Source organism: Prionailurus viverrinus, chromosome D3, assembly GCF_022837055.1.
Source record: "Prionailurus viverrinus isolate Anna chromosome D3, UM_Priviv_1.0, whole genome shotgun sequence".
Classification (NCBI taxonomy): domain Eukaryota; kingdom Metazoa; phylum Chordata; class Mammalia; order Carnivora; family Felidae; genus Prionailurus; species Prionailurus viverrinus.
Window position 1 is genome coordinate 31,894,261 of NC_062572.1, and position 72,089 is coordinate 31,966,349.

Sequence of the window (72,089 nt, forward strand, 5' to 3'; positions counted from 1 at the left end):
TACAACAATCCAAACGCTTTGGGATTCAGCAAAGGTAGTCCTGAGAGGAAAATACATTGCAATCCAGGCCTATCTCAAGAAACAAGAAAAATCCCAAATACAAAATCTAACAGTACACCTAAAGGAAATGGAAGCAGAACAGCAAAGGCAGCCTAAACCCAGCAGAAGAAGAGAAATAATAAAGATCAGAGCAGAAATAAACAATATAGAATCTAAAAAACGGTAGAGCAGATCAACGAAACCAAGAGTTGGTTTTTTGAAAAAATAAACAAAATTGACAAACCTCTAGCCAGGCTTCTCAAAAAGAAAAAGGAGATGACCCAAATAGATGAAATCATGAATGAAAATGGAATTATTACAACCAATTCCTCAGAGATACAAACAATTATCAGGGAAGACTATGAAAAATTATATGCCAACAAATTGGACAACCTGGAAGAAATGGACAAATTCCTAAACACCCACACTCTTCCAAAACTCAATCAGGAGGAAAGAGAAAGCTTGAACAGACCCATAACCAGTGAAGAAATTGAATCAGTTATCAAAAATCTCCCAACAAATAAGAGTCCAGGACCAGATGGCTTCCCAGGGGAGTTCTACCAGACGTTTAAAGCAGAAATAATACCTATCCTTCTCAAGCTATTCCAAGAAATAGACGGGGAAGGAAAACTTCCAGACTCATTCTATGAAGCCAGTATTACTTTGATTCCTAAACCAGACAGAGACCCAGTAAAAAAAGAGAACTACAGGCCAATATCCCTGATGAATATGGATGCAAAAATTCTCAATAAGATACTAGCAAATCGAATTCAACGGCATATAAAAAGAATTATTCACCATGATCAAGTGGGATTCATTCCTGGGATGCAGGGCTGGTTCAACATTCGTAAATCAATCAACGTGATACATCACATTACAAAAAAAAAAGAAGAACCATATGATCCTGTCAATCGATGCAGAAAAAGCCTTTGACAAAATCCAGCACCCTTTCTTCATAAAAACCCTTGAGAAAGTCGGGATAGAAGGAACTTACTTAAAGATCATAAAAGCCATTTATGAAAAGCCCACAGCTAACATCATCCTCAATGGGGAAAAACTGAGAGCTTTTTCCCTGAGATCAGGAACACGTCAGGGATGCCCACTCTCACCGCTGTGGTTTAACATAGTGCTGGAAGTTCTAGCATCAGCAATCAGACAACAAAAGGAAATCAAAGGCATCCAAATTGGCAAAGATGAAGTCAAGCTTTCGCTTTTTGCAGATGACATGATATTATACATGGAAAATCCGATAGACTCCACCAAAAGTCTGCTAGAACTGATATATGAATTCAGCAAAGTTGCAGGATACAAAATCAATGTACAGAAATCAGTTACATTCTTATACACTAAAAATGAAGCAACAGAAAGGCAAATAAAGAAACTGATCCCATTCACAATTGCACCAAGAGGCATAAAATACCTAGGAATAAATCTAACCAAAGATGTAAAAGATCTGTATGCTGAAAACTATAGAAAACTTATGAAGGTAATTGAAGAAGATTTAAAGAAATGGAAAGACATTCCCTGCTCATGGATTGGAAAAATAAATATTGTCAAAATGTCAATACTACCCAAAGCTATCTACACATTCAATGTAATCCCAATCAAAACTGCACTAGCATTCTTCTCGAAACTAGAACAAGCAATCCTAAAATTCATATGGAACCACAAAAGGCCCCGAATAGCCAAAGGAATTTTGAAGAAGAAGACCAAAGCAGGAGGCATCACAATCCCAGACTTTAGCCTCTACTTCAAAGCTGTCACCATCAAGACAGCATGGTATTGGCACAAAAACATACACATAGACCAATGGAATAGAATAGAAACCCCAGAACTAGACCCACAAACGTATGGCCAACTCATCTTTGACAAAGCAGGAAAGAACATCCAATGGAAAAAAGACAGTCTCTTTAACAAATGGTGCTGGGAGAACTGGACAGCAAGGTTGAAACTAGACCACTTTCTCACACCATTCACAAAAATGAACTCAAAATGGATAAAGGACCTGAATGTGAGACAGGAAACCATCAAAACCATAGAGGAGAAAGCAGGAAAAGACCTCTCTGACCTCAGCTGTAGCAATCTCTTACTGGACACATCCCCAAAGGCAAGGGAATTAAAAGCAAAAGTGAATTACTGGGACCTTATGAAGATAAAAAGCTTCTGCACAGCAAAGGAAACAACCAACCAAGCGAAAAGGCAACCAACGGAATGGGAAAAGATATTTGCAAATGACATATCAGACAAAGGGCTAGTATCCAAAATCTATAAAGAGCTCACCAAACTCCACACCCGAAAAACAAATAACCCAGTGAAGAAATGGGCAGAAAACGTGAATAGACACTTCTCTAAAGAAGACATCCGGATGGCCAACAGGCACATGAAAAGATGTTCAACGTCGCTCCTTATCAGGGAAATACAAATCAAAACCACACTCAGATATCACCTCACACCAGTCAGAGTGGCCAAAATTCACAAATCAGGAGATTATAGATGCTGGAGGGGATGTGGAGAAATGGGAACCCTCTTGCACTGTTGGTGGGAATGCAAATTGGTGCAGCCGCTCTGGAAAGCAGTGTGGAGGTTCCTCAGAAAATTTAAAATAGACCTACCCTATCCCAACAATAGCACTGCTAGGAATTTATCCAAGGGATACAGGAGTACTGAAGCATAGGGGCACTTGTACCCCAATGTTCATAGCAGCACTCTCAACAATAGCCAAATTATGGAAAGAGCCTAAATGTCCATCAACTGATGAATGGATAAAGAAATTGTAGTTTATATACACAATGGAATACTACGTGGCAATGAGAAAAAATGAAATATGGCCTTTTGTAGTAACGTGGATGGAACTGGAGAGTGTGATGCTAAGTGAAATAAGCCATACAGAGAAAGACAGATACCATATGGTTTCACTCTTATGTGGATCCTGAGAAACTTAACAGAAACCCATGGGGAAGGGGAAGGAAAAAAAAAAGAGGTTAGAGTGGGAGAGAGCCAAAGCATAAGAGACTGTTAAAAACTGAGAACAAATTGAGGGTTGATGGGGGGTGGGAGGGAGGAGAGGGTGGGTGATGGGTATTGAGGAGGGCACCTTTTGGGATGAGCACTGGGTGTTGTATGGAAACCAATTTGACAATAAATTTCATATATTAAAAAAAAAAAAGTCAACCAGGAAAAATTTTGAGATCTTCCAGAAGAAAATATAAGGTAAAAAACTTTGGTTCAACTATTCATCCTGCCATTGAGTCACCAGATTTAAATGCTTAAAATGTAAATAATATTCTTTGCAAGTTAATGACTCTATCTTCTGCTTATCCACCTTACAAAGACATTCAAATCCTTTGCCAAGCAATACAGCATCAAGTTACACAAGTCCATCTGAGATAAGACCTGTAAAATGGCTAAATGGTAAATTGATCTGCCGGAGGGCTCTCAGTTTTTACATGAATAAAGGCTTAGCACAGGTTCTGGGAAGAAATGGAGTGTGAATTCAAGCCTACCGGGAAAAGATGACAGGACTACAAGCAGTAGTCAGAAGAAGTAGCACTGAAATGATCTCTGAAATGATTTCCTTTTATAAGAGAGCTAGGCATCACTATGGTTCATCTTCATCAAGTATGCGCACTGATAGGCACTGAGCATCTCCCATTGGCCATAACTGGGGAAAGAACTCAACATGGCAGAGAGACAAACACTGACAACCTCAGAGGCAGGAAAAAAGGAAGGAGGAGGATTGAGACAGGAACAAGAATGCCAGCCAAAATGGGGAAGAACAAAGTTAAGTGAGCTGCATGGTGCTGGGGAGTCACCTTAGTGAGATGGAGAAAACCCATCCAGCCCGGTCTAGTTACCAGGATGCCCTTTATAAAAAGTTTGCTTCACACTGAAAATGTAAAGTTGGTAATAAGTATGATAACAGCACATTCCAGCCATGCCCCAGGCAATTTCACAGGTAATTTCTTATTAAATCTTCAAGTCAGTTATTATCCATACCCCCTTTTACAAATAAGGAAGTTTAGGGTTGGTGGGGTAAGAGGCATGTCATAAGTCATAGCTAATATGAGACAGAGCTGATATTCAAACCTAGGTCTGCCTTTAATTCTAATTTCATTGCCAGATGGGACATGGGCCAATCAATGTTCAAGTCTCTATACAAAAAGAATGTAACTGAATGTAAGTCCTTATATGGGATTTTCAGAAACAAGGGAATTACTTGAGAATAGTTGATTTAGTATCAATATTATGAGTAATAAATTATATGCTGCCTTGCTACACAACTAACTTACCCTCCTCACCCTGGGGCTGCCTTGGATAAAGCTCTCAGGTCCTCTACTGGGACCTGGCATGGCCTCTGCTCTCTGGATCCTCTCACTCTAGTCCCCCCCACTTCTAGTCTTTTTCTGATATGACTCCTTCACTACACACCCCAACATTCTTTGTATTGTGCCCCTTCTGTGTGTTACTTCTCTTCACTTAACTCACTTTCTTCTTGTGTTGCCTTCACTGCATTTTGTTCACATTCAAGACCCAGTTTTCATGCTTCCATCTCCATCTGCTTTGAAAACTCTGCCTTCTCCTGGGTAAGATCTGCTGTCAGAAATCTGAGTTCTCTGGTCCTACTGTGTATGACTTCTCCAGTCACAAGTATCTTTGCCTACTCTGCCCACCTTGCCTGCATAGCAGTCCTGGCCAGTCTCCTGCACAACACAGGGCTGGCCTGATAACTCACTGCCCTGGGCATTCTCAGTGTCAAGAAGTTACCTACTTCCTGAAGTTAGGGAAAAGAACAGTGTCTATTACATGAAAGAAATCTGAATGAGGCAGAGTAAAGGCTAAAATGACAAAAAATTTGTGTGAGAGGCAAAGCTGAACAGGGCAGCCCGGCAGCCCCTTTGTTCACAGATACAGATAGGCTGACAATTATTCTGCATAAGGCAAACAAACCAATCAGCAATATCTCTGCATTCCAACCCAAAGCAGATAGTAACTTCAGATCCTCAGTTCCCTGTACCAGGTAGGCAACTTCTTACACAGCCAAGGAGAAACAAAGAGCACCAAGTCAGATGAGAGGTCAACCCGTTGGCCTCAGCATAGACAGAAGGAGGGGTGGCCAGTAATCACTTCTCACTGTAGGAGCCAGCAGGAAGCTGTGGCCTTAGGTTCATTCCTAAGACACTCCAACCTGGTGAAAGGCAGAACTCATCATTTCTAGATTCTGTTTACCAGGGGCCCTGGGCTCCTAATATACCTGGTTCCCACTGAGACAAGGCAAAGGGAGAAAAAAATGTCACAATCACTCATTTCCTCCATTTATTTGTTCATTCATTCAATATTTATTGAGCAGTGACAATTCTGATCACTAGAGATAAGAAAATGAAAAAAAAATCCGTCTCTTTAAGAAACTCATGGTCTAAAAGTGAAACAGAAATTAAGATCAGAGGAAGTCCAAGGAAGTCTCTACAGTTTTCACAGGTGGAGGGACATGGAAGTTGCTTATTTAAAAGTGAGGAGAGGAGGAAATTGTGGAACAGCATGGAGACCCTCAGCTTGTCTCTTCCCTAAAATTCCCTAAAAACTGGAAGAGAGAAATGCCACAGCAGGTAGGGAGTTGTCTTTGAGAACAGAGGACAAAGGGAGAGAGTGCAGTGCATTGAGAGATTACAGAAAAAACACTCCCCTGAAAGTAGCTGGAGAGAAAGAGAAAGAGTGAAAACTCTCACAGGAGACTGAACAAGAATATGTTCTTCCAAGCCACTGAAAGAAGTTGGTTTCAATACCTTTAGGATTCTATAAACAGTGGAGTACAGAGTCTGAAGCTCTGGAGCTCAGAGCCTGGTGGTGCTCTGGTGAGGTATTTCCTTATTTGGGAAAATACCCAGAAGTGGGCATTGGGGTATGAGGGGTCCATGTGCCACATGGGAAGAAACAATTCCCCTGCTTGGAGTGCATTTGGTAGAGACCATACTGCCTCCCTACAGGCAAAGGTCTCAGAGGACCCTGGAGAGCAGCCATGTTTGCTGCTATTGGAACAAAGACACCAGACTGTGGCAAAACCTGGCGCTGACTGTGTGTTGTTATTTGCCACAATCTCTGAGCCTCTGCTGCTGCACAATTGGCATAAATGTTTTCTGGGGCAAGATGACACTTGGCCATTGCTTAGCAAGACCCTCTCCCAGAAAATCGGCTTGGGTCAAAGCCACAGGAGTCTCTGAAGTGTGGAGTTTTTAAACACAACCCGATTTGGGATAAAACTCTGGAGGGAGGTGCCACCTGTCAGGTGGAAAACTTGGGCACAAGACAGAGATGGGGAGTTGACAGAAGCTTGAGACAAAGGAGTGCTTGATTGCAGGTCAGTGAGAGGGCAAAGTTCCTGTGCCAAACACTAGGGAGCTGAGTGAAGCTGTTTCCACCTCTCCTGCATACCCACATGCACATGCACATGCGCACATGCCACACTGATACTCCCCAGTAAGCTAAGCAGTGCCACCTACTGTAGACTGGAGCTTTTACACCAAGCTCTACCCAACTGTGCCTTCCAAACACATACCCTAGAAGAACAGCCCAAGTCCCTCCACCTGCTTTGTGTACAGACTATAGAGGGCTTCACTGTTTCACTTCTAGAGAAAACTGGATGTAACTTCATTCAGGTCCATTCTGTTTGTTGACTCATTTATTAGCCTGTATTTTTTTTTTTGCTTCTGTCTTTGTTTAAATAGTTTTCTTTCCTTTCTTTTCTTTTTCTTGTATACAGAAAGAGAAAACATTATTTTTATATCCTTTAAAATTTTTTATAATTTTTAAAAATTATTTTTGCTATACTTTTCATTTTTAAATTCTTATTCTATTTCATTTTCTTTATTTCATTTTATTCTATTTTATTATATGATTTTTAATTTTTAAATTTGTTCTTATCTCACATCTTTCTTTTCTGTCTTGTAATTCCCTTTATTATTCCCCCTTTTCTATATTCTATCAAGCTTCTTTAATTTTTAAAAAATTTTTAATGTTTATTTATTTTTGAAGAACAGAGACAGAGTGTGAGAAGAAGAGCAGAGAGAGGAAGACACAGAATTTGAAGTAAGATCCAGGCTCCAAGCTGTCAGCACAGGGCCTGATGAAGGGCTCAAACTCACAAACTGTGAGATCATAACCTGGGCTTAAGTCAAATGCTTAACTGACTAAGTGACCCAGGTGACCCTATCAAGCTTCTTTCAAGAAGCAGAACAAACCAAAACCTAGGATCTAGCTTCCTTTATCCAATTTTTGTTTTGTTTTTAATTTTTTAATTTTTATTTTTTACTTTATCAGTTGTTTTCTTCTTCCAAAGTGACAAAACAAAGGAATTAACCCCCCACCCCCCCAAAAAAGAACTGGAAGAAATGACAGCCAGGAGAAAAAATTAACACAGATATAAGCAAGCTGTCTGAAATAGAATTTAGAACCATGATAATAAGAATATTAGCTGGGGTTGAAAAGAGCACAGAATCCCTTTCTGCAAAGATAAAAGAAGTAAAATCTAGTCAGGACAAAATTAAAAATGCTATCACTGAGATGCAATGTCAAATGGATGTTATGACAGCAAGGATGGACCAGAAGAGCAGCAAATCAGTGATATAGAAGACAAAATTATGGACAATAATGAAGCAGAAAAAAAGAGAGAAACAAAAGCAAAAGAGCATGATATAAGACTTAGAGAACTCAGCGGTTTATGAAAAAGGAATAACACCCAAATCATACGAGTCCTAGAAGATGAAGAGAGAGTAAGAGGGGCAGAAGGTTTATGTGAGCAAATTATAGCAGAAAACTTTCCTAATCTGGGGAAAGACACAGACATAAAAAACCAAGAAGCACAGAGAGTTCCCATCAGATTCAACAAAAATGGCCATCACCAAGGCATATCAGAGTCAAATTCACAAAATACACAGATAAGGAAAGAATCATGAAAGCAGCAAGGGAAAAAAAGTCCTTAACCAATAAGAAAATACAGATCAGGTTTGCAGCAGACCTATCCACAGAAACTTAGGCCAGAAAAGAGTGGCAGGATATATTCAACATGTTGAATTAGAAAAACATGAAGCCAAGAATTCTTTATCCAGCAAGACTTTCATTCAAAATAGAAGGAGAAATAAAGAGGTTACCAGACAGACAAAAACTAAAGCAGTTCATGGCCACTAAACTAGCCCTGCAAGAAAATTTAAGGACTCTTTAGTGGAGAAAATAGGAAACAAAACAAGAGACCAAAAGAAACAGACTATAAAGGATCAGAGAACATCACCAGAAGCACCAAATCTACAGGCAACACAATAGCACTAAATTAATATCTTTCAGTATTCACTTTAAGTGTCAATGGACTAAATGCTCCAATCAAAACACATAGCATATCAGAATGGATAAGAAAACAAGATTCATCTATATGCTGTTTACAAGAGACCAATTTTAGACCTACAGACACCTTCAGATTGAAAGTAAGGGGAGGGAGAACAATCTATCATGCTAATGGTTGACAAAAGAAAGCTGGAGTAGTCCTACTTATATCAGACAAACTAGATTTTAAAATCAAGACCAACAAGAGATGAATAAGGGCATTATACCATAATTAAGGGGTCCATTCACCAAGAAGATCTAACAATTGTAAATATTCATGCCCCCAATGTAGAAGACCCAAATATATAAATCCATTAGTCACAAACAAAAAGAAAATCATTGAAAAGAATACCATAATGATAAGGCACTTCAACAACCCACTTACAACAATGTGTAGATCATCTAAGTAGAAAATCAACAAGGAACCAATGGCTCTGAATGACACCTTGGACCAGATGGACTTAATAGGTATATTCAGAACATTTCATCCTAAAGCAGCAAAATACAGATTCTTATTGAGTGCACATGGAACATTCTCCAGAATAGATCACATAAGTATCACAAATCAGCCCTCAACAAGTACAAATGATTAGGATCATACCTTGCATATTTTCAGACCACAATGCTATGAAACTCAAAATCAACAAGATAAATTATGGAAACACCATGACTACTTGGAGATTAAAGAACATCCTACTAAATAATGAATGGGTTAACCAAGAAATTAAAGAAGAAATTGAAAAGTACATGGAAACCAATGAAAATGAAAACACGACAGCCCAAAAGCTTTGGGATACAGCAAAGGCAGTTATAAGAAAGAAGCATATAGCAATCCAGGCCTTCTTAAAGAAGGAAGAAAGGTCTCAAATACACAACCTAACCTTACACGTAAAAGATCTGGGGGGAAAAACAGCACACAGATATCAAAAACAGCAGAAGGGGGGAATAATAAAGATAAGAGCAGAAACCAGTGATATTGAAATTAAAAAATAAAAACAGTAGAACAGATCAATAAAACTAGGAGCTCATTCTTGAAAAACTCCTGGTCAGACTGGCCAAAAAGAAACAGGAAAGACCCTCCCCCCAAAAGTAAAATCATGAATGAAAGAGGAGAGATCAGCAACCAACACTGCGGAAATACAAACAATAAAAAGAGCATTTATATGCCAAAAAATTGGGCAATCTGGAAGAAATGGACAAATTCCTAAAAACATATGAACCACCAAAATTGAAACAGGAAGAAATAGAAAATTTGAATAGACCCATAACCAGTAAAGAAATTGAATCAGTAATCAAAAATATTCCAGCAAACAAGAGTCCAGGGCCAGATGGATTTCCAGGGGAATACTACCAAACATTTAAAGAAGTGTTCACACCTATTCTTTTGAAACAGTTTCAAAAAATAGAAATGGAAGGAAACTTCCAAATTCATTTTATGAGGCCAGCATTATATGGATTCCAAAACCAAAGACCCCACTAAGAAAAAGAATTAAAGACTAATTTCCCTGATGAACATGGATGCAAAAATTCTCAGCAAAATACTAGCAAATCAAATCAAATAATATATTAAAAGAGTTATTCACCATGATCAAGTGGGATTTATTCCAGGATCCAGGGCTGGCTGAATATCCACAAATCAATCAATGTGATACATCACATTAAAAAAGAAAGGGTAAGAACTACATGATCCTCTCAATAGATGCAGAGAAAACATTTGACAAAATGCAGAGTCCTTTCTTGATAAAACCCTCAAGTAAGTAGGGATAGAGGGATCATACCTCAAGATCATAAAAACATAAATGAAAGACCCATTGCCAATATCATCCTCAATGAGGAAAAAACAGAGCTTTCCCCGAAGGTCAAGAACATGACAAGAATGGCCTCTCACACCACTGTTATTTCACATAGTGTTGGAAGTCCTAGCTCAACAATCAGACAACACAAAGAAATAAAAGTCATCCAAACTGGCAAAGAGGAAGTCAAACTCTCACTCTTCCCAGACTATATGATATTCTCTATGGAAAACCCCAAAAAAAACTCCATCAAAAAACTGCTGGAACTGATACATGAATTCAGCAAAATTGCATGATATAAAATCAATGTACAGAAATCTGTTGCATTTCTATACACCAATAATGGAGAATCAGAAAGAGAAATCAAGGAATTGATCCCATTTACACTTGCATCAAAAACCATAAATTACCTGCGAATCAACCTAACCAAAGAGGTGAAAAATCTATACACTGAAAACTATAGTAAGCTTATGAAAGAAATTGAAGAAGACAAACACACACACACAAATGGAAAAACATTCCATGCTCATGGATTGGAAGAACAAATATTGTTAAAATGTCTCTAATATCCAAAGCAATCTACATATTCAATTCAATCCCTATCAAAATAGTACCATCATTATTCATAGAGCTAGAACAAACAATCCTAAAATTTGTATGGAACCAGAAAAGATCGCTAATAGCCAAAGCAATCCTGAAAAATAAAGCCAAAGCAGGAGGCATCACAATACCGGACTTCAAGCTGTATTACAAAACTGTAAATCATTAAGACAGTATGGTACTAGCACAAAAACAGACACATATATCAATGGAACAGAATAAAAAGCCCAGAAATTGACCTGCAAATGTATTGCCAGCTAATCTTTGACAAAGCAGGAAAGAATATCCAATGGAAAAAAGACAGTCTCTTCAGCAAATGGTGTTGGTAAAACTGGACAGACAGTGACATGCAGGAGAATGAGCCTGCACAACTTTCTTACACCATACACAAAAATAAACTCAAAATGGATAAAAGACCTAGCATAAGACAGGAAGCCATAAAAGCCCTAGAGGAGAAAACAGGCAAAAACCTCTTGACCATGGCCACAGCAACTTCTTATTCAACATGTCTCTGTAGGGAGGGGGGACAAAAGCAAAATGAACTATTGGGACCTCATGAAAATAAAACGCTTCTGCACAGTAAAGGAAACAATCAGCAAAACTAAACGGCAACCAGTGAAATGGGAGAAGGTATTTGCAAACGACATATCAGATAAAGGGTTAGTATCCAAAATCTACAAAGAACTTATCAAACTCAAAACCCCAAAAACCAATGAATTCAGTGAAGAAATGGGCAAAAGGCACGAATAGACACTTTTCCAAAGAAGACATTCAGATGGCTAACAAACACATGAAAATGCTCAACATCACTCATCATCAGGGAAATACAAATTAAAACCACAATGGGATACCACTTCACATCAGTCAGAATGGCTAACATTAACAACTAAGGCAACAAAATATATTGGCGAGGATGTGGAGAAAGAGGATCTTTTTTGCACTGCTGGTAAGAATGCAAACTGATGCAACCACTCTGGAAAACAGTATGGAGGTTCCTCAAGAAATTAAAAACAGAGGGGCACCTGGATAGCTCAGTCAGTTAAGCATCCAACTTCAGTTCAGGTCATGATCTCACAGTCCGTGAGTTCGAACCCCACATTGGGCTCTGCACTGACAGCTCAGAGCCTGGAGCCTGCTTAAGATTCTGTGTCTCCCTCTCTCTCTTCCCATCCCCTGCTGATGCTCTGTCTCTGTGTCAAAAATAAATAAAAACATTCAAAAAATTCTTTAAAAATATTAAAAATAGAACTACCTTATAACCCAGCAATTGCACTACCAGGTATTTATTCAAAGGATAGAGGAATGCTGTTGTGAAGGGGCACATGCACCCCAATGTTTATAGCAACATTATCAACAATAAATGTCCATCGACTGATGAATGGATAAAGAATATATGGCATATGTATACAATGGAATATGACTCAGAAAATCAAAAAGAATGAAATCTTTCCATTTGCAATAACGTGGATGGAACTAGAGGGTATTATACTAAGCAAAATAAGTCAGAGAAAGACAAATATCATATGACTTCACTCATTCTGGAATTAATATACAAAACAGGTGAACATAAGAAAAGGGAATCAAAAATAATGTAAAAAACAGAGAGGGAGACAAACCATAAGAGTTTAAGTACAGAGAACAAACTGAGGATTGCTGGTGGGGTGTTGGGTGGGGGGAAGAACTAAGTGCAAAAGGGGTATGAAGTAGGACACTTGTTGGTATGACCACTGGGTGTTATAAACAAGTGATGAATTTCTAAATCCTATTTCTGAAATCATTACAACACTATATGTTAACAAACTTGGATTTAAATTAAAAAAAAATAAAATTAAATAAAATAAATAAATTATAATGTATAATTAATATAATATAATATAATATAATATAATATAATATAATATAATAAAGTAAGGAGATATTTTCCAAGCAGGCAGGGTTATATAGGCTAATATAGAGGGGAGGGATTTGTGAAAATAAGCTGGACACCCCTCTCCTCCTCTTGCTTGTCCTCCAACCACATTGGCCTACTTGCCATCCTTTGAAATCTCTGAATGCCTTCCTGCCACAGCATTTCCATTCTCTCTGTGGCTTCCCTGAAATATGCTTCACCAGTTTTATGTGTCTCATTCCTTCACTGTCTTCACAAACTCTATTCAAATGCCCTCATTCTTAGAGACAGCTTCCACCACCACCCATTGAAAGTAGCAGCCCCCATATTTCTCTGCTCCGTTGTCCTACTACTTTTTTTGTGGTTCCTACAGCCTCCAGAGATGGCATCTTAAGCCCAAGTAGGGACTGTGGGTGAAGGGGCTGTGGATGAAGGGTGAAGGAGAAGATGATGTGACCTCATCTCCCCACTGGCTTTGCTGGAAGAGGAGTTGCTTTCTTGAAAGACAAGAGGGAAACAGAAAACAAGTCCTCAGATGGAACTAAGTCTGTAGCTGTCATATCAGAAATGCAAAGAAGACTCCCTTCTTCCATGGGGAGAATTGAGGAGGAAGAGGCAGAGAAGAAAAATTAAATATGAAGGTTGAAGATGCTAGAAATATAGTGGATTAGGTAAAGCATCTTTTTTCCCCCAACTATATTGTGATATAATTGACACGAAACACTCTAAGTTTAAGGTGCACAATATGATTTGATACATGTATATATTGTGAAATAATTACCACAGTAAGGTTAGTTAATACATCCTTTACCTCACATAATTACCATTTTTAGGTTATTGTGGTAAGAATATTTAAGATCTACTCTTATCCTTTTAGCAACTTCTAAGTATTTAATATTGTGTCAACTAGTCACAATACTGTGCATTAGTGTGTCACATTTTCTTTATCCACTCATCCATCAGTAGACACTTAGGTTGTTTCCATGTCTTGGCTATTATAAATAATGCTGCTATGAACATGGAGATACAGATGTCTCTAGGGGAAAGTGATTTCATTTCCTTTGGATAAACACCAGAAGTGAGATTACTCGATCACATTGTAGTTCTATTTTTAATTTTTTGAAGAATCTCCATACTGTTTTCTATAGCGGCTGCATCAATTTACACTGATCAGTAGTGCATGAGAGTTCCCTTTTCAGTGACGCATCTTGAACTCTCTAAATGGAGAGGGAAGGAAAGAAGAAAAGATCTAGAAGGAGCAATGGGAGAAAGTGGAGCAGCAGAGGGCTAAATGTTAAGCTGTGATTGAATAGTAAGTGTAGTCAATATAAAAGATTCAGAAGGAGGTACTGATGAGGGAAATGAAAGCAAGAAAAATGTAGCTGAGAGACAGAGACAGCATGTGAGCAGGGGAGGGGCAGAGAGAGATGGAGACACAGAATCCAAAGCAGGCTCCAGGCTCTCAACTGTCAGCACAGACCCTGAAGTGGGGCCCAAACCCATGAACTATGAGATCATGACCTCAGCTGAAGTCAAAAACTTAACCAACAGAGCCACCAAGGTGCCCCAAGAAAAATGTAGTTTAAGTTAAATCCCCTTACAGCTTGCAGCCCAGAGACCTGCAGTGTATAACATTCCTCAAGAACTTTATGGCTGCCTTAATGCCTTAATATTTACATTGTAATAAAAAACTAAAAGCAACCTTATCTTGACTATAGCTAAATCTTCAGAGTCCTGTAAGAGCCTGCTTTTAGTGTACAGAAATTCCTTAGAAACTAAAGTTATCTTTATCTCCCCTCCCTCCAGAAACTTAAAAGTATATAATCAGTCACTCCTTACAATCCCAGTGTAGCTCTTTCTGCCCAGAGGTCCTGTCCCTTGCTATAATAAAATCACTTTTTTGAACCAAAAACATCTCAGGAATTCTTTGTTAGCTGTTTGCTCATGAACCCCACTTCAAATTTCATCATTTTGGCACCCTTAAATCGAGCTTTGAGTCTTTTCATCTGACCTCTGAGCCTTGTTATGAACTTCATGAGTAACTTCTGTTCTCTTCCTTTACTTTTATTCCAGGGGCTTTACAAGGAATATGGTTTTATTAGAACACTTTCTTGCCAGTTGCTCAGGCTGCAGTCCTCTAACCTGTGGCTACTCTATGGGGAGGAGCAAGCCTGCATTTTGGCTGCAGGTGAGTATCCTGGTCAGAATGGTAATAAGACCAAGAAATGATGCTCTCTAATTGTACCTATTCTTATACAGAGTCGTCTGTCTTTGTCATGGGACAGCCATGTAAGTCACTAGGACAGCTGCCAATCTCAAAGACTCCCAGGTAAGATTTCTTCCTCATTGGTCTAATGTGTATCCCTCCACACCTCTATTCTAGCCACTTCTGGCCTAGTCACTTCCACTGGGAACCAACCCAAATCAGTATCAGACTGAATTAAAACCCAACCAGGGACTATTTCCTAGGGAAGTTGACTGTAAAAGACTACATGTGTTGGAATGTCACTTAGACCATGATGGGTTTCTATCTTTACTGATTTTTATCAGCGCCTCCTATTGACTATGACAGTTACAAAATTGGATAATTTCCTCTTTTTAAATGTCTTTAGTGTTTTCCATGGGTTAAGAACTGCAAGGCAAGGCATGGCAAGGTATCTCAGCTCATATGCCAGCACCAATTTTGCAGTCTATAATGTGACGGGAAAACAGGGGATGCTAGCATTCCTCCTACAAGGTCTTTAGGCTCATACTGAAGGGATGACTTGTTAATTTTGTCTGTCTCATAAAGTTCTCATGGGGAATTGTTAAGATAACTATCAAAATCCTTGGTAACCTGAAACTTTGAAGTTTTGCTAAGTTACATGATAAATTGGGATGAATTCATTGGATATCTAAGCCTTTTCCAAATAAGATAAACAACTGAAACACTAATCACTAAACAGGATTATCTGCCTTTGACTTCTTATTTCAGAAAAGCTGAGGATACTTAGGTCTGTTGGTAAATATGCTATGTGCTTTACTAAAAGACTTATTAAAAGTACTATGAAGAACATGGTTTTTAAATTATAAAGTGTATTTATTAATCGTAGGTCTAAAAGAATTCTGGTGTAACAGACAGTTCACAATTGCCTATTATTTAGTATTCACTAGAGACTAAGATTTCTAAGAGTTAAAATTCTGCTCAATGTAATTAAGACTGACAAGGGTGGGGGGCTTACATCAAAATCTGAATGCAAAAGAAAGTTATAGAAGGTTTGTGAAGGTAAAGCTTTAGAAAAGAATCTTATGTGTGGTCAAGACTACGATTGAAATGGATGTATTTTAAAAGTACACTGGTATAAGATTAAAATTATGCCTTATTCTCTGTTAAAAAGACAAAGTTTTCTTGGATTGTTCCTCTGCTCTCGATAAAAAAAAAATGTAAATAAAGATTTTTTTTTCTCTTGTGTCTGCCCAGAAAATGAAAGTTTCTATGTTTGGTCTTTATCAGGTCTTTAGTTACTTAAAAAAGGTTGGGGCCCCTGGGTGGCTCAGTCAGTTAAGCATCCAACTCTTGGTGTTGGCTCAGGTCAAGATCTCACAGTTTTGTGGCTTTGGGGCCTGCAATGGGCTCTAAGTTGGGATCATGGAGCCTGCTTGGGAGTCTCTCTCTCTCTCCCTTTCTCGCTGCCCCTTCCCCACTCGTGCTGTCTCTGTCTCTCTCAAAATAAATAAACTTAAAAAAAATTTTAAAAAGGTTAAAACTTTTAATATTGAAGGAGCTGAGTTTTGCTAACAAGTATATAACCCTACATATATGCCTTTGAAATGTCTTATTGCCACCTTGGTTAAATAAATAATTAAGTTTTAAGTTTTGTTATGACCTGTAATCCTATTCAGGAATGTGTTTTATAAGTTTCTGAGGTTTTTTTTAAACAAATTTCCCAAGATTCAAATTCTAAATGAAATCTTTTTGACTAATTGAGCTTGTTTATTTGGTATGTTAAATTACACTGTCAAAGAAATTATGATAAACATTTGGGTTATATTGTATGGTAAATGCTATAACTATTTTACAAATAATATGAGATACCCGAAGTTTTAATATATCCTGGTATAAGGTCATCACTTGAATTACTGAAATGTTATTTGTCACAGAAATAACCACATTTCCTTGTCAGCTGCATTATAATGAGTTCTCATCAGATCTTTAACCATGGCTATTTTTGAGTCTTTTGTCATTTATACTTATTGTTTTGATGTCCTTGCAAAATGTCTTTTGTCTTCAAGGAGATTCATTAAAAAAAAAAAAAAAGGTCTTTTTTTTTTTTTTTAACAAATACAGGTCTTTGATATCTTTAAAATTATAAAACTGAAATGGGTAAAAATTTCTAAAACTAGCTAAAAGGCTACATTCAAACTGAAAAAGAATTAGTAACATGGAATTAAATAAACTAAAGAAGATGATTATAGTTTTTATGACTCTTGTTTGAAAACATTGCTGTTATCTGATGTTTATTCTTCCAGAAGGAAACTTTCTTTTAAAATATCTATGACTTACAGATATGTGATAAATTTGTGAACGAATGAGGCATTTAACTTTTCTCCCTACCTGAGACCTCCAGAATTCAGAAGTTTTCAGTGAATATTCGTTCTTTCATGGCACTTATAATCATTTGCATAAGTTCAATAAGAATCTGTTCTCCTTGCTTGCAACAGGACACCACTGGGAACGTTGGTTACTCTGCCAAAGCTTTGACTGGAATGTCATGTTTGAGAGGGACATGAGTAGACTCAGGTATGCCCAGACAGCTTTAAGGGACCAAGGCTGATTTTATAGAGCCAATAAAGCCCCTTGAATACCTTGGCCTAATACCTTGCTTACAGGGTTCCCAGCAGCCTTACCAGGTGAGTAAAGAATGTCACTTCCTGGCAGACGCAGGAACCTCAAGATAGTTTGGGAACCTCGAGAGGAGTAATTTATCCAGGTCTACAGGTATTGCTGGCATGTCTAATGGCAGGTGTTTGGCTTGGCTTCTGGCCTAGACACCTACTAAAAGCTCAATGGAAATTCTTATATAAAGTTTTGGTAAAACAGATTTTAAAAGGCTTATATGAAAATCACTATTCTTGCTGAGTTTATGTAAATAATTAGGCCAAGTTTGTTAAAATTGGACTTGTTTCACAAATGAATTACTCTTGATTTGGCTATCTCTTATTAAAATGAGGGTGGTAATAGAAAGTGTTTCAATAACATATCTGTGTAAATATTAGGTTTTAATACTGTTTTCTCAATGCTTCTGTTTTTCCTCAAATATCTGGCTGTGGCTCCAAACTAAGGTTTCCAATCTTCTTCCATTCCCTTGACTTATAGTCACTAAAAGCTAAAACTGCCATTTTTCCTAAAGCCCTAAAAACCAGTGCTGGACAACTTAAGGTCAGCTTCAAAAAAATTGCCACAAAACTCATGTATAGACGTCTTTGTGCCTGTTGCTCTATGAGCCATTCAAAATGATCACGAGAGGCATTTGAATTACAAATCAGAAAAGCCCATCTGATTCCTGCTGCCTGTTCCCACTCCACCTGAGGATGCTTCAAGCCTGACATCTAAACATCTTCTCACTAGCAGCATGCAAGACTCAGACACTGGGTTTATAATTTGCTCTAACCATTAACCTATATATTTTTTTCTTTTGTTTCCATAAAAGCACCTCTTATTAATTACCCGATTGCTTACTAAGCAAAACAGAGCCCATATGATGGCTAACACAGCCTGCTACACAATTAAGGCCTTAAATGGCTCTCAAAATAGCATCATATTATTCAACACCAGAATAACTCAAATGCATAAAACAGTTCTATAAAATAGAATGGCATTAAATGTTTTAACAACTGCACAAGGTGGAACTTCTGCTATCATAAAAGCAAAATGCTGTGCATACATTCCAGAATACCACAAAAATATTTCTCAGTTTCTAACTAACACAAATACTCAAATTGGTGCTCTAAATGATCCCTCTCTTCCCTTTTATAATTGGTTAAACTCCTGGACTAAAGGAGGGTTTTTTTTCAACTATCAAAAGAGTCTTATTTGGGCTTCCTTTTCTTTTTGTTATTCCAATCATGTTTTGCTCTTTTCTCCCATGTCTCTCCACCTGGTGCCAAGACTCCTTCACTGCCATAACTTCAAATGGACAGATGATCCTTTCTGCTCAAAGAGACTCCCATATGCTATCAACCCTAGATACAACTGCCTTAGCCTTTCCTAACTCCTAGTTAAATTCTCAACCGACCAATCTTGACCCATAGGTAGGGACATCTCTATGTCCCTATTCAGCAGGAAGGAGCCACAGAAGATGAGACCTTCTGCCTTCAACAACCTTAAAGACTTAAGGGTCAAGTTGTTCAGGGGGTGAAATGATGAGGGAAACAAAGACAAGAGAAATGTAGCTTCAATTATATCTTTTTACAGCTTGCAGCCCACTGACAGATACCTGAAACATGCGGAACATGACCTTCCTCAAGGAACTCACGGCTGCCTTAATGCATTGATGGTTATGTTTTATTAAAGACTAAAAGTAGCCTTACCCTAATAGCAGCTAGCCCTTCAAGGTCCTTAAAGCCTTGCTTCCAAATTCCTTAGAAACCTGCTTTATCTCTATCCCCCTCTCCCTCCACAAACTTAAAACTATATAGTCAGTCACTTCTCACAATCCCAGTGTAGTTCATTCTGCCCACAGGGTCCTGTGCCATGCTCTAATAAAATCACCTTTTGCACCAAAAAATGACTCAAGAATTCTGTCTTGGCCATCTGCTCACAAACCCAAAACTTCCAAATTTCATCACGTAGTTGGCAGTTCTAATAATAGCAAAGGGAATTTACATATAATGCTTGTTCTGGGTGGCAGCCAGAAGAATGGATCTCCTTATCTGCACTCCAAATCTCTAAAGCTTATAAAGAGGCCCTAACTGTGTTCAGTCACCTATATGGTGCAGGCATTTTTAACATCACATCACCCTCTGAAGGCTATGCTTTTGGCGCAGCCTCCCAGAACTGAAAATGCAAGTGGAACCACATTTCAAGGACAGGGGAAGGGGCGTACAACATCCAATTGCCCGGATCCAGCTCATGGGTCAATTTATGGTCATATCTTTTGATCATATTCCGAGAGAGAGAGAGGGGGAGAGAATGACCCAGAAACGAAACAGGCAAGTGATAGAGCCAGAAGGGATTAGCAGAGGGATGGAGGAAAACAGAGTAGAGGAGGAGTCAGGCCTTGAGCAATAATCTCAAATTCATTAGATGATTTCTTAGAAATATATTTTATGTTTTTTACAGCAGTTTTAGATTAATAACAAAATTGAGGGGAAAGTGCAATGTGTTGCCATATGCCCCCTCTCCTACAGAGGCACAGCCTCTGAGCCATAGTTTTACACTTGCTACAACATCCTGAGCCATAGTTTTACACTTGCTACAATCAATGACCCTACATTGACACAGCATTATATCCTGTGGGGGATAAGCTTAGGAATCCTCCTGGTTTACACCAATCGGTTAACATGGCATAAAGAAATACAAAGCCATAAAATGCTCACACCTGAGTTTGGGTAAACCAGATTGGCACCCCAAGAACAGGGAGGCACAAAGGTGCAGGAATAGAGAGGTGCAAAGACACCCCAAAATAGAGAGGGGGTGCAGAGCCCCCAGAATCGAGAGGGAGAGGCAAAGTCCTAAAATAGGAATTGGCACAAAGGTGCCCAATACATAAGAATATGAAATGAACAAGATTATATATTCAGTGTGGAAGCACCCCCAATTTAGTACTGTAGCAGAAAATCTGCTTTCACAGGAGGATAGGGCCAGATTAAGTAAATTGGTGGACTATGGACCACTGTGCTGCAGGCAAAGCAGCCCAGAGCTGAGAAGGTTAACAAAAGAAAAGGTGCCTTGTTAATCCTGAGGTTATTTCCCTTATCTGTCTCATCCCCTAGGCTAGCTAAAATAAACAGAGGTGCTGCCTCGTGTCCTCTGTAAACAAGTTTCCTCCCAACTGCCTGGCATCTGGATTTTGGTTTATATTTACCCAAACCCCAAACACTGTATATCTTTAAATCCCCCCTTTTCCCTTACATCCCCAAGTTAACGTTCACAGTTTCTTTGTCTCTTTGTGCATGCCCATCACATTTGTAAGCCTTCTGATCTGAATAAATATGGGGCAAAGACCCTTATCCAGGGCTCTTGTCTTTTCCCAGACATTAGCCATCTCTCGCTTTCAATCTTACATCCTGCTCTTTTGGTAGACAAGAGAGAACTTTAGACCCAGAGTCTACAACAATCACCCTAAGTCCATAATGTACATTGGGGCTCACTCCTGCTCTAGTACTTCTGTGGGGTTTGTCAAATATATAATGACATGAATCTTCCATAGTAGTATCATATATTATCATATAGAATAGATTTACTGCCTAAAAATCCTCTTTGCTCCATTTATTTCTCTCTTCTCTCTAACTCTTGGCAACCACTTGTCTTTTTATTGTCACCCTGGTTTTGCCTTTTCTAGAATGTCTTATAGTTGGAATCATATTATATACAGCCTTTTCAGATTGGCTTATTTTACTTAGTAACATGCATTTGAAATTTCTCCATTTTTTTATGACTAGATAACTCATTTCTTTCTAGTTCTGAATGATGTTTGGTGGTATGGATGTACCACAGTTTATTTTTGCATTCACCTACTGATGGATATCTTGGTTGCTTCCAAGTTGGCAATGATGAGTAAAGCTGCCATAAATATCCATGTGCGGATTTTTTTGTGAATATAAGTTTTCAACTCTTTGGGTATAGATACTTTTTAAATTTCCAAATTTCTTTCCCTTTTAAATTTGTTGTGTCAGATTCACATTGAGATCTCAATGCTTTTCCAGTCTTATTTTATATATTGAAAATATTCTTTGGTGCTTAGTAAACCACTATACATTATTTCAATGTGCACTTAGATATATTCTTGTTTGAATGTGTGTGTGTGTATTCAAAATCTAGTTTAATCAGTTAATCTAATATTCAACAGCTTCTTCCTCATGTGATCAGTTAATATAGTGGGTTATGAGCTGAAGTCTCCAACTACGTATGTATTCACTTCAAGTTCCCTTTGTCATTTCTCTGCAGATGCTGAAAGATGGAACTTTATTCCAACAAAGACCATGTGTTCATGATGAATAAGTCACTCACATTTTCCAGTGCCAATAATCAGGTCTTCTCAATTTTATATTTTTGATTAATGTGATTTTCTAGAAAAGAAGCATTAAATGTTTGAAACAATGTGATTAAAACTGAGAGTAGTCTCTCTTGCTCACGAGCATGAGATATGGTGTGGAATCTTAAACCAGTGCTGTTTATTCTCTACTGGCCTCTTTCACTCACCTCCTTGCCTATCTCAGTACAAGTGCACAGTCCCAGGGCAAGTGGATAGGGGAGAGCAAGAACTTTTAAACTACACTCAAAACAAAGGTATCTCCCCAACAAGGAGGAAACACTTGGCTCTAGGAAGTGAGCTTGGAGAAGGAAATGGAATGCCTGTGGAAGTTAATGGTCCAGGAATGGGAATACCACCAGGAGAAAGGAAAAGGTCTGCCCATTTTTTCCCAGCAGCTATTGGCAGAAATTTGGGCTCTGTGACTTGAAGGCAAGGATCAGTCCCGTCCACAGACCTACTGCTGCCAGGTAAGCTGTGGGTTCCACTAGGATGGGAAGGGCTTCTGAAGAAAGGGCAGATACTCATCCAATGGCTTCCTTGCCAGAGTTCCCTGTCCCTAAATTCCTCCTGTCCCAGTGGCTACCACAGGATTATGATCTTCTCAATGTGTTGAATTGCACCACGTTCAGGAGACTGTGGCCTAGGAAGAGGGTATGTTGGGTTTTATACTGATCTTACCTGAGAAAAGAAAGAGAAGACGGAAATGGCTTTTTCCCAGGTAAGAGTCATATTCTTGGTTTATTGTTTTATCTGTCTTTCTTGAAATGAACTTTATAAAACTTATTGATTTTCCATTTCCAAGGTATCCTGTCTATCACATTTGCTCACATTCCCCCAGGCCTCCTCTCCCCTTTCATCTCCACACAAATCCCATTCTCTCCATTTTGGGGAATATGTATATAATATTAATGTCTAAATTAAAGACTCAATAATTATTTTAGTTTATATAAATTCAGTTAGAGCTCTGTGAAAATAAACCTGTAAATTAGAAAACATTAAAGGTTGTATAATTACTAATTTAATCTCTCCACTTGGGAGTGGAGAGGGGATACTTGGAATATTAGACTTTTAAGATAAAGACCAAAGTCTGTTGATACAATCTTTCTCTTCCAATAAATATCCTGGTTCACCAGGCATAAAAGAAAATGAGTTTTTCTTCTATTCTTTTTTCTTTTCTTCTTCTCTCCCTCTCTTTTTTTTAAATTATAGTCATATGTTTATTTAAAAATCTGATGTGCCAACATAGCGCCTTTCACAGCTCTGTGGAAACCTTTACAACCTTCATAAACTTCACAATCTTTTGCTTAGGTGTTGCCTTCGTGGGAGCCTTAGCAGCAGCCATTGCTATCTTTTCAGATGCTTGCTTAGCATTTTTTGCTTCCTTGGCAGCCCTGATGGCTTGTTCTTGTTGAGCCTTCCTAATTTCAGTTTTCTGATTCCTCTTGGCCATTATATCAGCAAGAGATACACCAGTGATGGCCCTCTGGAATTTAATTGCATGGTGGGCTCTTTTCTTTTGAATTTATTCCAACTGTCCCTTTTTGTGCTTTCTTCTGTAGAGGACAGTCCAGTTTATCTGCTGAAAATTCCTCTTAGAAAGGAATGCCGACTCACATTTTGCATTAAGAAATTGGAAAATCTTCCTGTTAGTCCTGGTGTAGTGTCTCCCATGTCCAGGGTAAATCTTGTACCCACTGAAACTGCAAAGCCTGAACTTTTTGGCTGCAGCAGCCAGGAATAAAGAAAGATTGTGAAGATAAAAATGAGTTTTTCTTTTTCTTTTTTTTTAGTGCCATCCTAATCTTGGGCCATTTCAGCATACGTTATATTCAAATTTTCCATAAAGTAGTTTCCTGGAACATCATACTACAATCCATGATATTGTGATTATAAGAAATATATGCTTGGTTTTCATCCATGGTTCCTGGCTTATAGCTCCCAAACCCTTGGTGTTTCTTGAGTGATTAGAGTAATGGGAGAGCATCTTTAGTTATATTTGCTCTCTGGTCCTCAGTTCCTGAAAGGTAAAATGAGTCTTTTTTTTAATGTTTATTTTTTTAGAGAGTCATAAAGATAAATGAGTGTCTTTTTTTAATGTTTAATTTTTTAGAGAGAGAGAAAGCAAACATGAGTGGGGGAGGGGCAGAGAGAGGGAGACAGAGTATCCCAAGCAGCCTCTATGCTGACAGCACAAAGCCTGATGTGGGGCTTGAACTCATGAACCATGAGATCCTGACCTAAACCAAAGTCAAACCTACTGAGCTACCCAGGCACCCCATGAAATGAATGTCTTATAATTTATAACCAACTCTTTCATCACAACTGGGTTTATGTTAATAAGGTGAGTTTTGGAAAGCACCTAAGGATGGGGGCTGGTTACTGATGAAGTTTTTTGGGGGTGATGGGGGTTTGTGGGGCCTGGAGCCAACAGCCAAGAAAAAATTCTTGAAGACATCTTTGGTACAAAAAGGTGATCTTATTAAAGCATAGGGATAGGACCTGTGGGCAGGAAGAGCTTCCCTGGATCCTGTGGAGGGACTGGTTATATACTTGGCAGTTGGGGGAGGTAAAGTCAAGGGGAAGTTTCCAATGAGATTTTCATATACTAAAGAAGACTCATAGGATAGTGGAGGCCTAGCTATTGTCAAGCTAAGGTTGTTTTTTTTTCATCCATCAGAGTATTAGCATTAAGACAGTAGGGAGTTCCTGGAGAAGCATTTTACTCTGCCAGACTTAAGTAGTTGTCGAGGGGCTGCAGGTTATAAGGAGATTCTATTTTTTCTGCCATTTCATTCTGCCTTTGTTTCCCACCTCAGTTACCAGGGAGCCAACCATGAATAGAGAGGTATAACTTTCAGTCCTACTTCCCTAATTCCCCACCCCTTACCTCAGACCTTTAGGAAGAGGAGAGGGACTGGAAGTTGAGTCAATCACCAGCAGCCAATTATTTAATAAATCGTACCTAAATCGAAGCTTTCATAAAAACTCAAAAGGAGGGGGTTGGAGAGCCTCCTGGTTGGGGAACCAGAATGCACCCACTTTCCACAGTGCAGGACCCCCAACTCCACAGTCTCCTTTGTTTGAGACTTCACCCTATGCATCCCTTCACCTCCGTTGTTGATTTGTTTCCTTTAATATCCTTTGTAATTAATCAGTAATCTAGTGAGTTAATGGGTTTCCTGAGTTCTGTGAGCTGCTTTCACAAATTGATCAAACTCAATGAGGGGGTCATGTGAACCTTTGATTTATAGTCAGTCAGTCAGTCAGTCAGTCAGAAGTATGGTAACAACTTTGACTTGTGATTAGTATCTGAAGTTGAGGGTGGTCTGGTGGGACTGAACCCTTAACATGTGGGATCCTATACTATCTCCAGGTATATAGTGTCAGAATTGAGTTGGACTGTAGGAACCCAGCTGGTGTTGCAGAATTTCTTGGTGATGTAGGAAACCCCTCCTCCCCACCACTACCACACATATATCAGAACTGATGAGGGAGTATAAGGCAAGCTGAGGGCAAAGCACAAGTTAGCAACCCCTTCCACCCTCCAGGTGGGATATGTGTGACATTCCACAGGCTCACCTGGCTGCCCAAGAACAAAATAAAGAGAAAAAAAAAACAATGGTTAACTGATTGAGATCATAGTCACACAAGATAGCAGTCTCCATCAGTTTGCACCTGTTAGTATATTACAAGAAAAAGACAATCTTATCAATAGCCTAACCTCCAGAAACCCAAGGACTCAATTTCTTGGAGTCCTAATAGCACCTTCCCCCAATGTTGATGTGGGGAACAAAGGCAAGATGAAACATAAATAAAATTAAATTTATTTATAGCCTGCAGCCTGTTGACAAATATTTGATATAGGCAGAGTAGAACATCCTCCAATAAACTCCCAACTGTCTTGTCTTAATGTCAATGCCTTGCTAGAGGGAAAGCAACCTTAGCTTGACAAGAACGAGGTCTCTAGTTCCTTTGAAAGTCCTTTTGGAAGCCTCCCTTTTACCTTTACCTTTCCAACTCCATAGTATATAATCAGTCACTCCTCACAACTCCAGTGAAGCTCTTCCCACCCACAGGTCCTGTCTTTGTGCTTTAATAAAATCACCTTTTTGCACCAAAGACATCTTGAGAATTCTTTCTTGGCCATCAGCTCTGAACTCCCACCTATCACTCCAAAACCACATCAGAACTGTGATCAAAACCCTTAAAATTTTGTTGGATCAATAATTGATATTGGCCTACAGAGTAAATCTTTATACATGAATGGAAAAATGTCACAACCAAAATTATAGTATAAAATACTCCAATCTAAAATAAAATGATAAGGTATAAAATAATTTAAATATAGATATAGGTTTTTGAAGAACACAGCTAACTAGAAGTGTTAGTATACTAACACTTGATTTATAGTCAGTAGTGCCCTGCCTTACTATTAGCCCAGCCAGGGTCAGGTCCATACCCTGCTACAAATCAGAGAGTGAATTTAGACAACCTGAGCCTAAAGCTTATCTTTACAATGACAGTAAATCAGTGCTTGACTCATAAGTTTGTGAAGAATAAATGACTTAACACATGCCTTCATATCACTTGATGAAGTTTTGGGGTGATTGTGGGGTTTGTGGGGTCTGGAGCCAACAACTAAGAAAGAATTATTGAAGATATCTTTGGTGCAAATGAGAAGGAAAGCTGGTAAAGGCAGATAAAAAGGATCAGCCAGATGGATACTCCCCTTGTATACTTTTTGCTTCTGTAATCTTGCTTGCCTCTTGCATCAGCTGACTGACTGAGTAGCACAAATGATAAGTGTCCCCGCTTTTTATTTCTTGAGCCCCTGCAATCCCACCCACTTGTGCAGCTGGTAGAGTTTCCAAGTACCTGGAAGGTGACCAGGCATAAAAGTAGGTCAGCGCCAGGGCTAGGGTTTCATCCTTTGGAGATGATTCTGCTGGGCCAGCACCGGTGCAGAATAAAGTATTTTCTGATTCCCTGAGTGCATGTTGCTTGTCTCTTCCTGGGCACTGAGTATTTGCTGTAACATTTCCAGTGCATTGGCCAGGAAGCTGGTAGCCATGTTGGCTCCTGTACTACTGTTGTCAAGAGCCAGCAGGGGCACCGCCACTTTGGGCCCCCACAATGGGAAAGAAGGTGCGCCACCAGCGGTTTCACTGAACCCTGATCCTGGCTGGCCTAATAATACCCAGCCTCTGCTGGACCCTGCAGGGAACCAGAAATTCTAATTGGACCCTGCAGGGAATCAGAAAATTCTTCCAGGACTGGACACCAGATCAGGTGAGTGTCCCTGGGGACCCAGGACCTAATTCAGGCCCACCCTAGAGGTGGAAGGGGAGCTTAATCACTTCCTGGGGAACATAGTCACCAAATAGGACTGGGAAGTCCTGAGTGGAAGTCTGCAATCTGTCAGAATATGTGTATGAGTGCCTGTGCTCCACGGTTTTGGCTATGGAGCCTAAGTGGATCCTACCCTCTGGTTCTGTGATGACCTCATATGGCTCAAGGCAGAATCACGTCCACAGAGGCCTGATCCAAGTCAGGGGTTTATACTGACCTGCCGATGCTGAGGTGTCTAAATCCCCACATTGGGAATGACCAGGCAGACCAAACAACCTCTTCCCTCATGTTTGCCCTCATGTTTGTCTTCCTGTACATTGGGAGGGACCCATCTAGGATACCAGGATGGGGAAAATTCCTCAAAACCAACTGTTGGAGCCAACTGTCTCTGGTCAGTCTACCTCAGAATGGGGACTTTAAGGAATATTCCCAAGCAGCTGCTGAAACTCCCTTTGCTTTGGGGAAATTCCCTGTCTTCTCCAGACTGACATAGACTGACTAATTCCTCTACTGGAAAACAAAACAAAACAAAACATGAACATGGAGTCTGCTCCTCTATCTGAGCTGACAAGACTTAAAACTGGGAATTCTCTTTCTCTGCTTTCTGCTAGCACCTTGTCTTTCCTTCCCCCCCTCCTCCTGTTTCTGCACCAGAGTGAAGCCTTCATAACTGCATAATCTCAATGCCTCAGGCACCATCAGCTCCTCCTCTCACCCTAGACATTGAGGGGTGAAGACCACCCACTTCAGATTTCCCCACCAGTGTTCCAGGTAAAAATTAACCATGGGGAACAAATTGTCTTAAGTGGACCCAAGTAAAAGCTATTCAGTGTTTAAGCTAATTTAAGTTTGTTGGTTTGCGATATACGTGTTTATCAACATTAAATTAAAGAAAATTATTCCACCTAGATTTGCTGAAGGTCAAAAAAAGCTCATGTTATCCTCTGTTCCAATTTGTTAGCAAAAGGATGACTTAAAGTAATGGTTAACGTTGTCTCAGTTTTCATAGGTAATTGTTAAGAAAGCTTTCAAAGTCTTTGGTAACCTAAAACGTTAAAGTTTTGCTTGCATGATAAATTGAGATTGAATTCGTTAGATATCTAATGAGATAACAGGATAAAGCACTAATTACTAGATGTATGTTTGTGCTTCTGACTTATTGCAGAGAAACTAAGATATTTGGATCTGTGGGAAAACATTCTTTATGCTTAATGGATTCATAAGTTTGCCACCTAAAAAAATTCTGATGTAACATAGAGTTCACAGTTGGTTACTACTTAGTTTTCACTGGAGACTAAGGTTTCTAAGAGTCAAAATTCTGCTAAATGTAGTTAAAACTGATGGAAATAAGGAAAGTAATTCTGTATGTAGAAAAGTAGATATGTAAAAAAGATATAAGGAATGGAAACACATTTTTGTTGAAAGTAAAAGAGAGTAATTTTGTCCTAAATGAGACTGGTTATTTGGAGACAAATGGCTTGGAACAAAATATGAATGCAAAGGAAAGTTGTAGAACGTTCATGAAGGGAAAGATTTTGAAAGAAATTTTACATGTAGTCAGGAAGGACTAAGGTTAAAATGAACAGATTTTAAAAGTATGCTGGTTTGAGATTGAAATTCTTCCTCCCTTGATTCAAAGGCTGGGAAAATGATGGCAATACCCTTGGTTCCAGCCTCCAAATCCTCTACATTTGTGTTTTTCATGTTTAGCATTGGAATGGATGCCTATGCCATATGAGGGATGGATGATATATGAAGGGCTTTTATTGAGATACATGAGAGCCATTTTATTAAACTTAGCCCAATGTATCCAAAAAATGGATATCAAAATGGCTGGAACACATTTATGTGTGTATTGTTGAAAAAGGCAGGGAAATAGACCTTGACTTTGGCTCCTAACCTCCCTCCCCATCATCAGCCAATAATCAATATGTAAGTTACTGTTGGGCAAAAATGAAATTAGTACATCATACAACAACCGGGGAAGTCTTGCTTGGTCACAGTCCATACTCTCAAGGTCCTGCAGGTGGGAAACGGAGGTGTAGGAGAAATTGTGGAAGACCAGGACACTTCTCAGAGGTAGGGTCAAGCCTGGATGAGAGCAACTACTCCCAGCCCTCGTGAGACTGGCAGAGCCTTTAGGTGCCAGTTGCATAGCCAGCCCAAACGCAAGGCCAGGAGATGATGTTTCTCCCGGCCAGCTATAGCAAATTGAGATAAGGGATGGCTTTCTTTTTTTTTTTTTAATTTTTTTTAATGTTTATTTATTTTTGAGACAGAGAGAGACAGAGCATGAATGGGGGAGGGGCAGAGAGAGAGGGAGACACAGAATCGAAAGCAGGCTCCAGGCTCTGAGCCATCAGCCCAGAGCCCGACGCAGGGCTCGAACTCAGAAACCGTGAGATCGTGACCTGAGCTGAAGTCGGACGCTCAACCGACTGAGCCACCCAGGTGCCCCGATAAAGGATGGCTTTCTTTCTTTCTCCTATAGGTGGGTAATTCCCCCAAAAAGGTCATTACTCCTTTGGAATGCATTATGACTCATTTTCTTTTGCACAAAGGCTTGGCCCTAATACAAATCATAGGAGTAGACCTAGCCACCAGAGGGAATATCTATTATAATACTACACTACAATTGGACTAGTTTTACAAACGTGAAGGGAAGTGGAGAGAAGTCCACTATGTTCATTGTTTTTGGGCCTTAAGAAAAAAATCAAGATATATGTAAGCAATGCAAGGTGGATCCTGATTTAATGGCAACCCTTTCTGAAGTCAAAGCAATCAGGAGGGGAAACAATTAAGCGCCACTTACCTGTATCGAAAGCAGATCTAAAGAAGGAGGAAGAGAAGTCATCCACCTCAATCTCCTCCTCCTTGGGTCCTCAATCTATATTTTAAAAAATACAATTCTTCTTCCTGCTGCCCACCTTTTCTAGGCCCTCCCTGTAATGTAACAGACATGTTTCCCTTATAAGAAGCTAGAATGCCAGAAGGAGAAACATTTACATTACAAGTTTAAGACACATAAAAGGAGATCTAGGTAAATTTTCTGATCAAATAAGTATATGGAGGCTTTTCAGAATATTGCATATGCTTTTGAGTTGACCTGGAAAGATATAATGCTTTTGTTAAATCAGACACATAATGAGACAAAAATGTGGGATTCAGGCAGCAGCTAAGAGATATGGGGATGAGCACTACATTGATTACCATGGGACTGGAGATTGTATAGGGAACTTCCAGATCTTTACTGGAGCTCAGGCAGATCTACCCCAAGATCCTAATTAGGACTATGATCATTCCATTGGGGAATCGTACTGCTGCCACTTCTAAGCTTATGTTTTGGACAAATTAAGGAAATCTAAGATTAGGCTCTTAAATTATGCTAAGTTAGCCACTATTTTACAAACACAAAATAAGAGCCCAATGGCCTTCCTGGAGAGGTTAAGGGAGGCTCTCATTAAATATATGGCTATCTCCCCTGACACCCCTAAGGCTGAGATGACTTTAAAGGATAAATTAGTCACTCAATCAACCCTAGATATTTGAGGAAATGCAAAAATTGGCTATTGGCCTAGAAGGGACCCTGGAGCTCTTACAGCTCTTACAAGCTGCCAATTGAGTATATGACAACCAAGATAAAAACAACAAAACAAAACAAAACAAAACAAAAAACAGGAAGGAGACTTAACAAAATCTGAGGCCTTAGTTGTGGCCTTGTACTATGTCAGAATAGACTTCCTGAGGTCCTGGCACCAATTGCCACTTATGTGGCCATTCAGGGTACTAGAAACAAGACTGGCCTCAGAAGAGAAAACAGAAGTCAAAGCCCTGTAAGCCAGGCTGTTGTGTGGAAACAATCACTAGAAGGCTGAATGCCCTGGGGGACCTTTATCTGTGAGGACTCAGATAACCAGTGTCCCTGGAAGGGATTGATGGTGCCTGGGGCTCTTTGGGGTGACTCCCTGGAACCAATTGTGTATGGAAAGCCCAGAGCCTCAAGTAACTCTGGAAAATTCAGGTAACTAAAATACCAGTTCACTTCCTGCCAGAGCCACGTTTTTTGTTCTCCTTTCCACTACAAGCCAACTATGCAAACACCAACATGACGAGAGGCATCGCTGGAAAACTTATAACTGAATTTTTCTCTCAGCCCCTGGGATGTATATGGGGAAACCTAATTTTTTCTCATTCTTTCCTGATAATGCCAGAGAGCCTTACTCCATTGCTAGAAAAAGACATTATAACTAAATTAGAGACTATAGCGTTACTAACTCCAGGACAGATAAACTATCATGTGAGTTTTGGGGAATTATTGGATATTGTAAGCTGTGGATAACAGGGTTCAGAATATAGCTCACCTACTATGTCAATTATTAAAGGATACTCAATCCCACCCACTGTCCCAAGGAAATAAATGGGTCAACTGATGGACACTGACTTCAGCCCTTGGGATGGTTACAAACAGAGCAGGGGGGAATTACTATTATGGAGCTCACAGAGCTAAAAGATCATTAAAGCACTGCATCAGGCCCTTCATTTCAGGAGGGATAAAACTTATCAAATGGCCCAAAGGATGTTTACTGAAAAAGTTTGTCAAGGACAGTTCAGCAAATAGTATCAGCCTGTAAGATATGGTAAATGACTGCCTTGACTCTTTCTCTAATAGGACTCCCAGCTCTTAGAAAAGTTTACACCTCGAAATAAAACAAACTGTTTGCTTATACTCAGCAAACTGTAAATAACACCTCACAAGCATTAGATGCTTTAAAAAAAATTAAATAAAGTTAGGGCCAAACTCTTGGAGGATAGAGCCACCATTGATTACTTACTGCTCCTCCATTACCTGGGTTGTGGGAGTTTCCCTGACATATGTTGTTTCAATATAATCAATAATTCTCACAGAGTCTTAGATGATAGATGACATTCAGGCATAGTTGGACAAAGTCAGGGTCTCTGCTCGATTGTTTGGCTGGCTTGGGAACTGGGGACATTATCTTAAGATGCCATCTTTTTGGTCAATATAATCTTTAGTTTATTCTTTTCTCTTTGTGTCTGCTAGTGTTTATGCTGCCTCATGTCTGCCAGCCTTCCTGTAGAACCATACCATGGGCCACTTGACTGACCCTTGGCCAGACTCTAACTGCTGTATCCCCACATAATCACTTATCAGCTTGAAAAAGCCAGAAAGGTCATTGTCCCTATTCCTTAACAGGAGTCACAGGCCCTATTACAGGGGGAGAAATAAAAAGGGAAAGGGTTAACATTACGCAGGGAGAGATAAAGGACCTTCAGGAAGGCAGACTGCAGCTGCAAATGGGAACCTAAAGAAGATGGGGTTCTCCTCTTATAAAATCCTTTAGGGGTGCTCTCCCCCCATTATCAAAGGCATAAGGGGGGAATCTAAATAAAAATAGGCAATCTAACCCTAAAGCAACAGATGAGGGCCCTTGGCTCTATGCTAACCATCTTACACCACTGGGTTAGGGAATAAATCAACAAATGGAGGCAGAAATTAGCAGACTCATGGAACTCTTGGAACAACTTAGAGAATTCGGCATCCTGGCCCCTCCCTTTAGCTGGTCCTCTCCTAATGCTTTTCATAGCCCTCCTATTTGGTCCTTGTATTCTTAATATGCTAACCAGATTTGTTTCCTCTTGCCTAGGAACTATAAAACTCCAGATGATGCTCCAGTTGGACATTGTAACTGTTGCTACTCTCCTTTGGTTGTCAAAGAACTCTAGCTGTCACATTCCTCCCTATGATGTACCTGTCCAGTAGGAAGAAGCCAGAATGGTCTTTGCCCTTCTTCCCATGGCAGAAAAGGGTCCTCTGGCTCCCACAAAGTGATTTTGTCAAAGTCTGCTATAGTAGCTTGAGAATCAAGATGGGGAAAATGAGAAGGAAAGCTGGTAAAAGCAGATAAAAAGGGCCAGCCAGATGTCTAAGACTGGATACTCCCCTTGCATGCTCTTGGCTTCTGTAATCTTGCTTGCCTCTTGCATCAGCTGACTGCCTGTATAGCACAACAAATATTTCCTTGAACCCCTGCAATCCTGCCCACTTGTGCAGCCAATAGAAAGTTTCCAAGTACCTGGAGGCTGTCCAGGCATAAGAGTAGGCCAGGGCCAGGGCTCAGGGTTCAGCCTTTGGGGATGATTGTGCTGGGCTGGCACTGATGAAGAATAAATAGTCTTTTCTGATTTCCTGAATGCATGCCACTTGTCTCTTCCTGGGCGCCATGTATTTGCTGTAACACAAAAAGGTTTTTATCAAAGCATGGAGACAGGACCCATGGGCAGGAAGAGCTTCACTGCAAGTGTGGGGGGTGACTGTTTTATGAAGTCAGGGGAGATAAAGTCAAGAGGAAGTTCCAAAGAGACTTTCACATGCTAAAGACTTATTGGATACCTAGCTATTTTCAAGCTAAGGTTGTTTTTCCCTCTAGCAAAGCATTAATATTAAGACAGTAGGGAGTTCCTGGACTTTAGGCTATGATGGGATTCCCTTTTTCTAGTAAGCTGGTGGAGACTTTTATCATTTTAACCATTTGTGCTTTTTTGTTTGTTTTATTTTTGTTTTTTAGTTTTTTTGTTGTTGTTGGTTTGTCCTTTCCTGTTTTGGGGTAGCCAAGGAATATCATATATGTCCTACCTAGGGGAGGGGTGGTTTTAACCTGCACTTTGCCCTCAGGTTGCCCCACACTCCCTCATAATCACTGATTATGCATTTTAAGTACTCTTTAAAAGTTACACATTCAGGGGCACCTGGGAGACTCACTTGGTTAAGCATCAGACTCCTGATTTTGGCTCAGGTCATGATCTCACAGTTAGTGAAATGGAGCTTACATGGGGCTCTGTGCAGACAGCAAGGAGCCTGCTTGGGATTCTCTCTCTCTCTTTCTGCTCCTCCCCTGCTCACTCTTTCTCTCTCTCTTTCTCTCAAAATAAATAAATAAACTTAAAAAAATTAGGAATTCAAACACTTAAAAGACTTTTAAAAGAAAAAAAAAACCCTAAGTATTTTAAAGTGGAACACAATGATAGGTAGAGAATAGTGGGTTATCAGTGGACATAATAAGTGTAGCCCAAGGTTCGAGTTTCTGTGAAGGATTCTCTGATTGTGAACTTAAATACCAGTCTCTGGGAACTAACAGAATGGCCTCCAGAGATTTAGGAATAAAAAAGCCATTTTTACCTCAGATCATAGCTGGAATCCTGGAGAATTTCTTTCTTTTTGACTAGCATATCTTTATTTCCCTGGATACACATTAAGGCCTGCAGATTTTATTCACCAGCACCCAATGTGAGCCAGCCCCTGGTCATCTTCTCCAAGGGAATCTCCCAGACAAAGGAAGCTTTGGGGGTAAAACATTTCCTTAGTAATTTTTGTGTACAAACTTATTGTCAGAATGGGCAGAGGTGTATCTATTTGTACTATCTGCATCCTTAAGTATCTTCCAGTACCACAGTCAGCCCCAGGAACTTAGAGCTTAAAATACACATTTCTCCTGTATATGTGACTGGTAATTGAAGCAACAAGAACATCACAAAGGAAAAAGATTTGGAGTCCCACATGGGGGCTGGGAGGAACAGCTATCAGTTGCTGGAGCCATAGGACCTAAAGATTCAAGTCCCAAATATCCAGGAAAAGGATACAGCCCAACTGCAAAGAGAGAGAGTGAATGTGAAAATCTTAGTGATGAGGGAGCATAAGGTAAACTGACACCCCACAAACCCCTTCCCCCTTGGTTGGGGCATGTGTGACATTCCTGAGGCATTCCTGGCTGCCCTACAGCTAAGAGAAGGAAAAAGTGAAGACCACAGTTATGCAAGACAGGAGTCTCCATCAGTTTACAAATATCTTAGTGATTTACAAGAAAAAGACAATCTTATCAACAGCCTAACTCCCAGAGAAAATTCCCAACTGTCTTTTCTTAATGTTAATGCTTTGCTAGACAGAAAAACAAATTTAGCTTGATAGAAGCAAGCCCTCTAGTATCTTGTGGGTCTTCTTTAGCATATGAAAGTCCTTTTGGGAACCTCCCTTGTCCTTACCTCCCCTAACTCTCAGGTATATAATCAGTCACTCCTCATACTTAATAATTCAGCTCTTTTTGACCATGGGTCCTATCGCTGTGCTTTAATAAAACCACCCTTTTGCACAAAAGATGTCTCAAGAATTCCTTCTTGGCCCTCAGCTCCCAACTCTACCACTTCAACCTCATTGCTAGGAGATCAAAATTGGGAAAGCATTGAATAGATGTGGGAATGGGGACCTCCCACACTTCCCAGATGCCAACTTGCTCTAGAAAGAGGATTAGCAGAAAGCCTTGTGAGCAAGAGGACCCAGTTTCTGCTACCAAAGAGGCAGGCCCCTTCACAAGGTAAATTCAGAAAAAGGGTGAGGCAGAAGTTCAATGGTTTCATTCTGATGGGAGGGCATGGAGCCAGCTGAGGGCAAAGTACGGGCTAATAGCACCCCCCCCCACACACACACAAACAGCTGGGATATGTGTGATATTCCTTGGACACTCCTGGCTGACCAAGAACAGGGGAAAGGAAAGAAAGCAAATGACTGATAGAGATCACAGTCACACAGACAAGAGTCTCCTTCGGTTTATGGATAACTTAGTAAACTGCAAGAAAAAGGCAATCTTATCCATAGCCTAATCTCCAGAAACCTACACACTCTGTTTCCTGGAGCCCTAATATCACCCTCATCAAGATGTAAAGGGGTTTAAGTGCTTGCCATGGTGATGTGGGAAACAAAGGCAAATGAAAAATTAAATTCCCTTACTGCTTACAGCCCAATGATAAGTCCTTGAAACAGTCAGTGACCTTACTCTAGGATCTCAGCTGCCTCAATGATGACACTTTGCTAGGGACAAAAGGCAATCTTAGCTTAATATTATCCCAAACTCCAGGATCCTATGAGTCTACTTTAACATATACAAATTCCTTTGCAAACCATCTGTATCTTTAACCCCCAAGATATATGTTGGCACTCATACTCCAGGCTTATGATTCCTTAATATACATCTGAAGGGTCTCATGACTGAGGTTTTACTAGACAGTAATAAATGACCTTTTTCTAACAACAGCTAGCCCAAGATCCTGGAAACTTTGCTTCCAAAATTCCTAGGAGACTTACATTATCCTTAGTCCCCTCCCAACATGAGGGTATATAATCAGTCACTCTTCACAACCCCAGTGCACCTCTTTCTGCCCACGGGTCTGTTCCTGTGCTTTAATAAAATCACATTTTCTGCACCAAAGATGTCTTTGTTATGCCCAGAATTCATGATCCCAGAATTCGTGATCCCCAAAGACCACCAGAGAGCTGAGTCGGATGCAAGAGCAAAGAGCCTTTATTCGAGCTAGCTGGAGCTCAATCCCCTACCTGCACCGACGAAGCGGTGAGATGCGGGAGAGAGAGAGCCGGTTTCAAAAGCACAAAGGTTTTATAGGGATCCAGGGGTGGTTGGTGGGGTAATGGTCGTGGCCTTAGCCGATTGGGTCAAAGTGCCGTTACGCAGGTCACCGGGTGTAGTTTGAACGAGAAGTTTGAATGGGTGAGCGGGAAGTTACTCAAGGGGAGGAGGCGTGGTCTGAGGTTTGAGCAGGAATTTCTTTCCGCGGCCACGTCGGGGACATAGTCACTCAAGATGGAGGATACAGGGGCGCCTGGGTGGCGCAGTCCGACTTCAGCCAGGTCGCGATCTCACGGTCCGTGAGTTAGAGCCCCGCGTCAGGCTCTGGGCTGATGGCTCAGAGCCTGGAGCCTCTTTCCAATTCTGTGTCTCCCTCTCTCTCTGCCCCTCCCCCGTTCATGCTCTGTCTCTCTCTGTCCCAAAAATAAATTAAAAATGTTGAAAAAAAAAATTTAAAAAAAAAAAAAGATGGAGGATACAGAACAAGATGGAGGACACAGAACAAAATGGAGTCGGCCGGCCTAGGTCTGCTCTTTCAGTCTTCAAGAATTCTTTCTTAGCCATCGGCTCCAAACCCCACCATCAGCCCCCAAAATTCCTCAGTCCCACGGGGAAAAAATAATTGGAAAGTCTCTTGTAAAACCCAAAGTCAGTGTCACTCTCTGATAGAGTTCAGTCTGACCTAAAATGGAGTTGTCTTTACTCACAGTAGACATTGGGGAACTGAAGGTAGCATGGCAGTCACTGGCCCAATCTTAGAGAAGAAAATGAGGCTGAGGCATGGACTGCACACCTAGTAAAGGAGAAAGGCCAAGGAAGAGTTTCAGGCCCAGAGGCCCAGAGATAAGCACTTCTGGGACTATAGGACTGCCAGGTACTTGAGTAAAGGCAGGGATGAGTGCCACTGCATGCATCCAGCAAGCCAGCACTGGGACAGAAATGTCTAATCATAGAAGAGTCAGAGAAAGAGACACACATCTCAGGGAATATGTAAAATTCAAGGATCCCAAACTGTGTCTGAAGCATTCCCCTTCCATTCCCCTTAGGGCACTTGTCACCCCAGCCAAAACCTGCTTCCAAGGACACTGGTACTCTCGAGTTCCTCAGCCCTTGGGTGTGTGCCTCTTGACAATAGCTAGAAAGTTCTTTATCCTTTCCAGGAAGGAAATTTTCTCACACAAAAAAAGTTTCAGTCCAGACAGAGAACACATATTCGTTTTCATTCTAGCATACCTTCTGAAGATGAACTGTTGCTTGTAAACAGAGTTTATTCTTTCTAAATAGGATTTTTTCTTCCAAAATAGTTTGGTGTCTTCTGCCTGCCTGTTCTAGTTTGGGGTATAGGTTGAGTATCCCACCTTGGGAGTGCCTGTCCCCTGTCCCCATGTAGTTTGTCCCTCCTGGACTGTCCACAGACTTTTACCACGTGAGGTCCTGGGGACTGGGGTGTGTGCAGGAGTCCTCCAAATAGTCCAACACAAGGCAAATCATCAATTTATGGTATTACTGGAACAATGTGTAATTGTTTTCAAGATTCCCAAACAGAACGGGGGTCAATGGCAGATGATACAACTTTACTGATAGCAGTAACATCTCAGCTCATCAGGGAACATAACATGGGCCCTAAGAAGAGGTTACATACAATGTGTATTGAACCATCAGAAATCTCATCTGTCAGGAATAGTCAAATCTGTACTAGCTCAAATGTTAAATGTACCCCCTGCACATGTGGGAACACCAGCCCTGCAGAGAGCAAACAAATGGGGAGAGAAAAGTTCAGCTACATTTTTATGGGCACAATCTCCAGTAAATCATCCCAAAGTCATATTCCTTTTTCATCACTCTTGCCTTTATTGCATATTAAATGTCCATATATACTGTACTCTGTTTTTGAATTTTGTATTCCACTGGTCTCTCTGTCTACTCATAAATCAATACCACATTAGTTTAATTTCTGAGGCTTAATATGTTGTAGGGGAATTCACTCTCTTTTTATTTTCATGCTTCTTATGAGTGTTTTTGTTTATTCTTCTTTCCAATAAAATGTTTATCCCCAGAACACAATCAGATGGTATCTATATTGGCAAAATTCAATTTATAAATCAATTAAAGGATCATTAACTTCTCGGTAACAGCATGTAGAGTCATTATTTTTTATATGGACACATCTATTTTCATGTTTTTCAGATATATTTTACACTAATTCCCTATTGATTGATTTTTTAATCATAATTTTCTGTAGAACTCTGACAATATCTTTTTTGCATCTCTGAACATAATCACATGACATTTCATTAATTCTATTAACATGACTTACTGTATTAATGGATTCCCTAACGCTCAATCACATTTGCATTCCTGATGTAGTGTTTGATCATAATATAAAATTTAATGTGTTGACTCAGTGGGTTCTAATATTTAATATTTTTACATTTATTTTTATATGTCATATTTATCTGTAATATTTTATATGCCTCTATCTAGGCAGAATTCTTATATGAATCACCCTTCTATACCCTTCAAAAAAACACTGGGAAGATTGAATAGTTTAAGTAGCCTTGGTTTATCAATTAGTTCCTTAGTAGAATTTCCCTCTTAAACTATAGGAACTTGGTGTTTTTTTTGCAAATGAAAGAACTCTAAAAAATGTCTATTTCTTCCATGTATATTGTTTCAGCTTAGAATCCCTATCTCTACTGGGGTAAATGTTGATAAAATATACATTCCTAAAAGACATATCATCCACATTTGCACATCAATTTGTGTTGAATTGCACAAATGTGTTTCTATTTTTAATATCAAAATTTGACTTTCAGTTCTTCCATGCACTCTAACCTGTTGAGGAATCTTAAGCTCTTTGTGTGATCTTATTTCTTCATTCATAATTAAATGTTTGATTAGCTCCAAAATTTGGAGGTTAACAGAAAAGTAGATTTTCAGCCAAACATTATCTCAGGGAAGCACAGTATCCAGTAAGATATCCATGCTTTGCTGTTAGTCCTTCATGTCTCAGACCTCAGCATTCCATGCTCCTTCCATGTGAGCCCTTGTCTACTTCCAGGGATCATGGAAAGAAGAGCCTCTCCAACACTCAGCATCACTGGAGATGTTCCCTAGAAAGTTATGATTGTTCCTGGTAGTTGGTAACTGGGACAAAATGTTTCAAAAGTGTTCTCAACTCCACAAAGGTGTGTTTGATTGTTTCATCTGTAGGTGAGATGATAAAGATAGTCCTGTGGGGAGATAAAGTCATAGGATCACAAACTCATATCCCAGGTCTGGCCACCTCCCTTCCACATTTCATTGACTATCATGATCATCACTCTGAGCCCATCACCCTAGAAGCAGGAAAGAGTCTGGTGAGATTTTATATTTAGGTTTGGGATGCAGAGTCTATAAGGGAAAGAAGTGTATCAGGAGACAGAGTAAGTAAGATTCTCTGGGATAGAAACTGATCTAGTGTCAAAGCCACACAGGAAGGAGGAATAATTACTGAACTTGTGGAGAACAAATGGAGGTCTAAGACAACAAACCAATCCCTAACTGCTCCTAATTTAATTGAATGCAATCCTTATTGATCATGGTTAAAAGAGCATTCAAGGAAAGGTAACTCAATAACCTCAGGTTTTTACATTAGAGGAAACGTCATGGACTTCAGTAGTTTTCAGAACCAAATTATTTTGTGATATTTTCTTTAGTTTGAAAAAAATGCTCTAATGCCATTTCCAGTCTCAATACTCATCTTAGGACTATTTAAAATGTATTCAGAGAACAAGTTGACATACCTCTAGTTTCACTTTTGCTTAATGAACTTGTATTTTAATATCTTTAACATTATGACATTGAAATAATATCATTTGATATTTCCACATTAATACACAATAATATGCTCCATAATTGATGATAATTTAATTTCTCCTCTGCATTATTTTATCTCCTGTTAATGTTTCCCTTGCTTAGCATGTAGTCATTCCATTGTGTATTCCTTGATTAAGATAGAAGTCTTAGCATGTAGTCATTCCATTGTGTATTCCTTGATTAAGATAGAAGTCTTTTTATTAATGCATTTTTAAATTTAAAGTTTATTTATTTATTTTAGAGAAGGAGGGCAAAGAGAGGAGGTGAGAAAGAGAATCCCAAGAAGGCTCCATGCTGTCTGCAAGGAGCCAGATGCTGGGCTCAATCTCACAAACCGTGAGATCATGACCTGAGCTGAAATCAAGAGTCTGGTGCTTAACCAATTTAGCAACCCAGGCACTCCGAGTCTTTTTTAAATTCCAACATGGAATCCACCATCCATGCATTCAGTAAGTTACACTTAATCTTATATGATTATCGTTTTGGGATTATACCAAATCAGGGCATGTATATTCTATTTGGATCTCCAAATCATTGTAGATGATATTTGCTATAAAATAAGGAATTAGATTAAAATGAAAAATTGCTACAATCACAATTTTCTTTTAAAAAGTACAACCATTCTTTTTAACAATTACAAGATATAAAAAAAATGAACACATTTGAGGTTTAGAAAAACCTATTATGAGACAGCATAGTGATTAACAATGTCAACTCTTGACACTGTCTTTCATAAGGAGGTGACTTGAGGAGGTCATTTAGCCTTCCTGGATAGATGTCAGGTCTCCTCACTTACAAAATGGTAAAAATAAAGCCCTTATGTCATAGAATTGTTATACAAGCTATGTATAAACATGAATAATAGTATTCATAGTGGGGATATGTTTTTCTTTTTATAACAAAATCTTAGGGAAAGGAAAATGGGTTTTAATAAGAAATATATGGGCTGGAAATTGTGATAAATGGAAAATAGGGGATTTCAGTTGCCATGATAAAACAGACCTCATGCATGTTTCCTTCAGGATCCTCTCTGAATGGGAGTAGAGTCACTGGAAAATGGCAACCTCCAGGGATTTAGCGAGAGGGATGATCTTATCTCAGACCACAGTTGAATTCCTGGGGGATTTATTTCTTCTTTGCCATTATAGCTTCCTTTATTCACCAGATTCACGTTAAGGTCCATAGGTTTGATTTTCAAGCCTCTGACTGTAGCCAGCTCCTTGGTCATCCTCTGTTAAGGAGTCCCACAGACAACAGCCGCTTTGGGACTGGAATATTTCCTCAGCAATATTGGATGCAAACTCCTTTTCTATGTTCACAGGGTGGGCAAGGACAGGTGAATTGGCATCACCTCCTCTTATGTATTGTCCAGGTCACCACAATCTGCTTTATGAGCTCCAGGTGTCAGAGTTAAAACTACAAACTCCTCAATATAGCGGGCCCCCCACCATCCTGAACATGCTGGTAAATGCCATTTTTCCTTTGTAGGTGACTGGCAAGTGAAACAGCAAAGGCATCACAGAGAAAGAGGACTGGGGAGACTTTTCTGTGATAACTACATAACTCTGTGATCTCTACACACAGCATTATCATCATCCTATTATGTTTTGTATTTGGGACCCATGATCTGGGTTTTTATCTTATGTAGGTACAAATAGCTAGTCCAGCATGTTAAGAGTTTACCTAGGCAACTTCATGATATTACTGCTTTGGCATTCATCATGGGTGGCCAATCTTCCCTGCAGTGGCCTTGAACTGACACTAGCCCCTCCCATGAGCACATGCCTAGATAACAGTCCACATAGTCACAAACAAAAATATAAGCCCCTGATAGTGATGTCCCCAGCAGACTTTTGAGCAAGTCTCCCCTGGCTCCCAGGGCCTTTCCCCTGTGTTCCCCTTAAATAAGAGCCCCATAGAACTGACCAAAACCACAAGTGTTTTTTGTTTTAAATTGGCCAATTTGATCTTATCCCAGGAATCCCAAAGCACTCCACCCTTGAGCCCTAATAAAGGTGTGTGCCACACATCTTACCCCTCTGTCTGGCTGTTCCCTGCCTTGACCTTCCTATGTGGTCTCTGAAGGCATACTGTGTACCTCCTCTGGTACTTGTGAATTATAAACCTCTATTTCAATTCCCTTGTGGTCTTTTGTTGATGGGAGGCTCACCATCCACCCTTCCTCCCCACCCTGCCAGAGCTCTACTTAACAAGTGTTAATTTAATAAAGTCACAACAAAATACAGCACATTCATAGGACCAACCTCTCCCCACATCCTCCCCTGAATCCAGAGTCTCTGGAAGCACTCTTGTTTCAGTGAACAACTTTAAGTCTCTTTTTACTCTGTTCTCAAACTTTTGTCCCTTTTTAATATACTAGTTGGTGGTTGGCCACCAGGTCTTTGCTAGTCACTGCCTGCTTTCTTATAGGCAGCTCCTTTTTTCTCATGAGTCCAGGATATCTGTGCTTGGCTCTGTCTGCTATGTGAGGAATATACAGTTCCCTAAGCTTGTAAGAAACCTCTATATTTAATGCGGTTTTGTCTTTTTTTTTTTTTAACAAATACTATCATTTTTTTCTTCTGTCCTGGTAGAGGTTTGAGTATTGCAAGGAGAAGTCACATACAGAGTGTGAACAACTCACAAAGTTTCTGTCCTCATAGGATGGATCTCATGTTGGGAATGGCAGGTGCAGAATGAAATGTTTTGTAAAATGCTTTCATAACTTACATTTTATTCAGTAGTGAATTCATTTAAAAGAAAGGTTTCTGATGATTTGGAGACAATGGAAAGCTAATACAAGTATGTAGCTTTAACTCAATTAATCAAAATTGCTCCAGAATTTAACTAGGCACAGAAGTATAAGAAGAGTTCCTGAGTGAAGGTCAATCAAGAAAGAAGGCAGGTGACCTGGGATGGAGTTGGAGGAGAAACAGTGCATCAAATACTGTAGGGTCATGCCCAGATTTTGCCATTTTACCTTTACATCTCAAGAAAGAAGTTAGTCATTTGAAATATGTGATGTTTTCTGGGGTAGGAGAGTGGTATATTTCAAATTTTTTCAGATAGAAATAGAATGCAAGTGAGTGAGACAAAATGAATATGTTAAGAGATTTATAGTTAGAAATCACTTTGTTGCTAATACGTAGAGAATCATAAAGAAAACCATTTGGCTTTTGAAACACTTTGAAGGTAGAATATTCTGTAGTAAGCCATGATCACAATCAGCCTGTTCAGAAGAAAGAAGTATCAGAGTGGACCCTGTATTCTGAATTTTGAGAGATGAATCTAAAGTGTCATTGTCCATCCACTGGAGGCTCGGAGGACAAGGTGTCAAGGTGTAGTTCTATTGTTGTTTTTTATGTTTGTTTGTTTGTTTTTAAGGAGGGCACTGATACTTTGAAATATTCAAGGGGCAATTTTGACAGAATCAAAATTAATTGAGCAATTCTTTGTAGTGAAAAATTTTAACAGACCCTTTGTGGTCATTGTTAGATGGAGTAGATACAATTTATTAAGGATTCAAATATTTGAATAATACAATGAGCAAGCTTAACCTAATGGATATATTGAACCTAGACTCTATGTCACATTTTTTAGCACATAGGAAACAATTGAAATGATTTTATCTCAAAGTTTTAACAAATATAAAATATTTTAATAAAAGAAATTGATTTTGTGACCCATTAAGTAACAATATCTTTTAGACAGTACTGTAAGGAATTAAAAAGGTTTTTTAAAATAAAACCCTGAGCAATATTTCTAAATGAATAATTAGAATTTTTTAGACTAAAAGACAATGAAAATGCTCCATATCAATTTTGTACATTGTGATTTATTCAAAAGTAGTTACAGGAAATGAGATAGATGAAAATTCTCAGACTAGAACAGAAGATGGCTGATAATGTGTATCCTAAATGTCAAACTCTAGAATTTATAAAAAGAAATATAGGCTAAATGCAAGTAATGTATATGGTATAATAATGTGATGAAATTATGGGATTTGGGGTTCATGAGTGAACAGCTAAAATTTTTTGAGATGCTTTTGGTGCAATAAAGTGATTTTATTATAGTAAGGGGACAGGACCCATGGGCAGAAAAAGCTGCACTGGGATTATGAGAAGATCCTGATTATATACTTTTAATTAATGGAGGTTAGAAATAGTATAAGTCTCTAAGTAATTTGGAAGCAAGTCTCTCAGGACCTTGAGGGCTAGCTGCTATAAATATAAGTTGACTTTTAGTCTTTAATAAAACATGAACATTAAGGCATGAAGGCTGTAATAAGTTCCTTGAGGAAGGTCACGTTCTGCATATTCCAGGTACCTGTTAGTGGGATGCAAGCTGTAAAGAGATTTAATTTAAGCCACAATTCCCTTGTCTTTGTTTCCCTCATCAATAAATATAATGTAAGTAATGAAATTTAGATCAGAGATTAATATAAGTGATTTCATACTAATGAATTAGAAAACTGGGAGGAAAGGGTGATTTTTGTCAAATACAGAATACAAAAGTTGAATTAGGAATAATTAGAAAACAGAAAAGCAGAAATAAATTTTAAATACTTTGGACACATTCATCAAAAGTTCTGACAGTTTTAATGACATTTTCCCAATATTTTTAAGGTTCAGGAATTCCTCTTCCAAGTATGTTTTATAGATCAGAGGGAAAAAAGAAAAACCATGGAAAGATTTTTTGTGGCTATTATATACATTATACCAAAACTTTAAGGTTAAACCACTAAAAGTTATGAATTTGGACAGAAAATTAGTATATAACATACAAAATGACTGAGAAAGTCTTATTTCAAAACTAGAGGATAGGGGCGCCTGGGTGGCGCAGTCGGTTAAGCGTCCGACTTCAGCCAGGTCACGATCTTGCGGCCCGTGAGTTCGAGCCCCGCGTCAGGCTCTGGGCTGATGGCTCAGAGCCTGGAGCCTGTTTCCGATTCTGTGTCTCCCTCTCTCTCTGCCCCTCCCCCGTTCATGCTCTGTCTCTCTCTGTCCCAAAAATAAATAAATGTTGAAAAAAAAAATTTAAAAAAAAAAAAAAAAAACTAGAGGATATGCCAATAAAAAAAAATCAACTCATATGATATAACATATTAAAAGTTAAATGAGGTAATCATATTGAATAAAACATACCTCTAATTTTTAAAATAAATTAATTAATTTGGAAAAACTATCAAAGAATATTTCAATTACTAATGATTACAAGACATCAGGATATAGGAACAAATATGCAAATGACCAACAAGCATATGAAAAGATAATCAACATCTTTACCATTAAGGAAATACAAATAAAAAACACAACAATGTATTCCTCCACACCTGGGATGGCTATATTCAAGAAGACTAATGAGGGACGCCTGAGTAGCTCAGTCGGTTAAGTGTCCGTCTTTGGTCAGGTCATGATCTCATGGTTTGTGAGTTTGAGCCCCACTTCAGTCTGTGTGCTGACAGCTCAGAGCCTGGAGCCTGCTTAGGATTCTGTGTCTTCCTCTCTCTGCTCCTCCCCCATTTGCACTCTCTCTCTCTCTCTCTCTCTCTCAAAAATGAGTAAACATTTAAAAATTAAAAAAAAAGAAGGCAAATGATAACAAGTGTGGGCAGTATTGGGATTGTAAAATGGAGCAGACATTTTGGAAAACACTTTGGCAATTATTCTAAAGGTTGACATAGAGTTACTATATGGCCCAGAAATTCCATTCCTAATTGCTCCTAAGCAATTCCACTGAAAAGAAATGAATATATATATCACACAAAAATTTGTATTTGAATGTTCATAGCAGTATTCATTATAGCCAAAAAGTGGAGACAACTCAAATGTCCATCAATAGATAATGAAACAAAATGTGGTATACTCATATGATAGAATATTCTTCAGCCAGAAAAAGAATAAAGTACTGATATATGCTACAACATGGATAAACTTTGAAAACATTGCCCAATGAAAAACGCTGGACATAAGAGGTCATTTTGTTTATACAAAATGACACAATAGGCAAATCTGTAGAGAAAGAAACTGGATTAGTGGTTGCCAGGAACCAGGAGATGGGGAAATGGAAAGTCACTACCTGATAAGTGTGGGGTTTCTTTTCAGAGTGATGGAGGCATTCTGGATAGTGATTTGATAGCAACGATGATTGTACAACATGTCAATTTACAAAAACTGGTGAATTTTATTTCAGTTAAAATAATTTAAGAAAACAAAGAACAAACTCCAAAATGACTGTTGTGCATAATGGAGATTTATCAGCTATAAACATAGCCAAAACTCTAAATTAGCACAGAGGAAAGCCGATAAAAAAAAATGAGGGTCAACAAATTTCTATTGGTGCTTTGGATTTACCTAGAAAAGCCATGAAAAGACATACTCAGGCTTTAAGCATAGGTAGTTCACTTTTGTGCCATGGAAAATTTCCTGGTCCTGGTAGATGTGATTTATACCAATGTGACCTCAGAAATGGTTAAAAAATAGTTTTTTAAAAAGGCAGTAGGGGCGTCTGGATGACTCAGTCAGTGAGGTGTCTGACTCTTGATCTCGGCTCAGGTCATAATCGTACAGTTCATGAGATTGAGCCCCACATTGGGCTCTGCACTGACCGTGTGGAGCCTACTTGGGATTCTCTCTCCCTCTTTCTCTGCCCTTTTCCCACTCGTATCTGTGCTTTCTCTTGCTCCCTCATGTTAAAAAAAATGTCTGAACCCATGTTAAAATATTTTATTTAGCTTATGAGGGAACCAACAGATATTATACCAGTCAAAAAAAGAATCCAAAGAACAGACGCAGGCATGCATATTGATCAGAAATAATGAAACACCCAAAGGGAGAGAAGGCTTTGGGAGTTGAGGTTGCTAACAGCAAGACAGAATTCCCTGCCTGGTTGGCCTTCTCTTGACAATTGTGACCTTGTCACTTTTGAAGTTCCAGACAGATATTTGGAAGAGTATTCTTAATTTGGATTTGTCTGAAGGGTCCTCAAAATTAAATTTAACTATGCATTTTTAGTGAGAATCTCACAGTAGAGGTGATGTATCCTTTGTACCTCATCCTAGCAGGAGGCATATAATTGTGACTTGTCCCATTTGAACTTTAATAAGACAGTGTCTGCAAGGCTACTCCACTTTGTTTTTCTTTTCTCCTTTGTAATCAATGCATATGGATAGGAAGGGCAGAGAGGTATAATAGGACGCTGTAAATATGTCATTCCTCAGCAAATTTCATCCACTAGTTTTAGCATTCTTTGATATTTCTTGGATTGTAAAATGGTGATTTTTCTATCCATCATTCCTTTGACCTTTGTTAGCATTCTACTGAAAGGAAAAACTTTATTCCGTCTGCATCTGTTTATTCACTCATTTACTTATAATATTATAGGCTCTTGGAATCCTGTTTTATTCAGTGAGTAATAATCTATTACTATCATTATTTAGTTCAAAACTCAAATTCCCGGATTTGGATAGTGGGACCCCCTTCAAGCTGACTTTTATGTTCTTTTGACTTGTTCCCATCACACCATAATTTTCTTTCTCTTTCTTTCTTTCTTTCTTTCTTTCTTTCTTTCTTTCTCTCTTTCTTTCTTTTCCTTCCTTCCTTCCTTCCTTCCTTTCTCTCTCTTCTTTCTTTCTTTCTTACTTTCTTTCTTTCTTTCTTCTCTTTCACATTTAGTTTCTAATACTACACAATGTTCTAGACTTAACTTGAATCCCTTGCCCCAGCATCAGAACCAGCTATTTCCTCCAAGGAGCCTAGTTGCAATTAGTGGAAAGTGATATTTAAAAACTAATACTTGGGTGTTAGGTGTGCTCATTGTTTCGGTGGTCATTGCTCCTATTGCCCTGTGGACAGCTTTTTTGCCACACTTGAGCTATGACACTGTGCATTCTGCCTCACAGAAGCTCCCTCACCCAATCTGGGCTTCAGCATCCCAATTCAAGTCTCTGCTTCCTACATGAGTGCTCTCCACACCTTGCTGGGATTCTGATACATGGCTCTGGGCTACTGTCAACATTAAATTCTGAAGTGCATGCTTTCTACTTGGCTTTGACACTTAGCACTGGGCTGCACAGACACCCTTTCTCCTTGCTTGGGCTCTGTGGCTCTGGGCCTTCCATGCTAGACTGCCTATACCTTGTGGGTGGTTGGAAATGCAACTAGCTTAGAAAAGAAGGGACCCCATTTCTAGTGGTATGTTTTTCAACAATGTGACAGGAATGTATGTGTTGTGTGCCTCAGATATCTAGGTTCATGTACAGATTAACAACAAATAAGTTTTAGAAATGGCTTTTCAGCACTGATATTCAAATGAATAGTTATTCTGTCTCTCATTTTATAAGAGTTAGCATATCCAGATCTGTTCAAGTAAAAGCAGATAATTTTTCCCATGGGAGTAGAAAGTGCTCTAGTAAAGCTATTCAGCTTATGAGAAGTGTACAATATTTAAAATTCAAAGCACTCAGGGGCACCTGGGTGGTTCAGTCAGTTAAGGCTCCAACTCTTGATTTCAGCTCAGGTCTTGATCTCATGGTTCATGAGATCGAGCCCCAAGTCAGGTTCCATGTTGACAGCATGGAGACTGCTTGGGATGCTGTCTCTCCCTCTCTCTCTGCCCCTCCCTTACTCACAAATACACACACACTCTCTCTCTAAATAAACATTACAAAAATATTTAAAAAATAAAATGAAAAATAAAATTAAAACCACTCAGAAGAATATTGAAAGACCACTATTTGTTTCTTGTAAAAAATGCTAAATAAATATGACTACAAAGTCTTGGAAATCCCTTTTCTTCTTCCACCATTATTTTCTCCCTTTCTTGAGTAACTTTTGCTTCTAAAAAGTGATTTTTTTTTTACTAGAGAAGTTAAAATAACTGTTACTAAAAGTTAAAAAAAGCATTCCTTATAAACTTCCATGAGGCAGTTGGAAAATTCCTCCATTGTATTTTGGAAGGAAAGTTTGAGCATCCTTAATTTTCTGTGACTTCATTTTCCCACCCAGTGTCCCATGATAGAATCATCAGAGTCAATTAATGAAAATTCTCTAAAGAGCTGATTTTCCTACTGTTTTGGCATCCAGCATTGCATGCATAATATATTATCTTATAAGGAATGGAAACAGGTAGAATTCCTAGTCTTATCCAACAAGGTAAGCTCCTTTTAGAATATCACATGCGTGTTAAAATAGAATGGCAAAATCTTAGGGAGGATGGCTCAATGGTCTTCTGAATTGTTTGTGTCTGTTGGAGTATAAGGTCAGAACCTTTGAAGAACTTTGCCTCTTTTTTTCATAGTAAAAAGGAGCTTTGAGTGGTTACTAAAATGGAAAACCTATTAAAGTTTGCCATTTTTTAGAGAGAAAATAACTCCCAGTTGAATTATAGCAGCAGAGCCCTGGCCTTTAAAATAATGTTTTGTTTTATTGGAAACAAATGTTGCAAATGCTGGATTCCCTTTGAAATGAAGAGCAAATTTCAGTTGAAAAAGCTAACAACCATATTTCTGAGAAGAAACCCTAAGGGTGTTCAAGGAAAAACATCAAAATGATGAAACCTCTGTAAGTCAGAAAACAGGCTGCCCTGACATGCTGAAAGGAAAGCATTTGAGAAAGAATTATGTGCTTTAACAAGCATTTCATTGAAAATGTTTAACTACAAGGTAGATTCTTATTTTTAGAACCCAATACTTAAACAACTTTTGGAAGTCATTTGGAATAGCTCAAGATAAAATGATGTAAGTATCTATCTGTTTCTCCCTAGAGTTTCCTTCATGGTTTGTAGGTGGGCCCTAACCTGGTGATTGGGTAGGACTTGATCAGAGGGCAGTGTTTCACCCCTCTATGTTGCTAGCTCTAATTCAGTAATACTGAAAGGCTGGATATTTTGTAATCTTTATTTTCTCAACCCTCTCATAATAAAATAATCCTGAAGACTTTTGGGGAAGGAATAGTTGTTGGGAACCACAAACCAGACACAAACCACATATATTCTTCCTGGAAATGGGTGCAGGATTTGAAGTCAAAGACCTGGGTTAAAGACTCAGCTGTGTGACTTGGCCAAACCACATAACCTCTTTGAATCTTGGTTTTCAACACTTGGTTTACCATTTTCAAACTACAATTGTGAATATTAGATAAAATAACTCATGCTGAAAAGAGCTTCATCCATGTCTGCTGAGCTTTAACATGTTAGCTGTTGCCATTGTCCTTGCTGTTTAGGTCAGCCCACAGAGTTGACACAGAGGCTCACAGTGAGAACTTCCTGCTATTCCTGTGGGCTGATCTCCTGGGAATACAGTATTGCTGTGGCACACCAGCAAAAGGCAGGGCTGTGTGGGATTTTGGCATGCAAAAATCAAGTTCAGGAATGGGAACTGAGAGTTGAGAAGTGATGTGCTGAGCAGAACTTCGAGTCTCTGATCTCCATGAAACAGTTGGAAGTTTGCTATGATGTCAGCCCTGTGAGAGATCCCAAATCTGACCAGTGCTGCTGTGGTGCCCTCCTGAGAGCTGGGATTCCCTGCAGCATGTGTGAGAGCTGGGAACCTACTCGTGGGTTGAGGGCCAGCACCTGACTAGAATTCTATCATCCAGCTGTTAGCCTTTTCTGTCACTATTCCTACTCCCCAAACCCCCACTATTCTATACTAACAAGTAGTGTAAGACAACCAGGGATGAAAGACTGAGAAAAAGAAAACTGGAGCAATACACTGCCACCCAGTCCTGATGGATCAAGGAATGTTGTCTCTTGGCCACAAAAACAGGATGAGTCAGTGGCAGAAAGATACTCCCTGGTGTGGAGAGAAACCTGCTTCTCAGGGAAGGGGATATAAGCAGTAGCTACCAACTCTGCCCTTTGGCTGGCATGCATCTTTCTGTCTTCCACTCCTTGATTGCCTCTTGTGCTCAAAAAGTATCTTTTTATTATACCAGTCTGTATAGTTTAAATTCCTTGAGTTATATACATCTTTGCATATCCTCCTTTGCTAATTCTACACAGCACTTAACGTTTGTAGAATTGCTGCAACTGTTAGCCACAGAAACTATGTTCCTAAACAATAACAGAAGATTGTTTTTCACGTGGGAAAATGAACTCTCTTTTAATAGCAGAAGAAAAGAAAAGCACATATGCTTAAAAGGGGTGTTTTCACATCTAAATTGGATTGGGGGCTTCTGAAAATCACCACCAGTCACTAGAATGCTTTTTAGAACATTTAATGAAAATAATAGCAATTCTATTTATTGTGTAAACAGTTTACACTAGATAATATACAAAATGATTTATATGTGTGTTTTCATTTAATTCATGGAACAACCCATCACTAAATATGCTCATATATGAAGAAGCTGAGGCTTATAAGAGAGGCTAAGTAACTTGCTCAATATTTGAAAAATGGGCAAGCCAGGATGAGGAGCAGATTTTTCTGCTTTCAAACCCATGATCCTCAAGTCCATCTGAAGATGATGTATGTTTGTTATAGAAAATAATGTTGGTTGAAACATATGTGGTCAGAGCCTGCATGAGCCTTTGAGCCAGTTCTCTTGCTTTGTTTGTCATTCTGAGCAGGGACTGTTCTTTTGGCCAAAAGACATATAAAAGCAGGAGGTACAGATGGAGTTCAGACATGCAAGCTGGGGTGTTCCCTGAATGCATATGAGACCACTCACAGTGCAAGATGGAGCTGGAGCTTGGGAGACAAGATAGGCCAGAGGCCTGGTCTCCCCATGTTGCCACATTCCAGCACAGGACTCCAATTCCATATCCTGAGACAGAGAAATCTCCCTGATTGGTGACATTCAGGGACTGACTTGGTTAAAAGGGCTAGGCCATGATGTTCTGTTGAACATAATTTCCCAGAACATCAAAATCAGACAAGATCACTAGGTGGCCATGATAAAGTGAATAAAAAATAAGATCACTACCTAATCACATCTGGACAAGAATGAAAACATGCAAATCACAAATTCTTTCAAACATCCTCCTCACCCAGCTGTGAGACAACTGGTTCCTCTTTACCACTTAACAACTGTAGCCCCACTCTGCTTCTCCCACTTTTTAAAAAGCTTATTTATTTATTTTGAGAGAGAAAGAGCAAGCAAAGTAGGGGCAGAGAGACAGGGAGAGAGAGAATCCCAAGCAGGCTCCACTCTCTCAGCACAGAGCCTGATGGAGGGCTCAAACGCACAAACATGACAAAATCAAGAGTTGAATGCTCAACCAACTGAGTCACCCAGACACCCTTGCTTCTCCCCCTTCTTAATGAAAGTTATTCAGATACCGCTTATAGAATTGACCCCACTTTGTGGGAGTACCCACAATCATCTAGTCACCCCTCCCCCAATCACCTAGCAAAACCCAAACCCAGTCACAACACATCCCAACACCCACCCTCTCTGAGATGCCCTGTTATTTCCATGGTGTGTGGCCAATCCTGGAATGAAAAGGACTAACAGCCCTACTTTATTTGGTAATAGGTGTCTTCTTGGTGGCATTTGGCTGGAGGGCATGGGCAGTTTGAGAATGGCTTCCCAGATCTTTATGGAGATGTGATCTGACCACTCTCACTAGTCTGAAGACATGTTGTTTCTTCCCAAGTCTAGCAAATTCATGGTCTCTTCAACAAGCCTGGGTCTCATTTTGTCATGACATGAACTTATTTGTAGTTACCTTCCTAGTGGAGTATGAACATTTGTGTATACATGTGTGTGTGTTTTAAAATAGAGTAGGTATGGGGCGCCTGGGTGGCGCAGTCGGTTAAGCGTCCGACTTCAGCCAGGTCACGATCTCGCGGTCCGTGAGTTCGAGCCCCGCGTCAGGCTCTGGGCTGATGGCTCAGAGCCTGGAGCCTGTTTCCGATTCTGTGTCTCCCTCTCTCTCTGCCCCTCCCCCGTTCATGCTCTGTCTCTCTCTGTCCCAAAAATAAATTAAAAATGTTGAAAAAAAAAATTTAAAAAAAAAAAATAAATAAAATAAAATAGAGTAGGTAATGATCTACTGAATACTACTGAATTGGTACCTTATGGGTGGATAAACAATAGCAGGCTACCATTCCCTAATATACAGTAGACATAAGTATACAGTATACTTGTTACATACTACTAATCCAGGCCCATTGGTCCTGATGTACTACTCTCTTCCTGCATAAACCCTGGAGTAAGTCTTTCTCCTTGACACTGTAATTGTGTTCACTTGGGTCCTCTCCTGCTTCATCCCAAGTTATGCAGACCCACCTGTCCTTCCCCATCTGCTCTTCCATGAACTGCCTTATCAGGGTTACACCCAAGTAGAGGTCTCTGTCTCTTGCTGGTGAAAAATTAGGAAGGCATTGTTCTATCAATCTATCATAAGCCACACTGGTTGCCCCCATTGTTTTATTATCTGTAATTCATAGTTTAGTAGTTAATTACAATCTGTACTGTTGTGAAGAAATTTTTTAATAAGTATAAAAGAATTTTCTTTCAAGTTTCACAGGAAAGGTAGTGTTTGCAGAAAAATGGCCCCTAAAATTGTCCACATCCTAATCCTCAGAGCCTGTGAATATGTTACTTCACATGGCAAGAAGAATTTTGAAGATATGATTGAGTTAAGGGTCTTGACATGGGAGACTCTCCTGGATTTTTTATGTGAGTTAGTGTAATCAGAAGGGCCCTTAGACTTGAGAGAGAGAGAGGCAGGAGGGCCAGAGTCAGAGAAGGAGACAGGAGAATGGAAGCAGAAGAAAGAGTTGTATGAGAACTGAAAGCAGCAAAGAGGCAAGAAATGTGGGTGGTCTCTAGAAGCTGCAAAGGCAAGGAACAGATTCTCCCCTAAGACTCCAGAAGGAATACACCCTTGCTGACACTTTGATGCTAGCATGATGAGACCCATCTTGGACTTCTTAACTCCAGAACTGTAAGAGAATAAATTTGTGGTAATTATATATATATGTGTGTGTATATGTGTATGTATATATATTCTCTATGCTGTAATTTATTCATTCCATAACTGGAAGCCAGTGATTCCCACTGCCCTTCACCCATTTTTCTCAAACCCCTAGCTCCCTTCTGGCAAATATCAGTTTGTTCTCTATATTTATGGGTCTGATTTTTCTGTTTGTTTATTCGTTTTGTTTCCTAGATTCCATATATGAATGAAATCATATGTTGTTTTTTTTTTTTTTGTATTTCTTTGTCTGACTTATTTCATTTAGCACAATACCTTCTTAGTCCACCCACATTGTCACACATGGCAGGATCTCATCCTTTTAATGGCCATGTAATATTCCATTGTGATATTCCATTCACTTCTTCCTTATCCATTTGTCAATCATTGGACACTTAGATTGCTTCCATATCTTGGCTATTGTAAATAATGCAGCCATAAACATAGCAGTGTATCTATCTTTTCAAATTAATGATTTCATTTTCTTTGGGCTAATACCTAGTAGTGGAATTTTTAAAGTATATAGTATTTCTATTGTAAAATTTTTAAAACATGATCTTCATGCTATAGATTGCTATTTTCCAGTTACTCAAACTGAATTAAACTGTGCTTGTGTTAGACATGGCTATTCATTTAGGAATGTGGATGCCTATGGGAAACACAAAAGCTGGCTTTGAATTAAACAAAAATCCTAGCCTCCCACCTTCCTATTTGTGTGATGTTAGGTCACCTGGTCTCTCTGACCTTTGGTTTCCTTACTTTTATTTATTTATTTATTTATTTATTTATTTTTATTTGTTTATGTTTGTTTTTGTGTATTCCATTTTTTATTTTTATTTATTTATTTATGTTTGTTTTTATGTATTCCATTTTTAATTTTTTTATTTATTTTAATATAATTTATTGTCAAATTGGTTTCCATATAACACCCAGTGCTCATCCCAACAAGTGCCCTCAATGCCAATCACCCTCTTTCCCCTCTTCCCCCCCATCAACCCTCAGTTTGTTCTCTATATTTAAGGGTCTCTTATGGTTTGCCTCCCTCCATCTCTGTTTGTAACTATTTTTTCTCCATCCCTTCCCCCATGGTCTTCTGTTAATTTTCTCAAGATCCACATATGAATGAAAACATATGATATCTGTCTTTCTCTGACTGACTTATTTCACTTAGCGTAATACCCTCCAGTTCCATCCATGTTGCTGCAAATGGCATGATTTTATTCCTTCTCATTGCCAAGTAGTATTCCATTGTGTATATAAACCACATCTTCTTTATCTATTCAGCAGTTAATGGAAATTTAGACTCCATAATTTGGCTATTGTTGAAAATGCTGCTATAAACATTGTGGTACATGTGCCTGTATGCATCAGCACTCCTGTATCCCTTGGGTAAATTCCTAGCAATGCTATTACTGGATCATAGGGTAGTTCTATTTTTAATTTTTTGAGGAACCTCCACACTGTTTTCCAGAGTGGCTATACCAGTTTGCATTCCTGCCAGTAGTGCAAGAGGGTTCCCATTTCTCCATATCCAGGCCAGCATCTATAGTTTCCTGATTCATTCATTGTAGCCACTCTGATCAGCATGAGATGGTATCTCAGTGTGGCTTTGATTTGTATTTCCCTGATGAAGAGTGACATTGATCATCTTTTCATATGTCTGTTGGCCATCTGGATGTCTTCTTTGGAAAAGTGTCTATTTATGTCTTTTGTCCATTTCTTCACAGGATTGATTATTTGTTTTTCAGGTGTGGAGTTTGGTGAGTTCTTATAGATTTTGGATACTAGCCCTTTATCTGATACGTCATTTGCAAATATCTTTTCCTACTCCATTGGTTGCCTTTTAGTTTTGTTGGTTGTTTCCTTTGCAGTGCAAACACTGTTTATCTTGATGAGGTCCCAATAGTTCATTTTTACTTTTAATTCTCTGGCCTTTGGAGTTGTGTCAGTAAGAAATTTCTGAGGCTGAGGTCAGAGAGGTTTTTTCCTGCTTTCTCCTCTAGGGTTTTGATGGTTTCCTGTCTCACATTCAGGTCCTTTATCCATTTTGAGTTTGTTTTTGTGTGTGGTGTAAGAAAGTGGTTTAGTTTCATTCTTCGACATGTTGTCCAGTTCTCCCAGCACCATTTGCTAAAGAGACTGTCTTTTTTCCATTGAGTATTCTTTCCTGCTTTGTCAAAGATTAGTTGGCCATACATTTGTGGGTCCAATTCTGGAATCTCTATTCTACTCCATTGGTCTATGTGTCTGTTTTTCTGCCAATACCATGCTGTCTTGATGATTACAGCTTTGCAGTAGAGGCTAAAGCCTGGGATTGTGATGTCTCCTGCTTTGGTCTTCTTCAATATTACTTTCGCTATTCGGAGTCTTTTGTGGCTCCATACAAATTTTAGGATTGCTTGTTCTAGCTTGGAGAAGAATGCTGGTGCAATTTTGATTGGGATTGCATTGAATGTGTAGATTGCCTTGGGTAGTATTGACATTTTAACAATATTTATTCTTCCAATCCATGAGCACAGAATGTTTTTCCATTTCTTTGTCTTTTTCATCTTCCTTCATAAGCTCTTTCTATAGTTTTCAGCATACAGATCTTTTACATCTTTGGTTAGGTTTATTCTTAGGTGTTTTATAGTTCCTGGTGCAATTGTAATTGGGATCAGTTTCTTTATTTCTCTTTCTGTTGTTTCATTATTGGTGCATTATCGGTGTATAAAAATGCAACTGATTTCTGTACATTGATCTTGTACCCTGAAACTTTGCTGTATTCATGTATCAGTTCTAGCAGTCTTTTGGTGGCGACTTACAGGTTTTCCATGTAGAGTATCATGTCGTCTGTGGAGAGTGAAAGTTTGACTTCTTCTTTGCCAATTTTGATGCTTTTATTTCATTTTGTTGTCTGATTGCTGATGCTAGGGCTTCCAACCCTATGTTAAACAACAGTGGTGAAAGTGGACATCTCTGTCTTGTTCCTGATCTCAGGAGCAAAGCTCTCAATTTTTCCCCATCGAGGATGACATTAGCTGTGGGGTTTTCATATATGGCTTTTATGATGTTTAAGTATGCTCCTTTTTTTTTTTTTTTTTTTTTTTTTAATTTTTTTTTTTTTCAACGTTTATTTATTTTGGGGAAAGAGAGAGACAGAGCATGAACGGGGGAGGGGCAGAGAGAGAAGGAGACACAGAATCGGAAACAGGCTCCAGGCTCTGAGCCATCAGCCCAGAGCCTGACGCGGGGCTCGAACTCACGGACCGCGAGATCGTGACCTGGCTGAAGTCGGACGCTTAACCGACTGCGCCACCCAGGCGCCCCAAGTATGCTCCTTTTATCCTGACTTTCTGAAGGGTTTTTATTAAGAAATGATATTGTATTTTATAAAATGCTTTTTCTTCATCTATTGACAGGATCATATGGTTATTATCCTTTCTTTTATTAATGTGATGTATCACATTGATTGATTTGTGAATATTGAACCAGCCCTGCAGCCCAGGAATGAATCTTACTTGATCATGGTAAATAATTCTTTTTATATGTTGTTGAATTCAATTTTCTAGTATCTCGCTGAGAATTTTGCATCCATATTCATGAGGGATATTGGCCTGTAGTTCTCTTTTTTTTTTTTTCTGGGTCTCTGTCTGGTTTGGGAATCAAAGTAATGTTGGCTTGTAGAATAGGTCCAGAAGTTTTCCTTCCAGTTCTATTTTTTGGAAATGCCTAAGAAGAATATGTATTAACTCTGCTTTCAATGTCTGGTCGAATTCCCTAGAGAAGCCATCAGGTCCAGGACTTATTTGTTGGGAGATTTTTGATAACTGATTCAATTTCTTCATCAATTATGGGTCTGTTCAAATTTTCTATTTCTTCCTGTAAGAGTTTTGGTAGGGTGTGGGTGTCTAGGAATTTGTTCTTTTCTTCCAGGTTGTCCAGTATGTTGGCATATAATTTTTCATAGTATTCCCTGATAATTGCTTATATTTCTGAGGGATTGGTTGTAATAAATCCATTTTCATTCATGATTTTATCTCTTTGGGTCCTCTTTTTTTCTTTTTAAGAAGCCTGGCTAGTGGTTTATCAATTTTGTTTATTTTTTTCAAAAAACCAACTCTTGGTTTCATTAATCTGTTCTACTGTTTTTTTGGATTCTATATTGTTTTTTCTGCTCTGATCTTTATTATTTCTCTTTTCTTCTGGGTTTGGGTTTCTTTTCTGTGCTGCTTCTAGTTCTTTTAGATGTGCTGTTAGATTTTGTATTTGGGATTTTTCTTGTTTCTTGAGATAGGCCTGGATTGCAATGTATTTTCCTCTTAGGACTCCCTTTGCAGCATCCCAAAGGGTTTGGATTGTTGTGTTCAATTTCATTTGTTGCCATATATTTTTTAAATTTCTTATTGAATTGCCTGGTTGACCCATTCATTCTTTAATAGAGTGTTCTTTAACTTCCATGAATTTGGAGGTCTTCCAACTTTTTTCCTGTGGTTGGTTTCAAGTTTCATAGCACTGTGATCTGAAAATGTGTGATCTGAAATGTATGAAAATGCATGGTATGATCTCAATTCTTTCATATTTATTGAAGGCTGTTTTGTGACCCAGTATGTGATCTATCTTGGAGAATATTCCAAGTGTACTTGAGCAGAATGTATATTCTGCTGCTTTAGGATGAAAAGTTCTAAATATATCTGTCAAGTGCATCTGGTCCAGTGTATCATACAGGGCCATTGTTTCTTTATTGATTTTCTGTCCAGATGATCTTCCCATTGTTGTAAGTGGAATATTAAAGCTCCCTGCAATTACCACATTCTTATCAATAAGATTGTTTATGTTTGTGATTAATTATTTTAAATATTTGGGTGCTGCTGAATTCAGTGCATAGACATTTATAATTGTTAGCTCTTCTTGATGGATAGACCCTGTAATTAATATATAATGCCCATCTCCATCTCTTGTTACAGCCTTTAATTTAAAGTCTATTTTGTCTGATATGAGTATGGCTATTCCAGCTTTCTTTTGACTTCCAGAGCATGATAGATAATTCTCCATCCCTTCACTTCAATCTGAAGGTGTCCTCAGGTCTAAAATTGGTCTCTTGTAGATAGCAAATAGATGGGTCTTGTTTTTTTATCCATTCTGATACCTTATGTCTTTTGAATGGAGCAGTAGTCCATTTACATTCAATGTTATTATTGAAAGATATGGGTTTAGAGTCATTCTGTTATCTGTAGGTTTCATGCTTGTAGTGATGTCTCTGGTACTTTGTGGTCCTTGCAACATTTCATTCACAGTGTCCCCCTTAAGATCTCTTATAGAGCTGGTTTGGTGGTGATGAATTCCTTCAGTTTTTGTTTGTTTGGGAAAATCTTTATCTTTCCTTCTATTTTGAATGACAGAATTGCTGGATAATGGATTCTCAGCTGTGTATTTTTTTCTGTTCATCACATTGAAGATTTCCTTCTTTTCTTTTTCTTTCTTTTCTTTCCAAGTAGATAAGTCTGCTACTGCCCTTATGAGTCTACCCTTGTATGTTAAAGCCTATTTATCCCTACATACTTTCAGAGTTCTCTCTTTATCTTTGTATTTTGGCATTTTCACTATGATGTAGTGCAGAAGATTGACTCAAGTTACATCTGAAGAGAGTTCTCTGTGCCTCTTGTATTTCAATGTTTGTTTCCTTACCCAGATTGGGGAAGTTCTCAGTTATGATTTGTTCAAGTACACCTTTGGTCCCTTTCTCTCACTGTTCTTCTTCTGGACCTCCTATGATACGGATATTGTTCCATTTCATTGAATCACTTAGTTCTCTAATTCTCCCCTCTTGATCCTGGATTTTTTTTTTATCTCTCTTTTTCTCAGCTTCCTCTTTTTCCATAATTTTATCTTTTAGTTCACTTATTCTCTTCTCTACCTCTTCAGTCCTCACTGTGACTGACTTTATTTTATTTCCCCCCTCATTTATAGCATTTTTAATTCATCATTACTATTTTTCAGTTCCTCGATCTCTGCAGCAATAGATTCTCTGCTGTCTTCTATGCTTTTTTCAAGCCCAGAGACTAATCTTATGACTATTATTCCAATGTCTTCTTCAGTTATATTGTTTATATCTGTTTTGATCAATTCTTTCGCTGTCATTTCTTCTTGGAATTTCTTTTGAGGCAAATTCTTCCATTTCATCATTTTGGCTAGTTTTCTGTCCCTTATGTGTTTTAAAAGCTTGTTATGTGCCCTGCACCTGTGAGCACTGGCATATTAAAGGGAGGTCATATGCTGTCCAGGGCCTGGCCCTTCAGGAGATGTTTTTGGAGAGTGTTACTTGCTCTCTCATTATGACTTTGGTTAATTTATCTCCCTACTCATAGTGATGTTTTGAACTCTCCACTAGGTGTGCTTTGATTTGTTACTTGAAGTAGCCCTGGAAAGGAAAACAAACAAACAAACAAACAGAAAACAAGAACATGCAAACATACAAATAAACCAAAAAGAAAAAAAAGCAAAAAACCATAACACCAGTTACAAGTAAGCAACAAGGTGGAAGTGGTGCTGATGGAAGAAGACTTATTCCATATACAGAAAGAAATGACAGGGGCAGGGGGGAAAGAAAAAATAAAAATTGACGAGACAGAGAAACTATACAACTTAATCCAGAGAGAGAAAAAGGAAAATTAAGAAGGAGGCAGGGAAAAAGAAAAGAAGATAAAGTTGTCCAGAGAGAGAAACTATATGGCTTAATCCAGAGAGAGAGAATGGAGAATAGAAAAGGAGGTGTGGAACATGTATCAAAAGAATGCATTAAATATGTCTGCTTAAACAAACCAACAACTAGAGGAACCAGCCTAGAGGAGGGAAGAGGTAAGAAGGAGAAAAGGAAGGAAGAATATATCTAAATAACAAGAATTGTCCTAGAATTAATCTGGGTAATGCAGCAGCAAAGGTCTGGAGGAGGGGGCTGTCTGGTTCCTCAGTGTCTATCCAGCTCCAGTAGATATGCAGTTACCAGACACAGAGGGGCATGGTTTGGTGTAGGTGGGTCTCACCTCCACTCTGGGCCCCACTGTCCGATCCCTGAGGCCCCACCTTGGTGGTGTTGGGGAGAAAAATGGTGGCTCTCCAGTCTCTCCTCCACAGACCTGGTCTCCCAAAGCAATCTGTTAGAACCATCCTCACTGTGCCATGGGCACAAACGAGGTGGTTTGTCTCACTCCACTGACTCCTGTGCCCTGGCTGGAATTCAAACTCTTGCTCCTGCACCTTGGCACTGGGGAAGTGTCACTCCATGCCACCCAATATGTGGTACCCAGCTGGCAGACACAGCCACAGCACTCCAGGGATGGGATTGCTTTCTCCTACTGCAGACTGAGCCCCTGACCTAGCCACTGAGTCCGGACCTGGCTCCCCTTCTCCCCAGGTGTGAGATCCAGGCAGCCAGCCCCAGTCTGGAGAAAGCCTCACAGTTAGGATTGGATCTTTCTCCATCCCAGTGCGAGGTTTTTCTCTTTTCCAGATACAGTCCTATGCTCCCCCAGCCACTTCTGTCTCTCTGCAGAACTGGACCCCTCCCCTGCATTAATTTTATCTCTCCCAGTTCACAATCATGCACCTATGACCCATCAGGTTGTCCTGGTGGGTCCTTGGAAATGGGAGTGTCTCTTTTCCTTCTGGACTCTTGGGATTCAAAGTCCTTTGGCTTCAACACTTCTTTGAGAAAAGAAGGAAGTTTGGATCCCCCTACTTCTCTGCCCTGTTGGCCCTCCTGGTTTCCTTACTTTTAAAACAGAGATGACAATACTAACATATCAGAGTTGAATAGAGAATTACATGAGACAGTGTATGTATTAGCACACATATAGGGTCAAAGAGCAGTCCCCGATAATCCCAATGAATGATTAGTTATATTTGTTAGTTGATTATCTAAATGGACACGAGGTCATTGCTCTTAGTGTCTGTTGGGTCTTACTTTGGGTTCATTTCTTGTGGCCCCTATCTACTGCTACATTCCATTTGATCCAAACTTACCTTATCACTTCCAGTTGAAATTCTACTTTTCATTCTATGTGGTTGGAGGTGGGCAGGAGGTAGGCTCTGTATACCCTCCCTGAGTCCTTTACCTTCATGATTTTATTTAATCCTTGTAGGAAGGCTGTGAGGCAGTGCTATCATCTCTTTGTTTTTCAGATGACAAAACTGAGACGGTGCTCCTAGTAACTTAGCCAAGATCACAGAATGAGTGACTAACCAAGATCTAAACCTAGGTAAGTCTGATTCCTGGGCCTTCATGCCTGCAGAAAGTTCTCTGTTGCTTGCTCCACTCAACTCAGCCATTGCACTCATGTTTATTTTAAAGTAATTTTCCTTATTACCAAAATATATTTATTATAGCAAACTTTGAAATATTGATAAGCAGGAAAGAAGAAATCAAAATCTGCCTGTAATGCCTCAACCCAGAAAGTCTACCTATTTAAACAATTTCTTCTTCTTCTTCTTCTTCTTTTTCTTCATGAAAAAATTTATATTTATATTTAGCCAGCTTAACTTAGTTTAGATTATACTAATTTTATTGGCAACATCCAAAACATCATAGTCAGGAGCCAGTCAACACATGCCTTCTTCTCTCCATTGTGCCTTATCAAGGTGTTAACCTTGGCTATGTCAATGACATAGAACCTGTTTAATCTGGTGCTTTTTGGCCTTGACATCCACAGGGAACACAAGTGTGTTGCTTTCTGTTTTCTTCATAGCTGACTCTGTAGTCAGGGGGAACTTGATGATGGCATAGTGGTCTACCTCATTTCTCCTGAGGGTGCTCTTTCAAGGAGGTTTGGCCTGCCTTTGGAGACACAATATCTTGGCCCATCAGAATGTAGATGGTGTGCAGATCTTCTTTTTGTGTGTGTGACTATGGATGTCTTTCAGTGCCCCTTTATTGGCCTTCAAAACCTTTGCTTTGGCTTTGGCTTTGGAAGGGTAAAGAGCTTCCTTCTTTGCCTTTGGTGCCATTTTTATGAAAGGGCTAAAGATTATCCTTTTTAATATTTTTTTGTTTTAACACTAATTCAAAGGGATATATGCACCCCTGGTTTATTGCAGTATTATTTACAATAGCCAAGATATGGAAGTAGCCCAAGTGCCCATTAATAGATTAATGGAAAAAGAAATATGGTATATACACACAATGGAATATTGTTCAGCTATAAAAAGAATAAAGTGTTGCCATTTGCAATGACATGGATGGAGCTAGAGGGTATAATGCTAAGCAAAAGAAGTCAGAGAAAGACAGATATCGTATGATTTCACATACATGAAATTTAAGAAATGAAACAAATGAAAAAGGGGAAAAAAGAGAGAGAAAGAGAGAGACAAACCAAGAAACAGACTCAACTATAGAAAACAAACTGATGGTTGCCTAAAGGGAGGTGTGTAGAAGGATGGGTGAAATATATGAAGGGGATTAAGAGTATACTTATCATGATGAGCGCTGAGTAATGTATAGAATTGTTGAATCACTATATTGTACACCTGAAACTAATATAGCATTGTATGTTATACTGGAGTTAAAATAAAAAACCCAATAATTTTTTTTTCTGTTTTAAATATTTTCATTGTATAAAAAGGAATGTAAGCTGGTGCAGCCACTCTGGAAAACAGTATGGAGGTTCCTCAAAAAACTAAAAATAGAACTCCCCTACCACCCAGCAATTGCACTACTAGGCATTTATCCACGGGATACAGGTGTGCTGTTTTGAAGGGATACATGCACCACCATGTTTATAGCAGCATTATTAACAATAGCCAAAGTATGGAAAGAGCCCAAATGTCCATCGGTGGATGAATGGATAAAGAAGATGTGGTATATATATATATATATATATATATACACACACACACAATGGAGTATTACTGGGCAATCAAAAGAATGAAATCTTGCCATTTGCAACTATGTGGATGGTACTGGAGGTTATGGTGCTGAGTGAAATTAGTCTGTCAGAGAAAGACAAAAATCATATGACTTCACTCATATGAGGACTTTAAGAGACAAAACAGATGAACATCAGGGAAGGGAAACAAAAATAATCTAAAAACAGGGAGGGGAGACAAAACATAAGAGACTCATAAATATGGAGAACAAACTGGGTGTTACTGGAGGGGTTGTGGGAGGGGGTATAGGCTAAATGGATAAGGGGCACTAAGGAATTTACTCCTGAAATCATTGCTTCACTATATGCTAATTTGGATGTAAATTTTAAAAAATAAAAAATTAAATTAAAAAAAACTTTATAACATAAATGGACATTTCCAAGGGATTCAGTGTGCTAGCAGTTTCAACATTATGTATTTCATGTATAAATTTTAAAATCTGGCCAACTCAATAAAAAAATTCTAGCTAAAAAAAAAGATGTGGTGTGTGTGTCTGTACAATATATATAAATATATCATATATTGTACATTTAATATATATTAAATATGTTATATATTATATATTAAACATATATAATGTATATATAATTCCATTATATATAATGGAACATTATTCAGCCATAAAAAAAGAATAAAATCTTGCCATTAGCAGCAGCATGGGTAGAATTCGAGAGTATAAAATTAAGCAAAATAAATGAAGCAGAGAAAGACAAATACCATATGATTTAACTTATATTGGAATTTAAGAAACAAAAAAAAAAGCAAATGAGAAAAAGAAAGAGAGAGTCACATAAAGAAACAGACTCCTAACTATAGAGAACAGAGTGAAGGTGAGTTTGGGGATGGGTGGGAAGTGAAGGTGAGTTAGGGGATGGGAATTAAAGAATACACTTACCATGATGAGAAAAATAAATAAAATGATTTAAAAAAATAAATAAGTGTTGGCAAGGATGTAGAGAAAAATTAACCTTCATGCGCTGCTGGTAGGGATGTAAATTAGTGCTGCCACTGTGGAAAACAGAATAGATGTTGCTCAATAAATTAAAATAGAACTGCCCTGTGATTCAGTAATTCAGTAATTCCACTACTGGGTATTTGCCCCAAGAAAACAAAATATTAATTCAAAAAGATATGCTCTCCTATATTTATGGCAGCATTATTTACAACATCCAAGGTACAGAAGCAGCCGAAGTGTCCATCAATAGATGAGTGGATAAGGAAGCAGTGATACACACACACACACACACACACACACGAAACACACACACTGGAATATTACCCAGCCATAAAAAAGAATGAGATCTCACTATTTGTGACAACATGAAAGGACCTAAAAAGTATTATGCTAAGTGAAAAAAGATAAAGACAAATACCATCTGATTTCACTTACATATGGAATCTAAAAATTAAGACATGAATAACAAATGAAAAACAGAATCAGACCTATTAATACAGAGAACAAACTGATGGTTGCCAGAAGGGAGAGTGGTGGAGTGTGATGGGCAAAATGGACGGAAGGGAATGAGAGATACAGGCTTCTAGTTATGGAATACATATCACGGGGATAAAAGACACAGCATACATATAGTCCACTGTATTGTAATAGTGTTATATGGTGACAGATGGTAGCTACACTTATAAGCATGGCATAATGTGTAGACTTGAGTCATTATGTTGTACACCTGAAAGTAATGTAACATTGTGTGTTAGTGATCAACTAAAAAAAAAATTAAAATACTTTATATTAAAAAAAAAGAAAGGTAATGTGCTTGGTTTAACCAAATATTTATCGTTAAACAGTTAAGGTTATTTCTCATTCTAAAATAAACAGTCTTACAGTTAAAGAATGATTATTTCTAGCACCTGATTATTTATTAAAGGTAAAATCCCTGAAATGAGAATTGAAAATTCTAGGTCAAACAGAAGCCATTTTTAAAGCTCTTTGATCTGTGCCATGACAGAGCCATGCAGGCAGAATTTTAGATTACATAGATCTGCAATGGATGGAAGTTACAGTCTTTGTCACTGTGTATGATACTATGATAGTATTTTTATCTCTAAATAGAATTAAAAATAATATCTTAGTCTTAATTTGTAAAGAGATATTGATTTTTTTCTTATTTTCTAACAATTATTTTTATTTCTTCACATAAAATTTTCCAGCTTATGAATCTTGCCAATTTTTCTGCAAATATGTTGATTTTATTATATATTTGTGGGAGTTATTTTTTTAAGAATATCAAACTTCTATTAAATATATTACAAATAGTATTCTGAGTTTGTGGTTCTCCTTTTATTTTTTGACAGATAAGTATTTAATGATGTTGCATAGTAAAATACATTAAAGTTTTTCTATGTAGTTTGGTATTTAAAATAATGTTTACATGTTCATTTCCTAGGGCTGCATAACAAAACACCATAGACTGGATGGTTCTAACAACAGAAATTTACTTCCTCACAGATTTGGAAGCTAGAAGTCTGAGATCAAGATGTCATCAGATTTGGTTTCTCCTGAGACCTCTCTCCTTAGCTGACAGCCTTCTTTGTGTCCTCACACAGTCTTTCCTCTGTGTGCATGCAACCCTGATTTCTCTTTGCATATCCAAATTTCCTCTTATTATAAGAACCCAGTCAGATTGGGTTAGGTCCCACCCAAAGCATTCAATTTTAACTTACTTAACTCTTTAAGGCCCTGTTTCCAAATATACTCAGTCACATTTTGAGACACTGGGGATCAGGACTTCAACATATGAATTTGGGGGGTGGGGGGCACAATTCAGCCTATCATAGTTCATAAAGGCCTTCCCTATCTCAAGATCATATAAATATTTATATTCCTTCTTGAAGCTTCTGGTATCAAATTTTATACTTAAATTCCATTTAGAATTTATTTTGATGTGCAGCATGGTTTTTACTGAAAAATATGTAGAAAAGTGCATATATAATACAAATATATAGCTTAAAAAACAATAGTAAAACAAATACCCATGTTCTTACTACCCAGCTTCAGAAATAGAATATTATAATTCCTCCGTGTATATCAACACTAGAACATCTTTTTGCTTTCATTAGAGTTTTCCAAATGCATATATATTACTAAACCACACATTGGTTTTTTTCCCCTTTTAGCTCTTTATATAAAAAGAATCACATATTATTTCTTTGTGATGTGATTTTTATTTTGTGTTCAATATTGATTTCCGAGATTTATCCATGTTGATGCATGCAGTTTATTTTATTTATTTATTTATTTATTTATTTATTTATTGCTTTTTAATAGCCCATGCTTTAAATATACCAAAATCTACCCATTTAAGTGTTTCCAGCCCTTTGGTATTATGGAAATGGTTCATGTATCTGCTGTATGAAACACAGAATTAGATAAGAATTAATGAACACTAGGGTATATGCTTGTCAAGCTGTATAATGTAATGACAGTTGATATTGCCATTATCAGGGATGATGGCTCCTGAGCTAATCTTTTTATTGCCATTCTTAAATGTTTGCCCAACTATGAGGTGTGAAATGGTGTTTCATTGTGAATTTAATTTGTATTTCATTTATTAATGAGATTGAGCACCTTTTAAAATGCTCATTAGACATCTATATTTTATCTTTCATGAAATGCTTATTTAAATCTTTTTGCCATCTTCTATTTTTTAAAAATATTTGTAAAAGTTTATACTTGTACATACCACTCTACTTTGTAGATTTTCTTTTCCTTATTTTTATGATGTCTTTTGATGAGTAGGAGTTTTTAATTTTAATTAGATTATATTTATCAATCTTTTTCTCTATAATTTCTACTTTGTGTGACTTTTCTTATTTATTAAGTTTTTGCTTTAATTCCAGTATAGTTAACATACAGTGTTATTAGTTTCAGGTGTATAATATAATGATTCAACAATTCCATATATCACCTAGTGTTCATCACAGCAAGTACATGTCTTAATCTTCATTACTTATTTAACATTCCCCCCCCCCCACCTCCCTCTGGCAACCATCAGATTGTTCTCTATAGTTAAGAGTCTGCATGTTGGTTTCTCTCTCTCTCTCTTATTCCTTTGTTCTTGTTTTGTTTCTTATATTTCACATTTGAGTGAAATCATATGGTATCTGTCTTTCTCTGACTTATTTCACTTAGCATTATACCCTCTACCTTCATCCATGTCATTGCAAATGGCAAGATTTCAAAATATATAAATAACTTATTCAACTCAACACCTCCCCCCCAAAAGACCACAAATAATCCAATTAAAATGGTCAGAAGATATGAACAGACATCTCTCCAAAAAAGACAAAACAGATGGCAAATAGACACATGAAAAAATGATCAACATCACTCATCATCAGGGAAATGTAAATCAAAACTACAACGAGATAGATATATCACCTTACACTTTTCAGAATGGATAAATCCAAAACTCAAGAAACAGCAAGTGGTGGCTAGGATGTGGAGAAAAACAACCCTCTTGCACTATTAGTGGGAATTCAAACTGATGCAGCCATTGTGGAAAACAGTGTGGAGGTTCCTCAAAAAGTTACAAATAGAACCAGTAATCACATTATGGGGTATTTACCTCAAAAATACAAAAACACTAATTCAAAGGGATATATGCACCCCTATATTTGTAGCAGCATTATTTACAATAGCCAAGATATGGAAGCAGCCCAGATATCTACTGATAGATGAATAGAATAAAGACGATGAGGTATATATATATACAATGGAATATCACTCAGGAAGAAATCTTACTTTGTGTGCCATTATTATTACAATTTTATTTTATTTTATTTTTAAAGTGTATTTATTTATTTATCTATCTATTTATGTATTTATTTATTTGAGAGAGAGAGAGAGGAAACATGTGAGTTGGGGAGGGGACAGAGGAGCAGAGGAGCAGAGGGAAAGGGAGAGAGACAATCTTAAACAGGCTCCATGCTCAGCACAGAACCCAACATGGGGCTCGATCTGATGATCATGGGATCATGACCTGAGCCAAAATCAAGAGTCAGATGCTCAACTGATTGAACCGCCCAGGAGCCCCACTTTGTGAGTCTTTTTAAAAAGATCTTCATTCCCTTGATATCATAGGAACTCTGTGTGCTTTTAAGATTTCATAATTTTTTCTTTTGCCTCTAATCTTCAATGTACCTGGAATTGTTGTTTATGCATTGTGTGAAGTAAGAAAACACATTGATTTTTTAAAATATGGAAAATGAACTGCTTAAAAACAATAACTACTTTTTGAAAAGTCAACCCTTTCCCTATGGACTGCAACACTTGCCCTGTGACACATCACATTTTCATACAAGGCAACTTCTGTTCCTGTTTCTGCTCTAGTGGTCTGTATTTCTTGGTACCTGAACATTCCCACATTGTCCTTATTACTATAGCTTTGGAACAAATATTTTTTCTTTCTTTTTCTTTCAATTTTGAAAAATAAGTTACTTAATTTGTTCTTCTTTCTTTCTTTCTTCTTCTTTGTTTTTTCTTTCTTTCTTTTTTTTTCTTTCTTTCTTCTCTTTCCTTCTTTCTTTGCTGACCTCATAATACCAGTTAGGTAGTGTCTACTAAAATTTACCCTTGAAAGCAGCATGCAAAGTTTTAAATTTCCATATTTTCAAAGGTAAGATGGCATCTGAAGTGGTGGACAAAAATCTTAGCCAGCAGAGTTTTTAAAAATGTTTGCATGCAGATGGCTTGTTTTAGCCACTGTGAAGTAAGAATATGTCAGAGATGAATCGCTTGCAGAAACCAAAGGGCAGCATATGTGCCATCTCTTTCAACTGAACTAGTACCTTTGTTTTACACAACTTTGGGGAGGGACTCCCTCTCTGTGGTTTAGTTATTCAACTCTGATTCTCAGTATGCATGCTTGTCACTTATGAGTGACCATTACAGGACTACAAACTCCAGGGGCTTCCCTAAAAACATAGTAGGCTGTGACCTGGCCCACAATAAGCTGATGTGTACTGTCTGGGGTTTACTAGACTTTGCAAAAAAGGTGGAAAGCCTTTAATGAACCCAAGTAGTCTTTTCCCATTGTTGACTTAATGAGTTATCACCAGGCTTGCTAGGAAGAGATCCTATGTAATTATGTTTTTAATCTCAGATTTCTTTGCATTTGAAAAACATAATATGCTACATGCTTTTCATTATATCTAAAGCTACTGTCAATTACTATGTTTAAAATAAGATAAACATTCTTTATACTTACTTTGATTCATTTTTTATGAAAAAAATTTTATTACAAAATCACCTTTGGGTTTGATTAAATAAAATAAGGCACAGAAAAAAAATTAACAAGTAAAGTCAGAAAAAAATTTTGAGCTTTCAAAGTGAGACCCAGATCTCAATATGTTTATTTATAATCTGATGAGAGGAGAAAAATACATCAACAGAGATATATAGCAAAAGTACTTAATTACAAGAGTGTGTGGGCCATGCAAGCTAGCTGGGTAACATGGCAGATAGTGGGAAAATGGAGATGGATTTATGGAGGATGAATCCCAATCAAAGGCAGGAAGGAAGAGTCCATGTAAACAGCAACAGTAGACAGGAGCTGTGCCGGTCATGAACATTTCACACCTATAACTTCCCCCAATACACTTTACTAGAAAAAGAAAACAACCAATTTTCTTCAAAAAGATTTGCTATTTTCCCTACTTGATAACGATACTGCCATCACAAAATCTCTTCATAAGGTTTAAGACAACATGGGGAGCTTGGGTGGCTCAGTTGGTTATGTGTCGGACTTCAGCTCAGGTCATGATCTCACATTTCATGGGTTTGAGCCCCCTGTCAAGTTGTGTGCTGACAGCTCAGAGCCTGGAGTCTGCTTCTGATTCTGTATCTTTCTCTCTCTCTGCCCCTCCCCCACTCACGCCCTCTCTCTCTCAAAAATAAACATTATTTTTTTAAATTAAGAAACAAATACATACCCACTAAAACAAAAGACTTAATATGACAGTACGGGGGAAATGTCATATTGAACTTTGTGTCCAAATAAAGCAGGTCTTACTGTCCAAGTTTTGCAAATCTTAAGAAAATATCACTTATAGCAAGGTAAATAGCTTTGCAAAATCCAATGACTCAGCATTTTAATCAAATGGTATTCCTTCTTTCAATTTCAATCGAATATTTTTGAGAAGCGTCCCAGTGATGACGGTGAATACTCATCATTATCAATACACCTTTACTTATATGATATGGAGCCATTAAACAGAAGGATTCTCCTCATTTACAGCCACTAGCATTTACATTGAACTAGATATGTTTCTTCGGTTTGTGGCAAATCAATTAAAAAACATTTTGTAAATGTTTTTTACTTTATTGACCCCAGAAACTGTGAGATCACGACCTAAGCAAAAGCCAGACACTTAACTGGCTGAGCCACCCATGCATCCCCAATTCAATTTTTACTTATTAGAACTACAATCATATTTCTGAAGTTTTAAACATATAGGAACATATGATGCTTTGTTTTACATCAATTAACACTGTATGTATGATTTATGTATAAAAATCATTATCAACATTATTATTATCATTATCCTTTCACTAGCATCAAATTCAAATATTTATCTCAGGTGGCAAAGAGATTAATTTAAGAGATTAGTCTTAATTGTTGTATTTGCTTTATTTCCCTAGTGCATCTTTAATACTTTGGAGTAAATAGACTTACACAGGATAACATAG

At 38.4% G+C, this 72,089-nt stretch overlaps 3 long non-coding RNA genes across 3 annotated transcripts; 2 read left to right on the plus strand and 1 right to left on the minus strand.

Annotated features, from left to right (window-relative positions):
• Nucleotides 1-14,938: 14,938 nt before the first annotated feature.
• Nucleotides 14,939-22,383, plus strand: LOC125149230 (uncharacterized). Its single transcript, XR_007145861.1, has 3 exons — nucleotides 14,939-15,016; nucleotides 17,389-17,467; nucleotides 21,836-22,383. It is a non-coding gene; the product is annotated as an uncharacterized LOC125149230 (long non-coding RNA).
• An 894-nt stretch (nucleotides 22,384-23,277) lies between these two features.
• LOC125149229 (uncharacterized) lies at nucleotides 23,278-37,691 on the minus strand. The gene is made up of 3 exons (XR_007145860.1): nucleotides 37,679-37,691; nucleotides 34,711-34,713; nucleotides 23,278-23,406 (listed from the first exon to the last, which is right to left on the minus strand). It is a non-coding gene; the product is annotated as an uncharacterized LOC125149229 (long non-coding RNA).
• Nucleotides 23,398-37,687, plus strand: LOC125149231 (uncharacterized). The gene is made up of 4 exons (XR_007145862.1): nucleotides 23,398-23,578; nucleotides 28,727-28,730; nucleotides 37,337-37,342; nucleotides 37,677-37,687. It is a non-coding gene; the product is annotated as an uncharacterized LOC125149231 (long non-coding RNA).
• Nucleotides 37,692-72,089: the final 34,398 nt, after the last annotated feature.